Here is a 72,089-nt window from a genome sequence, read left to right as displayed (position 1 = left end):
ATTAATAATCCACCAGCTTGTTTTTGGACTGTGGGAAGAAACTGGATCATCCAGACGAAACCCACAGATTTGTTAGGAGAACAGTTAAGTCCAAATTATTTTGTGCAAAATAATATGCATTTCCTTTTCAGTATATTGATTTGTTTTTCTCTTTGTGAATTCTGTAAAGTATTTCAGACAAACTCTTACAAAACAGTTCTGATAATTTGAAAGTAGTTGGTAAGTATTTTGACATCTTCAATGTGACAGAAATTTAAAAACCTGGCAGTTAGTTCACGTCATTAACGATCAACACTAAATGAAGACAGTAAGTACAATATACACATGCTATTTAATCATATTGTTCAGAAAGGACAGCATTAACCCCTTGTAGCCTGGTCTCATCAGATCTCAGAAGCCGAGCACAGCTTGGCCAGATCAGAACCATAATGGGAGACTTCCAAGGAAGACCAGGTTCCTGCTATCAGTGGAGCTGCTGAACCAGGATTTACAAACAATCCCAGAATGCTGCTGGAGCACAAGGATGCAGTGCTGTAGGAGCTGCTGTCCTTCAGATGAGACATTTAAATCAAACTCTAAACACTAACCTGAGATTTTGACATGATTGAGGTGAATAACAAACTCTTGATTCTGTTCAAGAGAGTGGGAGTGGGAGTTTCAGAGTCATTGATTTCATTACCTGGTCTGTTGTGTACTGAAGGTACCACAGTGGACTGAGGCTGAGAACAGCTGTAGAGCTGCTATAGTTGAGCAGGGTCATTACATAATTCACTCATACAGTATACATTCATTCATCTTTGTAAAAAAACATTTTTGTACATCCCTGAGATGCAGTTACATGCAAAAAGTTATATTACAGGGTCCAGTGTGCTGTTACTGAAGGTGACATCATCCTGTAGAGCCCCAGACAGTATAACTTTCCCCTGCTAAAAGCTGTAAGCACAATTTATGCACTGAGGTCTGTGAAGACAGGTCTGCTGGAATCTGTTGCTTCATCATTCTGAATGATAAATAACACAAAGGTTATCTATCTTTATCACAGGGATATTCCAAGATTCACACCATGGAGCAAACCTTGTGCCCAAGTTTACCTCATGTTTTCCTGAAGATATTGTCCATCGTTTTTGATTGATTTTATTTCAGAATTCAGTGTTCTATTTTAACAGGACATGACAGTGTTGTAACAGAAGAAATAAGGTTCTTGATCCCGAGATGAAGTAAAACAGATGAGTTTATTGCATGCAAGGAACAATAAAGCCGAAGTCTTGTTTCCCGCAAGAAACAACAAAACCGAAGTATTGTTCCCCGTACTGTTACAAACTTTTGGGTTATATAGTGTTTTCTTCTCCGTTTCTGACGTCACTCGGTCTGATGGTAAAGAGGGGGGTTCATGGTATTTGGCCAGTTTACGATGTTCTGGACAAATGGTCAGTTTAAGATTACACCCAGGGGGGTTCCTAGCTTGCATCTGCAATCCTTATCAGTTAACCCCCTTTCCTGCCATAAACCCCAGCTTGTGACTTAGAAGTCTAAACCCCCTACAGAAAGGATTAAATTCAAACCCCCGTCTTCACATCTTTCTTCAATGCAAAGCGGTGACATATATGTATGATATATAAATTAAAATAGACAATCAACTGTTCAAATTAAGCATGTTGTGGAAATAGAAGATAACCAAGTGTTATTGTATTTGAATCTAGGCAGTCTAAATTTACACAGATCAAAAGAGCTCAGATCCATTTTGCAAGGGGTGGTCATGACAGTCAATGGTTATATCGGCTTTCTGCACTGTTTGTTTGATGTTGACACCACCAGAGCTCAATTACAGTGTAACCTGCCTAACCTCAAGACCAGGACTGACTGGCCTTGTGCAATCCCTGAAAAATGTCTGAGACTCAAACTTCCCACTTATAGCAACAGTTGTATTTCATGCTTTTAATGAGATTGTTTTGTTGATTTTTTCCAAACAGCATTCCAAAATTTACAAGACATTTTCCCATGAAGTACTTTAAATCTGCCAGGATTACAATATTCCTTGATTGACCTGACATAAAACTAAAGTGATATGCTGGATTCTTGCAAGATATAATCTTTTTATTTTTAAATGCAGCTCTTCGCATATCTATATCTGACAGCATTTGTAATTTAAATCTCCTATTAAGAGCATTTCTTTGGCCTGTTTCTTTAAATTTGCTGACTTTCATGAACATATTGAGTACAATAATATAGGACACATGCTATGAAGCAAATTACACTATACTGGAATTTAGAAGAAAAAACAAACACAGACCTCTATCATGTCCAAAAGCAGTCACCTAAAGCAAATGCAAAACACCAGTTTTATCAATAGAAAGGGTTTCCATATTTTTGCTGAAAGGAGGTTTGGATATTGACAACCAGACAGTAACACCTAACAGGTTTTATTTAGAGACTCCAGGAATTTCCTGTGGTCACTCCTTCCCAAATACAATGATATTTGACAGAAGTTCTGGGGGCCTCTTCCTCCTAATTCTGTAACTCAGTGCACCCAGACCTGGTCCTTGAGGAACCCTGTTTGTCTCCTGGTTTCTGCCCCAGCAAAGTTCTTAATCACAAACTGAATGAATTAATTTTGTATGTTGGTTAAATTGGCTTTCACCCTAAAAAATGTTATTGGTTGTTACAGGGATTAGTAATAGGTTCCAACCCTGCAACTATGGAGTTTCACTATTGTAAAATGTAAATGCCTAAAATGTAACCAACTGAATCTGTAGAAGTAAAAGCTTCTTTGTTGGTGTCTAATGTCTCAAGGGAGGCATATCCAATATTGTGTCACTCCCACTGTAGGCCTGTCAGGTACCATGTTACCCCCACCTGTCTGCTTATCTTCAGTTGATCAACCAGTGAGAGCTACTTGATCAACTATTGTTGCTCAACTTCTCAGCCAGCATATTACTCAGCTTCAGTGGCAACCCACTGAAGCTAAGCAGGTGTGAGCCTGGTCAGTACCTGGATGTGAGACCTCCTGGGAAAAACTAAGGTTGCTGCTGGAAGAGGTGTTAGTGGGGCCAGCAGGGGGCGCTCACCCTGCGGTCCATGTGGGTCCTAATGCCCCAGTATAGTGATGGGGACACTATACTGTAAACAGGCGCTGTCCTTCGGATGAGACGTAAAACCGAGGTCCTGACTCTCTGTGGTCATTAAAAATCCCAGGGCGCTTCTCGAAAAGAGTAGGGGTGTAACCCCGGTGTCCTGGCCAAATTTCCAATTGGCCCTTACCAATCATGGCCTTCTAATAATCCCCCTCTATGAATTGGCTACATTACTCTGCTCTCCTCCCCACTGATGTCTGATGTGTGGTGAGCGTTCTGGCGCACTGTGGTTGCCGTCGCATCATCCAGGTGGATGCTGCACATTGGTGGTGGTGGAGGGGAGTCCCCATTACCTGTAAAGCACTTTGAGTGGAGTGTCCAGAAAAGCGCTATATAAGTGTAAGCAATTATTATTATTATTATTATTATTAAAGTCTGGTAAATGTTTAAACAAATAAGCACATCAGTGAAGTTATGAGTAAGCGGTGGAGGTGTAGAGCTCAGCTGGAATGAAAACCAGCAGACACAGTGTTCCAGCAGGACCCAGGAACTTCTACTCTTTTTTTTTCATACCCAGGGAAATGCAGGAATAACTACAGTTAGACACTGATCTCTGGAGGGTCTTTGCCTGGCCTTACTGGAACTCTGCCCTCTAGAGATCACTGTGTTTTGGAAAGAAGATACAAGAAGCCCTTTCTTAAAATTCTGTCTTTATGTGTGAAACATCTTCAGCAGACTTATTGTTCATTTGCGAGGCTGCCCTCACTGCGGACTTGATGGACGTCTCAATCCACGCGTGAGGCAGAGCAGTGTACTCTCCTGCAAAGTAGACTCTCTCAAATGGCTTGAACAGGTCCTGGTAATAATCTGTCAGCTGGAAGGGTGTGAAGAGCACATAGGCGCCCAGACTGTACTCATCCAGGCTCCACTTCTTCACCACCCCTCCTTCATACAGATCGCGGATTCCTTCTCTGTGGATGGCCGCCAGGTCTCTCAACGCCAGCTCCTGGCAGTCCTCGTCGCTCATCCCCAGGAAGAACAGGGACTCGTCCGAACAGGTGTAAGAGGCCAGCACCACACTGACCCCGCTCTCAAATGCTTCGTTCATGTAGTAGATAAGCCGTGATGGGCGATCTGTGATGGACATACCCCCGTGGATGCCTTCCTTCTCCCAGAACTTCTCCTTGAAGACCAGGAATATTTTAGTTGAACTGTCATAGTGGATGTTCCGCAGGGCTACTCTTTTGCGCAGGGGGAGAGGGGGGTTAAATCTGACAATCAGAGTAGCCTTGGCCGTGCTGGTGAAGAGGAGGTAGTCCCCTGAGGTCGTTTTAACTGAGTTGTCCGTTTTGTCTCTGTACGCAACCTGGACGCCCTCGCTGGTCTGATTTATTTCCAAAACTCTTGAATTCAGAAGCACACTGGTGCTCCGAAGGTCTTTTCTCACAGCCTGAGGCAGCCAATCTGTGCCTCCATCTATTTTGTAAAATCTGGGGTAAAAAGATAAGAAGGACAGATCATTTGTATTATTCATTTGACTTATCATTTTCCAGTTCTGTCAGAAGTTCAAGTTGATGACTTCGTCAGGCTGCAAAGGAACAGGTTAAGGTTTATTCCATGCTGAAAATAAAATAAATTAAAAGCTACACAACATTTTGGCTGTGCAGCCTTCTTCAGGGATGAGGGAGAGAGGAAAACTGGCAGTTGATATAACATGGGAGAACAAATGCCAATAGTAGTGAAGAGATGGGAGCACGAGAGAAGCAGCATCGACACTCAGGTGGTATGAAGTAAAAAGTCTGTTGTTGGGAGAAGGGAGAAGGTGGGATCCTAGTTTCATGATTAGTTTGGTTTTGGATGTCTTTCTGGAAGAGGAATTCCCAGACCCCTCTTTGAGACGGAGACGGAGAGATAAGTATGATCATGGCTGTTAGAGGTGAAATGGGAAACTGTGGGAATGAAAGAGAGGAAAGAGGAATTTTCTGCAAGAGATGCAGTAAATAACGTTGCTGGAAATACAAGATGCCATCGGAAGTGATCTGGAATTGTCTAGAGGGGCTGTGAATATGCATGCTATGGGATATACATTTACAAGTGATTCAGCAAGTTCTGTTGCAAGGGAAAGTATTTGGTGTGGATGGTTGCTGAAGGCGGTCTAGGGAACTGTTAACAAGAAGGTTATGCAGATTAGGTGGCTGGCAGTATGAGATGATTGGGTGGTTGGAAACAGTGGAGTACAGTGGAGAGATCATCCTGTAAGATGGGGAAGTTGTTAATAGTCCTGGAAATAGAGAGTGTGTTAGGGTTGTAGGGAAGCACAATGAAGCAGAATGGAATGTTGTTCTGAGGCTGGGAGTTCCTAAATGATAAATAATAATTGATCAGAGGGCTGTTTTTGCCTCAGACGAGGGCCCCGTCAATAACATAGGTGGGGTATCAACTTGTTAATGAAAAGAAGGGAAAAAATATTTAAAATGTTAAAATGAGTTTGTAAAATGTTTTTATTGCAAAAGTTCTAGGTCATGTTTCTCTTTGATTTAGTGATCAGTCACGAGTTCTAACTGAATTGTAGGACTGCAGAAAATATCCAAGATTCTTTATCAGGGACTATACTGTACAGTATACCTTATGAGCAATAATGACGCCCAAGACTCAGATGCTTTGCAAACATTTGAGTGTTTACTGTAAGTATAATAAGTTTTGGCTTAACTTGTTTGGTTAAGAGGCAGCCTCCTGACCACAGGATGAGGAGGCTCAACTATACAGAAAGAAATAAGTGAATCATAATGCTGCCAACAGAAAAACAGAGACAGAAAAAGTGTACAGGCACAGTATGGTATGCAGACATTATGTTGAAAAGAGATAGTAGATGTTTAAAGCTGTAGGACTCCAGAGGTAGGATGTCAGATAGACCCAGGGCCGAACTGAGCACCTCCTGAGCTGTTTAAGGCAACTTGTTCAAGGGACCATTTTTGGAATAAATGAATTAATTGAGGGTGTGGGAAAATTTGAATAAATTATCAGATCAGCTCCGCAGATCTATGTAGGAGAGACTTATTCACGCAAAGGAAGAAGGTTGTGGGACTGTGGAACAAGCTGCCCAGCCATGTTGTTGAAGCTGATAATCTTTCAAGAAACACCTGGATAAGATCTTTGGATCAATTAACTACTAAACTACCAAACAGGCTGAATAGCCTCCTCTTGTTTCTAACCTTTCTAATGTAGCCTGTAGAGATACTTTTGAAAGTGATACATTAACTCCATCCATTCACTTTCTAACCATTTCTTCCAATTCAGGGTCACTGGGAAGTTGGAGGCTATCCCAGCAAGCAATGGAATGTAGGGTACGCCAGTCCATCACAGAGCAAACACACAGATACAGACACACATTCATACCAGGGCAAGTTCTCCCAGATGCCAGTGAAACTACCAGTAAACCTTTAGACTGTGGGAGGAAAGTCACACAAAAACAGGAAGAAAATACAAATTCCGTGCAGGTAGCATACCAGGTCTGGGATTGAACCCAGGGCCCAAGCGATGCTAAATGCTGCACCACTGTACTGCCCAATACACATTCATTCTTAAATGAAATTTCCTCCAACTTTCCTTTTTAACAAGTTGTTTAAACAAGTTTACCCTTATATAAGTAAGATGGAATTGCAATGCATGACATTTGTAAAGTACTGTATTTCTCCCCAACAAGGTATACATCATAAACAGACAGCACTGACAGCTTGTCACTCAGGCTTGTGTGCTGACTCTTAAATTACTCCATAGGGGATGAATAAAGTATTTTGAATTAAATTGAATTACTTTGTAGTTACTCCACTGTCATCATTGTAATTGTCAGTATTGCAAAATGTTCTTCCTTCCAAACCTAGTTTTACTACGTAAGAAAATGCCACAGGTTTAAAAATCTCACTTGACGTCATCATTGATGTCATTCTCCCTCCTCAGATTTTCGCTGAAGGCCGTGTAAAACAGGGACTGTGCGTTTAAGACATCTCCAATCATTTGGATAGCATGTTAGCTGAGGTTACTTTCTCTCTTTAGATATTGCTGTTGAGACACAGAGCAGACAAATCAAAAATCCATTTTGACTGGTAATATACAGTTTTTAAAGCTTGGAACTTGTAAGCTCTTTGTAAAAGAAGATAACATGGTCAAAAATCACAGATTTATTTTAATTTAATCTATTTAATTACTAGTAGTTGGATGTGTTGTCTTCTGTCAATGCTAACTACTGTGCCATCAGATACCAATCATTAAAAAAAAACTAAACTAGATCTGTAAACAAACACTGAAGTGGTTTAATCTTTAGACTTTTGCCAAATTACAGTGTAAGGTGTATCTACAGTATATTTCACTTTATGAATGTATCTGTAGAAGGCTCAAACATGATTATTATAATAAAATATGATCATCAACATTTTTTTCTCTATACACTGCGGGGATAATTAATGCTAAAAACCATCATGATCAGAACTCCAACGTTCCAACAGCCAACATCACCTTTACAGAATAGGTATCATATTTCTTGAGGACACGCTGGCACTGTGATGGATCTTTCTCAATTTCATCAATGACCTAGATGAAAAAATATTCTCTTAGATCATCAAGGCCATGATAATCTAATTTTTCTTGAGCTCAATAACATGTCTAACAGAGTGACATATTATTAATCTTTCACATAAAATCTTAGATGATGACCGTTCTCATTTTAAAACTCAGCTCATCACATCAATGTGCCACTAGAGACTTCACTTACCAATTAACAGCACTGATCTTGATTTTAACCTTCTGGACATTGAGATTAATACAAGCTTCTTATTGTTCTCCTGTTGCAAATTCTGTTTGTGACCAGGCTTGAGCTTCAGGTCAGAAGATACTGCTTTTTGACTAAAATCTCCTAGTATACTTTGAAATCCACCAGTTCTTCAGTTCTAACTAGGACAGCTGGTCTAGAGGAAGTATACCATCTCTAAAGTAGAGCAGACGCATTTCTGCTCTCCACATAAGGGTTGCTATTCTGGTTTACCATCAGCTTCAGCTTTCGTCCAATCATATTGTCTCAGCTATTGGGATTCAATTAGTCACTCATGTCTCACTATGGAAATCCTACAGTCCAAAATAGATTCATGAGGCCAGTGATGAAAAGAGAGAGAGTGTCTTTATTATCCCCGGGGGACAAGTTGTTTTACAGCAGCAGTGTTGGTGTACATTGGTGTACAGACAAACAGGGAAAAAAAGACAGAACCAACAATATACAGACATATTTAAATTGAAGGTCAAGGGGTAAGTAAGGATATGGCTACAGGTATGAATGAGAACTTAAATCTGTTGGTTTTGGAGTTGGGGGTGAGAAGGGTAATCACAGATGGATTGTGCTTTACGCAAAACACGTGAATGGAGAGAGCTGGAAGATCAGCATAAATGACCTTCTGACATATTTTCACAAGTCTCCCCAGTTTGTTCTTGCTTCTCAGATACAGGTCACCAAACCAGTAGTCCAGGGTAAAAGTTAGAACAGATTCAAGGAAGGGGTCTATTTACCCACCCATCTTTCTGGGTTCACATTGAAAACCTTTAATCTACCCCATTAGACATGATCCTCTAGATTGTGAACATCACAGTCAGAACTCTCATGGATATATTACCTTTCTGATGGCTTCAGAGTACAGCTGTTTAGCAGATTTCCCCCTTTCAGAATCCTTCACAGTGTAGCCCAGAAGATCTGGATTCTTATCAACATCATGCACCCGGTTGAGTTTCCCATTAGTAAAGTACCATGTGCTTTCATCTGCGTGGATGAACTCAGATAATTTGAGTCCATAGTGTTGTACATAGTGAAGGACTAGTCTGAAAATATCACAAGAGTTACAGAACACAGAACATTTAAATGCAGAGCTGAGAAAAATCAGAATGTAAATTCCTCTGTTAGGTAACTGTTGTCTTAAAAAGATATGATCATGTTAATATTTTGATATACTGTAATAGTTCTACCACAAAACTGTTGAGTCTCATATTAAAATCCAGCAGTAAGACAAGACAAATTTTGTCCAAAATATTGTTTAAAGCTCCTGTTCAGGGACCTGGGGTGTGTGTGCTTGGTTTAAGTTAAAACTTGTCTTTCCAGAGGAAGGCATTCACTCAATGTAAAGGAAATATGGCTTCAGAACACAGAGCTTTCAGAACACAAAGTTTCTTTATTAGACTTTTGAAAAGCTTGAAAACCACATGTTAGTCAAGAAGACATCTTGAGAAGGGGAATGATTCTTCAGGATGCTTAGAATTCTGCTACTTAGAAATCTAGACACTCACAAGATCAAGATAATCAGTGATGACCTATCATGACCTAGAGTGATAAAGGAAAAAACATCTTAGATGTGCACTGGAGCCCTGGGTTCAGGTCTAGACCTCTGTGGAAAGCTCTCTGATGGGAGGTTGTGTGCTCTCACCATGTTCTGTGTGTTGTTGCCCATAGTCCAGAAACACACAGTACTGGTATCTTAACTGATTGCTAGGAAAATTGGCCCTGGTGTGTGCATTTCTGAGTTTATGTCTGTCCTGCGATGGACAGCCTGTATCCTGACTCATGACATCCAGCTCCCTGCATTTTTCTAAGACAGGTTAGAAAATGGATTGTAGTTCCGTTTAAGTTACCAGCCTGTAAGAGCTGGGGGATGCTTTTAATCTTAAGTTAAGTTTAGTTGCTGATTAGCTTCAGCTCAATAACACCGGGACCAATTCAGTCACCAGTGATAAAGGAAGCTGCAAGAAGCATCTTTTATCAGGGGCCCGATAGTAATTGTCAATAATCTGACATTCAGGATGCCCTGTCAACACAAGGATGAAAGAGCTCAACTCCATTTTGAAATGCATGAGCATCTCCATCACTTCTTTATTCACGTTACATCCCAGTGGAGAATAAAACCTCTTGATTGAGGCATGTTTGAAGAGGAAAATCGAAAACCCCTTATTAGACAAGTGTAGAGAATGAACCCATCCATTTCCCAGTGCAGGGTCATGGGGCAGCCACAGCCTATACCAGCAAGCCACAAGCAAAAAAGCAGGGTACCCCTTTTACAAGACAACAGTCCATCACAGGCCACACAGAAACACGCACACACTCACACCAGGGCCAGTTTTCCTAAAAGCCAATTAATCTAATAGTATACTCTGGGACTGTGGGAGAAAAACACCTCAAGGAAATCCACACAAACAGAGGGAGAGCAAACTACTGTACATAGACAGCACCTCAGGTCTATTATTGACCCTAGAGACCCAGAGCTGCAAGGCAGCAATGCTGACTACTGCACTGCACGGTCAGTGAACTCTAACTGTTGCTTGAGCAGAATATAATAGGTCAATTGCAATGGACTTTGATACAGCACACAGCTGCTTTCTAATTCGCTGACTAGTTAATATGGCACCTTGTGAAGTATATTTCCAGCTCTGAGCTCAATTGCAAAAAAAATTGTGTGGAACAAAGCTGCAGAGCATCTGAACTTGTGCTTAGTAGGGTGCTGAGGGCTCTAGTGTTGTTGTTCTAATGTTGTTCTGATGAGCACAAACCTCTGGAGGCACCCGATTCAGAGCATTTCAATTCATCTGATTAATAAGTTATTATAAAGGCCATGTTAATATAATTACTGTTTGTCTCATGTTCGTATAACTGAGTAACTCCCAGACAAATAAGGTTTTAATTTAAGAATTTAATTTAAGAAGTGCATTCATGCTAAACTACACCAAATGAGGGTCTGTAACTACTAGTGCAAAACTGAATTGCAATTAGTCAGGAAAGAAATGAGTACAGCAGCTATAGATTTGAATTGAATCAAATTGTAATAGCTTTTATTTCTAAGCACCATAATTTCAGCTCCTCTTGTGCCTTATCAAACTCTGAAGCTAACACTACAGGGAAACACTCTGTCGGGAGTTGAAGGAATTCTCATGGCACCCAGCTCTGCCCAGCTCTGCCAGCCCCTGCTCTCATATACTGTACTGTAGCTGTACTATAAAGTTGAGTCTTATGCACTTTCAGGGGGTATTTTTTGCTCTTCGTCTAAGTTTTTTTGCTCTAAAGCAAATGCTCAAATTTCCCTACACAACTATTTCTTTGTACCCCTAATCCCTCAAGATCCCTGATTTCCCCTGAGAACCACAAGTGTAGAATTCCATCCCAATAAAAAATATTCATTACTCAGATGTGAGCACATTTAACACTTACAGTGCATACATTTCAATGGAGTGTATTTCCTTCAATTGCCAGAATATTCACAATCATATTCTAAAGGCTCTACATGAATTAGATCTAAATGTAACAGACTTAGTCATTTATTAATGACTCTGGGGTTAGAGCAGGGGATGCCAACAGGCTGAAAAAGCTCATCAAAGAGCAAGTTCTATCATTTGGGTCTGATCTGGACCCCATGGAGGTAGTGGCTGAGAAGAGAATGGTGTCCAAATTAATGACCATCATTGACAACGTCTCTCACCCCCTCTATGACATGCTTGTTAGAATGAAGAACATGTTCAGCAATAGGCTGATTCAACCATGGTGTGACAGGGAGCGCTACAGAAGGTCATAAGACTTTTCAACTATGTGTCTGGGCGGGGGCAACATTGACATTGACCTGATTTTTGTGCAATATATGCTGGGTGATTTGTGCAATATATTTATAATGTGAAATACATCTTTTTGTGTACTGTATATTCTGGTTTGTTTTGTATCTTCTGTACTGTTCAATTCTGTATACTCCATTTTTTACTTTTAACTGCACTTCTCACTGACTCTACTGACAGTATTGTATTATTGTATTATTGTATTATTGTATCATTTTGTTACACTGTGCTGTGTTGACTATGCCAGTCTGCTGTTGCACTGCAATTTCCCTCACAGAATTAATAAAGTATCTAATGATGTTTAATAAGCTTAATTAAAAATAATTGTGATTTAACAGAAAGCAATTTTAATTAATTACAACATGATCCATCACTTGGAGAATTTCTTAGTTACAGTTCCATTATATTCCATTTCCACTATATACAGGAACATTCTAACGTGATCCAGTGTTCTGCTTAGTACGCTACCAAGATGCTTAAACTACTGTACAGTATATGAGGAGGTTAAAGTTAGTTCCCTACTTTTAGAACGACTAGAGGGCAGCAGCTGTTACTTTGGTTTTAATATGGAGCTGCATGCTAATCATGTGTTCACAATTTCAGGCTAATATTGTTAAATAGCCTGGCATGACCATTTAATATCTCAGCTGCAGCAATAATCACAATCTTGTTCTACCAATTTACTCAATAGTAAAAAGTTAAACATCAGCACTATTTTAGGTCATATTGTGCCTTATCAAATCCTGAAGCTAGCACTCCAGGGAAACACTCACTCATGAGTTGCAGGAATTCTCATGGTGCCCAGCTCTGCATGCCAGCCCCTGCTCTCATTCCTGTAGGTGAGAATGCGTCCCCCGACTCTGTCACTGGCTTCCAAGATCTGGACCTGTAAAGAACAAGTCACTGTGGGTACAGAGGGCAAGGGTAACAGGACTGTGACAGGCCTACCTCTCAGCTGCTGACTGATGGGTACCAAGCACATAAAGAAACACACTTAAATCAAATTACCATAAAGAAACTTTATTCAATCAAAGGACTATACTCAACACAAAACCCAACACCTACTACTACTCTGAGTGTCTCTTTATATACCAAACTAAGTTTAAATTAATCCTTTGTAGGAATATGGCCTGCAGCCCTTCACCTGTTATTTAATTAGTCCTATGATGAATCATGTAATGCAGTTTTCGATGAACGGAAGACCTACTGACCTCTAGTGGAAGGTCAGCTGAAACGATTATCTTAATTAATGCTGTCACAATGCAATGACAGGTTCCTGCTGGGGTACTATTTGCAATACTATATTGGCAAGAATATTACTGCAATAAAAATTTGTTAGTGATCTGAAGTTTGTGGAGAATGGTAGCCAATAGAAAAAAAATGTGTCCTGTCTGGGATATTTTAATGGTTCCTTTGCTCAACACCATTCTGTGCCAGATTCTCCATGTGGTACCATCAATCCCAAGTGTATTCCGTGTCAGTGTTTATGTGCTGGGAGTGGCATTTATGTATTCCTTCAACTCCGAACAGCTGAGAGAGGAGAGAGCTCCACCTTCCATGCATGGATCCTTTTTGCTTGTGTCCACCTGGTACTCCAGTTCTCAAATGGAATAAAGCAAGCTAACCGCGTGAATAAATATTTTTTTAAAATGCTGAAAACAAGAATTTCTGAATGTGTTCTTTTCTGAAGGTGCTGTTTTCGAACTGTATTACTGACAATACAGTGTCCACAAAATATTCCTGTTTTGCAAATTATGTTGCTATCTGTCCATAAATCTCTTATACATCACATCTAATTAAAAAAAACTCATGGCCACCTAGCACCATAGCATAATTTGGCCCTTGTGAATGAAATGTTTGTTTTTTAAGAAAATAAATAAACATGAGAACATTCCATAAAATCTTTGCTGAATCAATATTGCAACTTAAGGTCTCCAAAATTCAAACCGGATTAGAAGAGTAATATAGCATCAGTGGATGAGGTGTGGAAGGATTTACTCAGTCCTGAGCCACTTCAGTTACCACGAACACCAGGCAGGATTCTAACACCTTCCATCCTCAAGCACCCCATGTCAGCCTGCTCTGCCAAGAGGATTGTCAAGCAGTTGGGTGGAAACAGAATTGCTGAACCAATCTTAACCTGTTCTATACTAGAATAATGTACTGTACATGAGAGACCAACAGGCTGGAACATTATAATAACTGTCCCTCACAAATCAGAACAGGGGTCTGAGGGTCAGTTCATGGAGCGTCTAGTATCTTTTGTTTTTGTTCCTCCTGAGTTTCAAAGTTTGTCTACATGATTAATGTCATAAGATAAGATCACTTATTAGCCATATATAATTTCTTGTATAAGGAATTTGTCATTTCGCATACACCAGCTTACTCTCCATGAGACACACAGGCAGGGAGAGAGAAGCTTGGGGTCAGAGCGCAGGGTCAGCCATTTATACAGTGACCCTAGAGCAGCTGGGTTTAAGGGCCTTACTCAGGGCCCAACAGGGCAGGATTTCTCTGCCAGCTGCAGGATGTGAACCTTCCAGCCATAGGCACAGATCCTTAGCCACAGTGCCACTGCTCCCTATGTTACCGGATAAGTATGGTCATTTATAAGTATGGTCATTTAATTACCTGAGCTTTTACTGCCATTAGCAATGTGATTATTTTCACTAATTGGCCATCCAAGACCTTCAGAAGTACAAGACCAGCCTGTAGATGTCTAACTGTGCAAATCATGGAGTATGAACAAAATTCTGAAGACGCTAGACCCTCTAGGAGCTGAGGGTGAGACTGCTGCCTCCTGAGGCAGTATGTGAAAATCATACATTGTGTCCAGCATCTTCCAGGAGTTTGGCAGCGATTAATCCGGAGATCCCTGTTCCAACAATCACAAAGTTCTTCGGAGGGCCAGTCCTGATGAGGCCTTGCTTCACGTCTTCCAGCAGGTGCTTGTAATCGTTATCGCGGAAGCACTGCTCAATGACACTGCTGTCTGCTTGCACATGTGCTAAGAGCACCACAAAGCAGCCCAGCAAGATGACTTTGGGGAGAAGAGCAATATCAGGTTAGGCAAAGGACACAAAAGCATTAACATGTGCCGTACGGGGCAATGAAGTTATAAAAAATTATACAGGGGTACAAATCAATAAACCAGACAGTGACTACACTTGTTTCTGTGAGTTCATAACATTTTAATCCACAAGGCCCAGTGACTCAGATTCTTAGGTCCTAGAACAATTCAGGCTGAAGGACCTTTCTATATTTTCTTTAAAGCTAAATGCATGTTAATGAAACAGATTTCCTATATGATCTTTTGTTTGAATGTTTATTTTCAGCGATGAGTATAGATCAAATCAATGAAAACACAACCTTTTCATGTGAGCCTGACACCTCTTGGGCCAATTAAGGTACAACACAGGGCCAGCAAAAATACAACCAGCTACACTGTGTGGCAAATGGCACCAGAGACATCAAGTCATTAATCTTTTCTTGTCCTCTCTTCATCCCACTGACTGATGGTCCCTGCTTGAGCGCTCACCTGTACACTGTACACCTAGCACTCTGCTTGAGAGAAGAGTCAAGGTCTGGGAGGTGAACTGTTTGGGAGGCTTATTTAAGAGATTGCTCTGTGATGACAATCTCATCAAAACTGCCTCACTAACCGGACAATATGTCCTTTGCAACCACTAAACAGAATAAAGCTAAATTTAGAAATGAAAAGTTAAAATTAAAATCAGACTTTAAGATTTTCAATTATGCATTTTTACATAATAAGTCACTTACACTTTTAATTTGCAAATAAACATTTAGTTTTAACATAAAATGCATTTTAGCTGAAAACCTTCCAGAATAGCTTATGAGTTAATGAGAATCGTTAGAGAGAGAATCAAAAGAATATAGTTACTTGCACATGATGCCATGGTCCCAGTCTGCATTTTTCCTTTCTATAAAGAAAAAACAAGGACAGTCCTTTGCACTGAGGTACCATCTTAACTATATAGCACCGGAGAGTCCAACTTGTAGGAGTTGCTGGTGTGGAGATGAGCACTAGACTTCCTTGCAGTTTGCTGAATTACTCAATGAATCCCTAAAAAGTGCGTACCTGTTACAACTCCCTGGAAGGGAGAAAATTACATCTTTAGTACCTACTCTGTGTCCATTTAAGAAGCAGAAAGACAACAGTTCTAAATAATAGTGTTGTTTTATCACAGCTATGTTACAGTATGTGGGATTCAATTTTAAAACTACAAAAGAGCTGCATGAATAATTATTTTAATGAGACATTAAAAATAAGTGCACAAGTAGAACATGCATGTTGCCATCACTAGAATCCAAAATAATAGCATTTCTGTTGGGTTTCCTGTGTGCAAAATGTTTCTAATTGTCACTTACCTGGAGGGATGATCTTGTCGCGTTCAAAGTTGGGAATCCAGCTGTTGCCCTTGTGCCTCGTATTTATACTGTATCTTCTCTGCAGTGGGAAGGAGAGCATCTGTTTTGGCAATCTTTGAAGGAAAGACATCTGCGCCTCACAGTCACTTAACTCATTTTTCCAGAAAGTGGTTCGCCCAAGAAGCCATGTGGGAAAAAGTATTTATTTTGTTTATTGATAATTTGCTTTTATTACACAATATGAATTAAAGGCAAAGAATGAATGGGAAGCAAAAAGGATTGCATAACATGTAAAACAGCAGTAAGTGAGAGCTAGCTTCATACTTTGACAAAACGTACATGTTGCCAGCCCCTGAGGAAATTAAAAGAACCCAGTCTCATCACACAGCCTCTTCTTGTGAAGCAAAGCATGGAGATGAGATTTTCTGTAAATTCCTCCAAGATCTTTCTCAAAACATATTGTTTCTTTTATGAGGAAACAAGCTATGTTTTATATTTGTCTTTCAGTGGAGCTGTCCAGTCTCTTTAGACAACATACTGTATGTTCTTCACACCTGAAACATTTTCTCTGAAAGCATTTTCTTCACAGTTTAACCGATCTTGTTACAGCATGTTACAGTTTACTATTATTAACCATATTAATTTTAAGTGCTTAATGTAAAATCTTGTAAAAATATATTTTCATTGTTCAAATATACATTAAGTCTGACTATCATATAATAAGTTAAATACAAAACTAAAGAAAAAATAGGGTTAAATATAATTCAAAATATTTTGCTAACAATGTTAACTGTTTATGAATAATAAAATGTATTAACTAAGGAGTAGGATGGCACAGTTGTTAGTATGTTTTTTGTTTTGTTTCTTTTTCATAAATACAACAGTAGTACCTGATGTCTCAGTGGCTTTCAAAATTAAATTATGTATGCAAACCTGTGAACTAGAAAGATAACTAAGATATCCATCCATAATGGTGGCAAAGTGGTTAGCATTGCTATCTTGCAGCACTGGGGTCCTAGGTTCAATTCCTGCCATCCTGTGTGTGTGGGCTTTACATGTTCTCTCTGGGTTACATGGTTTTTCTCCATATGTGTGATATGACTCCCTCTCGCACTCCAAAACATACTGGTAAGTTAATTGGTTTATGGGAAAACTGGCCCTGGTGTGTGTGTGTTTGTGTCTGTCTGTCCTGTGATGGACTGGCGCTATGTCCAGGGTGTATTCTGCCTTGTGTCCGTTGCTTACTGGGATAGGCCCCAAATCCTCTGTACTGGATAAAGAGATTAGAAATGGAAGTAAAGGCACTGTGTGGATGGAACTATACACAGTGTTAGAAACCCACTATGAAATGGCAGCATCTCACTGAGAATAAAATATTTTATAGTGCTGGCTTAAGGAAACAGCCTTTCCACCTCTCTTGCACATCAGTATCCATACCTAGTTATTTAAACAAATTGCCTCTAATTATAAACATCTTAATATGCTGGCTCTGTGGATCCGCATCAGCTATGTTTGCCCATTCCTTCAATTCGTGTGCATCCAACACACAGTTCAATGCGAGCAACTACACATAATCTAAAATACAATCCTTATTTCAGTATCTATGTAAACATATAGTCTGTTAACTTCATCATCTTCATCAAAAGTATGCCTAACCCCATTAGGAAGTGTTCTTGTTATAAGTGTATTCCTCAGATTTCCCCAAATTATCTTCTTCTTGCCAACATCTCTAGTCTTTTATCCTGCAATAACTCAGCCAACACTTAAATCTCCAAAAGCTGCTTGTGTTAATTTCTTTAAATCACAAATATCACGTGTAAATACTGGCCATGTAATACTCTGCATTGTGGAATAATAGTTTATTTTAAAGGGAACTAGAGAAACTAAGAACTAGAGAAATCAAGAAAGGCTTTTTTCTAGAATTAATAAATGCACATCCTGTTCACTGGGGAAGTTAAATCCACACTGAGCAATCTTCAATATGTTCAGAATATGACAGCAAGAATCCTATCAGGGATGCATTACACCTGTTTTCAAGTCCTTGCACTGGTTACCTATCAGATTTCGAGTCAACTTCAAAATCCTTATCCTCCTTATATACTGTCCTACAACTGTTATTATTGATCACCGAATTATTGTACTTGACATGACTTCATTCAGCCTTTCCTGAACGTCTATGACAGGCAGAGAGAGTGTTGTTTCTGGTGCGATCTTTTGCAGCTGACATTTCACTGTTTTAAACGAACAAGAAATTAGATTATAAATCAGTTATTCTATATAAACACAGCGTAATTGCCCTCTGAAAATCCTCTTTTTCTTGTTTGTTTTAGAGACCTTGATCGAAACTGATTTTAGATGTCAGAAAGGATTTATTTTCTCTGTATTTCCTACATTGCTTTGTCGGGATTTAAACTTTATATCTAACTTTATATCTAGGCTCAGATTTCAACTATAAATCGTACAGTAATTAATAGCAGTAAATACTGATGTTTTGCGCCCTCTTACCACAAAAATATATGTTTTGTAGTTGGGATTAACTTCATTTCGTACGCGTAGCTACTCCGATTCGGACACCGAACAGTTAAAGATGGCGGCAAATCAGACACCCAGAGAGAGGGGGGGGGCGTCTTCTCGCCTCCATAACTAAAATGCCAAATAGGAGTGGCTTAAGCGACATACACAGTTGTGTAACTGACAGTTTGAGGTAGCCTATCGTGTAAATTTCGCTTTGTTGCTGATAGGTTAAACTTTCGAAACTCTGCCCCAAAGTCATGTGAATGATTTCGTTGTTGTTCGTTGGTTAAACGCAATGATCACAAGCACCACCATGGTAACTGGGATGTGTAGTTTTTAATTCCGTATGAATTATAACTGTACGTACTGTCTTCATATTTGGCCAGGGCTTTAAAGAGAAGGCGCGCCAAAAAATGTCGGTGCCGTCGTCTCCGCTTTAAAGGTACCCCCGTGCTGGAAGAATTTGACCTCAGAACATTTGCCCAGCGTAGTTATAGTGGACATAAAAACAAGAGTTCGCTGGCATTATATCCTAGAAGACACAGACCGGCGCCAGACCGGTAAATGCTTGATGAACTAGGGATTGGACAGTTTCCAAGTGCTTGTACAATCGATGGAAATGTTCAAATAAATGTGCAAAAGAAATAAACAAAATAATCATTTATTTCTTTATCATATTGGCTAGCTAATGTCCTCTCTTTGCTAGTTAGTGGCTGTGTTTCTGCCTTGGGTAGCAACGGGTGACTGTTCTCAGGCGGAAGATGTAAACAGCTTAATTTTCGTGTTAAACAATTTTTAAAAATTTAAAATTCATTCTATACAGCAATCACATATTTGGGTACCGTTTCATAAAACTTTCATGCTTAAAATGTTTAGGGAGAAATGGAAGACTGGTGTGTATTTTTTCTTTAAACTATCAAGACCAGCCATACACAGTACAGTTTATGTACATACAGTAATGTTTATGTTCCTAAATTAATATCGTTTATAACCTTCAGATGCGTTATGCTCCTCTTCTTTTTATGCTCAGCTACTAAAATTTCCCTTTAGTGGTAAAATTCCATATAAATATTCAAAACTAAGCGGATTGAAATGTGCACAGTAAAGACATTAAATGATTAAATCTTTTCACTACCAACCAATGCACCTGTCGGTCATTTTGGCCAGCCAATCACTTGCCCTGCGGTGCCCTGCGGGTTGGTTACTGTACCGCGGGTTTTTACCGCTCATTTTGAATGGCTGCATCTGTATGCCAGGCGTAAGCGATAAATATACAGTATTTAGCTGAAAAGTTGTACAACGCAAGACATTTCGTTACTCTAGGAGGTTTCGTGAAAAAGCACATTGTGCTGCTGTAATAGTTAAAAAAAAGTCTAAACAGTATCAGCTTATTTATGGGTTGTAATTTTAAATAAAAGTCCAAAACCGCACTCAAAATGCAATTTAGCGCTTTCTGGCAAGAGGAGACACCCAAATTAATAATGTAACATGCTACTGTTTGTGCATGAACATAGTTACTGTATACTGTTATTTCTTTAGATACGAGATTCCATGTTTTTTTTTAATCCCTGGTGGGACCGGGAGTCCATGAGAATCGAGTAATAGGTTTCATTGCGCTTTGACAGATCGTCTTTAAATCAATTGTTGATTTAAAGTTTGACAGTAAATGTTTCTATTGTAACGCATACTGTACAGCCTCTATTTCTCTATAAAAATCTAAAAGGTCATTTGCGCAGCCTAAGAGGGGGACGAATGCAGTACAATAGATTAGCATACTGTAGAGGAAAACAGTATAGGCATCGCTGATATGAGGACTTTTGAAACCAAATTTCCCAAATTTAATATGTGCTTTTCTATATTTATCGTAAATTGATTGTCCATAATATTGCTATTCTAAGCAAGGAGCGCTTCACCCCGCCTGCTGTGGGAAGAGTTGGCTTATTCCTTCCCTGCCTCACCGAAGGCAGACCCTGCCAGGCCCTCCTCGACACCGGTTCTGGTGTCCTGTCAGGCACTGAGGCAGCCGGACCCCCAGGGCGCTCACTGTGCAATTTGGAGCTGAGAGGGTGAAACACGGCATAACCACCCACCTGCTGCAACCAGTCCAACCCCAGGATACGGTCCTCACGGAATGGGGAAAGGTACTGTAGAAGGGGTGTTCCACCCTTGCAGCCCCAAAGTGCACAGTGAGCGCCCTTGGGGTCCGGCTGCCTTGGTGCCCGGCAAGACACCAGGCCGCAGCAGAGTGATGGTTGAACCGATGTCGACGAGGGCTTGGCAGGTTCTGCCCTCGATGAGGCAGGGAAGAAATAAGCCCTGGCTGTGGCCAACCCTCCCCATGGCAGCAGGCAGGGTGAAGCGCTCCTTCTGGCTTTCCGGAGTGGGGGTAGCGTCCCTCAAGGGTGGCCTTCCCCCCTTTAGGCCGCCCTGCTCCTGTTTCCCGACAGCCTCCGGAGTCCCCTGCAATGTGCCCCCTCTCCCCACAGCAGTGGCAGATGACCTGCCGTCGTCGCTCCCCCGGCGTCGCTGTGCTGGGCATCTCCTCCTCCCCATCTGATTCCCCGTGCGCCCCTCCATTGGTGCCCACCGGTCTCCTCGAATACGGCATCAGCCTGCTCAGCCAGAGCCAGGGCCTGCTCCAAGAGGATCAGCATGGCCAGCATCAAGTGGTGCTGCACCTCAGTCGGCTCCAGGGCCAAGAGGAACGTCTGGAGCGTTATCTCCCAGTGGGCATCCTCCAGGAGAGTAGGGTAACCCTGGCGGGCTAAGCAGGCCACGTCTGCGGCTGTTACCTTCACTGTTACCTGGATACCTCTTTATTTAGAACTCACTCTTCCCCCTGCCTGTCTGGCTTCTTTTAATCCTTCTGTGCCCGGATTGCACATATGTAAGATGTTTTTCCATGAAAAAAAGAGAAATTAAAAAAAGAGAAATTTCACCAGAGCCTCTTCTCGAGTCTAGTTTTTAGTTTAGAAGGATTCAAGCAGGATTTTAGATTTTAGATTTTAGATGATTGTAGATGAAAGATAATTCCCTATTAATCAAACTTTAAGAGTATGTATCGGCTTGTCCCCCCCTCCCGCCCCTCTCTGTGTACAGTAGAGCCTCCTGTCCAGCCAGTACAGGAGGCTCTACTGTACACAGAGAGGGGCGGGAGGGGGGGACAAGCTGTCCAGCCGTGTGGAATGCTACAGAACCCTAAACAGACAATACACACTAGCCAAATATTTGACCGAGATATCCAGACACAGCTGAATGAGCTCCACCAGCCAGGACAGGCAAATAAGATACACTTTCACAGACATTCACAACAGCGACATATCATAAAACGTTTGCACATATTGTTAAATTATTACTTGTTTTTCAGGAAGTTAAAAAAACACTTGAATTATTTATCCAGTCTCTCGAAATAAAATTATTTTTCAAGCAATGCAACTAACGTCAGGCAACGTGTTTTTTTTAATCCAACATTGACAGCCACATCTTAAATCTTGTCAGTCAGCTCTTTTTTCTCTATTTGAATTGTGGTGATTCAAACAACTTGGGATAACAAGTGGTCTCAAAGTCACCTAGCTCACAGAGCTTCAACAACAGATGACAACTTCCTTAGTCCTTCCTTAGTCTTCCTGAAATTGTCAGATAATGAGTGAATAAAAGCATTTTTATTAAAAACACGTTTGTGTTTGTTTGGGAGCTATATTTTGTATTTTTCATATGTAAGATATAATGATGTGTTCCTGCTTACACATCGCACAACTTTAAAAGCTAGAAAAACAGGTTTCAATTCACATTATCTGGTGAGCCTTGTTTTGTCAAGGGACAGCACATACTTTGAAAAGACCGCAAATGTATAAGCAAGGGTTAATTGCACTATGGACCGCACAAAGAAATTTAAAATAGTCTTCTTTAGGTGTGAGGGCAGGAGTGGATCACAGCAGGCATAATCAGCAAATTACAAGAAAACAAAGAACAGAGCAGGTGAGACAAGTATCCAGAGAGCGAGTGATCAGAAAAAGGAAACAATTGTTACACCCGGGTTTTCGACGCAATTTTTTTTAACTTGCTAACGCATCAGACACATTTCCTGGCGTATTGTGTTTTAAATAAAATAGGAGTGTTTTTCCCTGGTATAAGCTCATCGGTATGGTGTAAGTTTTATCTGTGCCATACTGTATACAGGTACAGACTTCAAGCTGCACTACTGTATCGCTTTTGTAAGGAGACGGACTATGGCCAAAATCACGAAAGTCTGATAAAGACAGTCTCACGTTTGTGGACAGTCTGTCCACAAACAAAACATTCCTGTTAGACAAGAGAAATGTAAAAAAAACAATTACTTTTTGTCAATGAAAACCGGTGTGTGTGTCTCTCTCTCTGCTGGATGTCTCTCTCTCTCAATCTCTCTGCCGAATGAATAAAAGCATTTTATTAAAAACGCGTTTGTGTTTGTCTGGGTATTTACTTTGTAATCTGTGGTCCTTTTAATTGTTTTTACATCTAATGTATTGCTTTGCGATGCCACTTTTAAAGGTGATATGTAAAATAAAGTTTTTTATTATTGTTATAGAGAAACATGATCAGATTTTCCCTGGTTCAGAAAAAAGATCTAAAGTACACTAATTTGTCACTCTTCTCATTCCCTGTAATCGTTCCACTTGTATGTCATTAGAAAGTACAAGTTTCTGCTTTGTCTAAGGATGGTATCAAAAAGTAGTCTAAGTGGTGAGAAAGCTGTGCTTAATGATGATTAAGGGACTTAAAAGTAAAAAGAGATGCTTCATATTGCTTGACTAATTTTAAAAACTAAGTTATAAATGCAGACACTCTCTCGGTGCCGCACCTGGCTTCTGAAGTGGTTCCATAATATCTGGTATACGGAAAAGAAAGCGTAGATAAAAAAGCTTGGATTCTCATGTATCTGATACAAGTATCTTTTAAAACAGTCTTTGCTGTGCTCTTGAGGATCCTTGTGATATTTTGAGCTCTGGTTGAATGATAAGTGTTGCAGTTTAAGTAATTTTTGTAGTTAGAAATTAAGAAATGCTCTGTTAAAAGCAAGGGAGTTTTTATGTCCGTTACAGTAAAAGAAAATGCCTGACAAAGTAGGGCTTGGACAGATTCCAAGTGCTTGTACAAATGTGCTAAAGAAATGAGCAAAAAAAGTCATTCTTTTATCGTATTGGCTAGCTAGTTGGCTAGCTAGTCCTGTCCTCGTTAGTTAGATCACAAAAAATGCTATGGTGTTTGTCAAAGAAAAAAATAAAAGTATTTTCGTTTAAAATGATGGTTAGAAAGAATGTGGATTAGCGTAATACTTTGAGTTTACAACTTGTCCAAAGTCATTCATTATTATTACTATTAGTAATATATTCAGTAGAGACTTTGATGCATAAAATATTTCTGCATAATTACAATATTTATGATAAAGGTAGGTTGTGTACTTTTGTCCAACTGAACAATCTTGCTTTCATAAAATATACCAACTTTTTAATGACTGGTGATTAACATGCTGTTATACACAGTTTAAATTTAAAAGCTCAAATGCTGTACATGAGGAGAGAATGCCATTTCCTTAGATACGCGATTCCATGTTTTTTTTGAATCCCCGGCGGAACCGGGCATCCATAAGACTCAAGTAATAGATTTATTCCATGCTGAAAGAAAACACATTCCATAAGAATCAGCGCTTTTATATAGTGCCTTTAAAGGTGGCTTCTCAAAACGCTTTATAGGATAAAAACAACAATAACAACAACAACAATATTGTATTTCATTGCACTTCGACAGATTGTCCTTAAATCAATTGTTGATTTAAAGTTTGACAGTGACCCTAACACTAACCCTATTTTATTTTTTCAAAGAAATGTTTGTTAAAAAAAAAAGTCATGGCTTTAGCTGGATTCAAACACCTAAGAGGTGATGTATAAGTCAGGAACCTAACCCACAGCACCACTGGCAAAGTCACAAGAGGGCTATTGAAAAAGCCCTACAGAAACAGTATCAACAGACATTGTACAGCGTGTACTATTCTTGTGTTGAGGTACATTAATATAATTATATTGTTATTAATTTATTTAGATACACGATTCCATATTATATTCCCTTTTAATCAAATTCTAAAAGTATGCTTGTTGACTCTGGTATCACGTTAGTTAAAGACTTCGATGCTTAAAATGTTAAGGGAGAAATGGAATACTGATGTGTATTTTTTCTTTAAAGTACCGAGACCAGCCATATACTGTATGTTTAAGTTCCAAAATTAATATTGTTTATGGCCTTCACATGTGTTACAGTATGCTCCTATTCTTTTTATGCTCAGCTACTAGGATTTCCCTTCAGTGGTAAAATTCTGAATAAATATTCAATACTTAAAGGGCACAGTAAAGACATTAAATATACATATACATACTGTATACAGTACAGTTTGCATACAGTAATATCTTTATGTTCCTAAATCAATCTCTTTTATGAGCATGTGAAAGGCAAGGTGAATCGGAGATTCTCAACAATTACTGTACTTTGCATGATTGGAAACAAATGCGTGATTGCGAAATGCTGTGGTGTTACTTTTACAAAGACAGTCAATGAAAAAAAGAATATGGACCAGGGCAGTACTTTGAGTTTACAGCTTGTCCAAGGTCATTCATTATTAATACTATTAGTAATATCTTCGTTAAAGACTTTGATGGCGACAGCTCAAACATGAGAGGTTGAGCTTTATTAGCTCCACCTTGCGGAAATTCCGGATACTATTATTTTACTTGAGGTACTATAAGAGAATTTACGGTAACTGGCGGTAGACTGCGTCAAGCGCACCACAAAATAATGCAGTATCGCCTGCTCGTTTTAAATGGCTGCATCTGTAGTTATGCTCCTTCTAGTAGTAGTTTTTGTTATTTGTTGTATGGAATTCTGTAGACAACTTTCTGAGTTTAGGTCTTATCACAGTAAGTGATATAGAATTGTAGGAGGAAGCTCTGTTGTAACATAAAGTTAGTGCACAAGTGTGGCAATCCTTATACATACATCTGCATTCTAGCAATATCTTTTCACACTTTCTATGCAAATAAACTATTTGAATTAAATAGCAGTGTGCTTTCTTTTTTGAGTTACTTGGATGAGTGTTCAGTTGGGTGGACAGCTGGAGACAGCTACATCCAGCGAGGCCAGTACATTCTCTGACACAGCTCTGAGTAATGACTCAGAGTAATGACTCGGAGGCAAAGTAAGATAAACATTTATTAAAAATAACAGACAACTAAACCACACAAAGTGTTATAGACCTACAGCAAGTTTATATCACATACTGTACAACTAACAGATAGCTGAGTTTCTCCCCATTGTTGCAGATTCTGAACTGCAAATTATTATTTTTTTAGATGTTGTCACGTAGCACTATGCAACAGAAGGTAGGACCCTGTGTGTGGCTATTCTGGTAACTGTGGTTCAGTGTCAAATCGAAGGACGAAAACGTTGTCTTGGACAAAAACTAGGAGGTCAAAAGCTGGGAAGGTTCCAAGGAGGCGATGTACCAAAACAGGAAGCGAAGTCGTAGTCGAGGACGAGAGCGAAGAGTCGAAATGCCGGGAGAGGAGATATCATAAGGAAAAGGCTGGGAACGTACAAGTATGGAACTCAGGGAGGAAACCTCAATAGTGAGCAAGGAAAGGAAGACAAGTAAAGGTTTAAGTAGTGATGGGTTAATTGGCACGTGGGCGTTTAGGGAGAGTAGAGCTCGTGGAAATGTGGGAGCACTTGCATGCCTGCATGCAATTCATGACAGATGTGAACTTTCAAAAAGTGAATGGAAATACCCTCCCTCCCCCCTTGCCTTAGCTCCTTGCACTGTACAAATCAACAACATTTTTGAAAGGTTTTGAAAGAATTGTCGCCTTGTTTCTCCCGACAGTCATCAATTTCCCTACTGGATTAATAAAGTACTATCTATCTAACATTAACATGGAAAGATGGAGAGTTAGAGAGCTTGTATTACAGCTTGTGTTACAGGGCTGTACTAGAAGAATAATTACAAAATAAAGACATTTTAGAAGACAACCACTGTGTATTTAGAAAATAAGTTGGAGGTCTTGGAGCAAGTATCAGGGACAGTAGATACACCAGAGCTCATGACATGTTAGTGGGAGGAATTAAGAATCTGTGAGGTTCAGTGAGGTTCCTGCACATGGTCTTGCCCTGGAAGGTTACTAGTCACACCGGGACACTGGGAGCACAGCACACAAATGTACAGAGACTGTGCAGGTGTGTCCTCGGGACAACAGAATTACAACACCTGGGACAACAGGTAGGGTGTCAAATAGCTGCTAGCACTCAGAAGGGAAAAGTCAGCACACAGAGTAAGATTTACTAGTCACAGACATTAAAATTGAAAAAAAAAATGTTTCAATCTCCACAGTCCATGACCAAGAGACAGTGACCTACTGAAGTCTGAAACAGAATATGAGAAAAGGAGATTATTAATATTACAGAATCACTCTAGACTGATGGCAATATCACTGTCATAACACTTCTCTTGCCATTCTGACTCTCTGAACACAGAGCTGTGGGGCAGGCAGGAGTGTTGATGAAATTATTAAACAGGGCAGGAGATCATGACTGAAGGATCTACATCATCATAGAAGCTCAGCTCAGGACCAAACAGGACTGGAAATCTCTCTACACCGAGCCTACTGTCACTGGGGTCATGCAGGAAGCACCATAAAATTGATAAAGTGGGACTAACAGTCCATTTAATATATGCATTAGGGATTTTCTACTGTTATATTTAACACCTGGACTCTGTTTAAGAAATCCACTGTGTCATGGAAGCCAGTTCTGACTCCCGTGAAGTGTGTTATTAAAGACCCTATGCAGGACGGTATAATCAGGAAATGACTGGAGAAGGACATCAGGGAAGACACGGCGAGGAATGGACGGGATGATGGACAGGGGGGCAGTGAAGACTGTGATCCATTGCATGGGGGAAGCGCAGACAGACGAGTCCGAAAGGAAGTCCAATGGGAGAAATCAGGGAGCAGTGCAAGGTCCAGGTGCTGGAAGATCCAACAAAGATGAAGGAGACTAAAATCAGAAAGACAAACTGGGACCAGGAACACGAAGGGTTAAAACCATAATGGGACAAGGCACTCCGAGCCCCGGACTCAGTAGGTCAGGACGTCCGGGGATAAGGCCGGGGATAAGGCCGGCGGGCCTTCAGACGCCCATCTTCCAAAGCTGAGCCCAGAACTACGGAGATACCGGGCTTAAATAGGGAAACGGGAAACAGCTGGGATAAATAAGGCTGGGGGAACACAATGAAAAAGGTAGGAGCACCTCTAGAGGAGGGATGATGTTGTGACACCTACCTCACAATGCTGGGGCCCTGGGTTCCATTCCAGACCTTGGGTTCTACCTGTGTAAAGTTTGTATGTTCTTCTTGTGTTCATGTGGTAGGTTAATTGGCTTCTGGGAAAATTGGCCCTGATGTGAGTGTGTCTGTACTGTATGTCAGAGTGTCTGTGTACCCTGTAATGGCCACGCTCTGGGCCTCCATTACCTTGAATTGGGTAAGTGATTATTGAAAGAGATTTGATACGTAAAAGATACAGCTGAAGCCTGTTTATTTCTAATCTTTAACCTGTAAAGATTTATTCATTAGAGATACAGTAAAGCAGATAATTTGGTTTTCATCATATTTTACTTCAGTATCAGAAGACGTTTATGTTTTGTTTTAATATTGAAGTTCAGTGTGTTTTTGTGCAGCTGAGCTCCTCCACAGTCTTTGTCCTGTGTCACTGCCTTCACCCTCAGCACCTGCAATAGGTCCCAGTTGCAGCAGTGCAGTTGCTGTGCAGCCCTGCTGAGAGATGTTTTTTTGTATGAGTGTGGAACACTGTGTGAACACCCATTTACTGTTTGGGTAGTGTTGACCCTGACAGTAATAATCTGCTGCATCTTCAGCCTGGACTCCTGTGATGGTCAGAGTGAAGTCAGTCCCAGATCAGTCAGGCTGTTTAAAACAGAACATCAGTAACACTTTATATGAAAAATTACTGAGGACTTATGAATATTAGATACTTCAGCAGCTTGTTGCTTTAATCTTCTCTGTGAGTAAGTTTTACTAATGTATTAGTGCTGAACACTTGAACTGCCCCTGTATAACAGTGGTTAAGGTACTAATTACATTTCTGAGTTTTAAGCGTTTGATATATTTGATATATTTAATAGTGCACACGAACTATATTTTACCAATAATTATTGTGCAGCGATATCTGTCTATAACTGGCACCTATTCTGAAATTTGACCATTTGTCATTTTCAGTCATAGGTATTTCATATTTTGTCAAATATATGAGTCTATGGGTGGCACAATTGTTAGCTGCCTCACAGTACTGGGGCTCTGGGGTCAATTCCTGTGGTGTTGCCTGTATGGAGTTTAGATTTTCCCCCTTGTTTGACTGGGTTTCCTCTGTTTCAGGGGAAACGGGTGTTCCTGTTTCCTAGTACTGTCCAAAGACAAGTTTCTAGGTTAATTGGTTTTGGTTGAATTTAATATACTTTGACAGTGTCCAACTGTATAATCCCCCGCAAGTGGCTCATTACTCTTCTTCCCATGGGGCTGGAAACATCCCTACAGTCCGTTATGTGTGCAGAGTCTAATGCCCAGGGCTTCTTCACAGAGGGACAGGTGGCCTGATGCACTGTTCTGTTGCATCCTGTTCTGTTCTCAACCAGCCCTTTTTAATCACAGGTCCAGGCAAACCTGTATGCAATCCTCATGTTACCCATGAATGTGTGCTCATTGTCCAGTGTCTGTGTTAATGGGGTCTTTAATCAGGGAAGAAAATATGTAGGATAAGGCATGAAACTACACCAACACAGAGGTGTTTCTGGCCCATCAGATTAATTTAAAATCTACTGTATGCAGCCCTCAACACCTGGTGCTGAAAAACCCTCCTTTTTTGCTTTGTGACGTGCTGAAACTAAAACATGAGTGTCTTTTTAAAAACAATCAATTCTTTGGAATTTTGGCAATTATAAGTCATATACAATATACATGTTTTTATATTGTTTACTCACAAAATTGCTTAATATAGGGAACATTGCTGGAGAGCTGGATTCTCCTAGCAAGTGCAGTATCAAGTCTGTTCGTGTTTTGTTTTCATTGCAGTTTAACACGCAAATCCAATCTCACAAAAATATGCTGCAGTAAAGTGCAGAAGCACTCTATCAGCAGGTTTCTCTTCAGACAGGTCCTCTTAAATTACACTGCTTCTCGGATTATTAACCAGAAGTTCGTTAAACTGTTATTTCAGTGGAGAGTCAGAAATAAAGTCAACCCGACTCTTATAATCTTGCGCTAATAAAATGACTGGCAGATGGAAGTCAAACCAAAGCAGTGTCGTGGTTGGTGGTAAGAAAGTAGAGCTCAAGCAGGAGCAGCGATAGTTCAGATATTCCCAGATATTTTCATTGACTGCAGAAATAATTTCAATCAGAAACTTGCAAAGCGTAGCCACAATCTTAATATTTTTTTAACACATGAATACTGTTTACACATAAGTACAATTTCAGATGTTTTAGAAGGGAAATTTCACTATCATTAGCATTTTACAGACAACCTATTCAACTGGGGAGAAGCACCATTTGGAAAATATTGTTTCTGAGGTTTTGTGAGCAAGCCTGCATGTTTTATAGTTTTCAGAGACAGACCCTGTTCCTATAGAGAACATGTGAAATTGAGCTGTAAAAATGACTTTGTATCTGTTGTCATTTTGTTCTTGGGACTTGTTTCAGTGTTGAAGTGAGCTCTGCTCAAAACAAGTTTCATCTGTCCTGCTGGCTTCACAGTTTAAAAAAGTGTGCAGTTTGGTTTTGAAGATTAATCTGATTAGTGATGCTGGCAGTTAAAATGTACGCAGCATAAGCTCTCCCTAGAACAAAATATATTTTTCATTCCTGTATGCTGGTGTTTATAATGATTCATGTGATTTCTATATTACTATTTATCATACATTAATCAAACGGTTTACCCACGCTGACATTCACATGGACACATGAGCTGCTGATGAGCTCACATAAATGATCACATAATGTGCATCTCTGTGTTTGTGCCTTGTGATGGACTTTTGTCCTGTCCAGGGTGTATCTTGCCAATATAGTTTCCAGCTCCCCTGCAATTTACTGAGTAAAGTACTTCACAAATCCTACAAAGGAAACAGCTGATTTGTGTTAAAGCACTGAACAGACAAGGACTTAAGAGTGTGAGTGAGCAGAGTTACTGTAGGAGAAAAATGTGTGTGAGCAGAGTTACTGTAGGAGTGGAGTGTGTGTGAGCAGAGTTACTGTAGGAGAGAAGTGTGTGAGCAGATTTACTGTGGGAGAAGAGTGTGAGTGAGCAGAGTTGCTGTAGGAGAAGAGTGTGTGTGAGTAGATTTACTGTAGGAGAAGAGTGTGAGTGAGCAGATTTAGTGTAGGAAAGAGTGTGAGTGAGCAGAGTAACTGTAGGAGAAGAGTGTGAGTGAGCAGATTTACTGTAGGAAAGAATGTGAGCAGAGTTACTGTAGGAGAAGAGTGTGAGTGAGCAGATTTAGTGTAGGAAATAGTGTGAGTGAGCAGACTTACTGTAGGAGAAGAGTGTGAGTGAGCAGATTTACTGTAGGAAAGAGTGTGAGTGAGCAGAGTTACTGTAGGAGAAGAGTGTGAGTGAGCAGATTTACTGTAGGAGAAGAGTATGAGTGAGCAGAGGTACTTTAGGAGAGGCAGCAGTACTGAGCTGAGATTATGTGGAAGAGCTTTAGAGCTGATGTCACCAGCCAGTCTGGTATTCTGATACATCTGAAGATGATCTTCTTCATTCTCTGACTATCAGGACAGAACGGCAACACAGACACATCAAGACATGGAGCTACCCAGACTAGCAAATTAACTTTGGAGAGCGAATAGCACTCTGTTTCATTTCTGCAATCCAGGCCAGAGAGGAGTCACTCAAGTAATAGGAAGTTAAAGAGTTTGCAGGCCGAGTTTGCAAGACACTGTCAGAAAAAATGGTGTTGGCATGCCCCCTTGGATGAAGATGTGTGTTACATTTACAGTACAGCATACAGTATGATAAACTGATTTATAACTAAAGACAAAACAATATATTTATTGTTGGTGTATGTACAACTTATTTCTTTACTACCATTGAAAAAATAAGAGAAAGACATTCCACAATACAGACACGCCTCACAATCCACAGACACATCATAGACACTTATAAACATCTATACAACTGGTAACCCACTGAAGCTAAGCAGGTGTGAGCCTGGTCAGTACCTGGATGGGAGACCTCCTGGGAAAAACTAAGGTTGCTGCTGGAAGAGGTGTTAGTGGAGCCAGCAGGGGGCGCTCACCCTGCGGTCCATGTGGGTCCTAATGCCCCAATATAGTGACGGGGACACTATACTGTAAACAGGCGCTGTCCTTCGGATGAGACGTAAAACCGAGGTCCTGGCTCTCTGTGGTCATTAAAAATCCCAGGGCGTTTCTCGAAAATAGTAGGGGTGTAACCCCGGCGTCCTGGCCAAATTTCCCATTAGCCCTTACCAATCATGGCCTCCTAATAATCCCCATCTATGAATTGGCTACATTACTCTGCTCTCCTCCCCACTGATATCTGATGTGTGGTGAGTGTTCTGGCGCACTATGGCTGCCGTCGCATCATCCAGGTGGATGCTGCACATTGGTGGTGGTGGAGGGGAGTCCCCATTACCTGTAAAGCGCTTTGAGTGGAGTGTCCAGAAAAGCGCTATATAAGTGCAAGCAATTATTATTATTATTATACAAAACCCCAGTAAACACTCACATCCCAGCGACTCTAGACAGAGTCTAACAATTTCTCTCACTCTGATCTATATTTGCTCTTAGGATTCAGAGAGCAGTTGCACATGAAAATGGTTAAATTTCTGTCACTTCAGTGTGCTGTCAGGAATTTCAAAACAGCAAGATCATCTTTGCCCTGGGTCAACTGGATTTGAACATCCCAGCAGGCACAGCGCTCAGGCCTCAGGGTGGAGTGGGGACGGACTAGTGACTGTTTTTTTATTGTACTGGAGTTTGTAAAAATTTAAATTTCAGAAAACCATTTTATTTTGGTGGAAACATTATTACTAATATCCCTGTTGTGTAATGTTTATCTTTGATAGCATGGACTTAAACATGATAACTTACAAAATACCCATATCCAGATTGAGTATAAACATGGTCTAACAGTGATATCTATTTATAATTGTAAAATGTCTGGTTGATGCAGCATTAATAAAATCTGAAACAATAAAATTAAATCTTAGTATCGAGAAAAGTATTGACACATGAATTAAACTTTAGAGACGTTCATAATGCAGCCATTGTGCAGACTCAGGTCTGTCCAAAAGCTTCAAGGCAGCGCCCTCTAGTGCAGACTGCAGATCAGTGTCAGTCTGTAGTTGAGGAAAGGCAGTCAGACTGAACTGACATGTGACTTTCAATAGCACTAAGGCTTCATTATTGAGAGAGATACGATTAAATTAGATAAAGGCGAAGTGTAGTCAAACCATTTTGTGAAGGAAAAGTATAAACACTTGTCAGTGTATTAACCTGAATTCTTCAAATTTACTGTGGCTGATCAAAACTATTTCTTTGGGAGATGAAGACTCTTATCTGAACTAAATCCCGACAGGCCTGAGGGAAAAGACCTGTCGTCCTCAGTGACCTGACCAGATAGCATAAGATAGTCAGATATTTTTTTAAGTAAGCAGATTGTTTTCTAAATGATCTATAAATTACTTAGAGCAATAATGACCTGTTTAATGATCACCTGATCAGAATGAAACTGAGGTCTTTAGAAACTGGTGACCTAAGGGTGACCAATAAAGCCTGCTGGAGTGGGGTTGGGACACTGGGGGTCACACTGTCTCCTCTGCACCTGGATAGATGAGGTCATATTGCAAATAAAGACATGATAAATATTACAGTTTGTGCTTAACAACTGTAAATATCAAAACTGACAAAGTGCAGAGTAGGTGACCTAGAGATATGTGCACTTTGGGTTTTTAAAGAAGATTCTGCTACTTAAGGCAACTTTTAGTGACTTATCTCAGCATTTTCAGTAAATTGAGTTCAGTAAATTGGTCAAAAACCCTTTCTACTACCATTAGAAACACACCACTACTGTGAGCACTCTGGCAGTAGTAATCTGCTGCATCTTCAACCTGGACTCCTGTGATGGTCAGAGTGAAGTCAGTCCCAGATCCACTGGCACGGAAATGCTCTGGGAATCCAGACTGATGGGTAGTTGCTCCATAGATCAGGAGTTTAGGAGCTTCTCCAGCTTTCTGTCGATACCAGGCTAGTCTGTGCTTAGAGTTATAAACTTACACTGCTGTTCACTGGATTCTGAAATTAAAAAATCAAACAGCATATGGTAAAATATTTGGAACACTTCATTACATAATTTTAACTTTCAGTGTTTTATCCTAAATAATTAATTATTATCACTTTAACTATACTGATTTCAGCACAAATGCTTCATTTGTGAACTGAGATGGATGAGTCAAACATCCTCTTATGGTTTGTAACATGTTTTAATGTTCTTCTGACTGGACAGATGCAGCCATTCAAAACGGGTGGGGTATTTTGCAGTATACCATGGTGGGCGTGTTGCATCAAAACGCAGTATCACGCGGTGTATCGTGTCATTTGACGTCATGCTGGAAAGTATCCGGAATCACCTTGTAAAACCGCCAGGAGGAGCCAATAAAGCTTAACCTCTCATGTACAGCATTTGAACTTTTAAATTTAAACTGTGTATTACAGCATGTTCATCATCAGTCATTAAAAGGTTGGTATATTTTATGAAAGCAAGATTGCTCAGTTGGACAAAAGTATACAACCTACCTTTATCATAAATATTTTAATTATGCAAAAATATTTTATGCATCAAAGCCTTTACCCAAGATATTACTAATAGTATTAATAATGAATGACTTTGGACAAGCTGTAAACTCAAAGTATAACGCTGGTCCACATTCTTTCTCACCATCATTTTAAACGAAAATACTTTTATTTTTTTGTTTGACAAACACTACAGCATTTCGTTGAATCTTTCCAAGCCCTACTTTGTCAGGCATTTTCTTTTACTGTAACAGACATAAAAACTCCCTTGCTTTTAACAGAGCGTTTCTTAATTTCTAACTAAGAAAATTACTTAAACTGCAACACTTATCATTCAACCAGAGCTCAAAATATCACAAGGATCCTCAAGAGCACAGCAAAGACTGTATTAAAAGATACTTGTATCAGATACATGAGAATCCAAGCTTTTTTATCTATGCTTTCTTTTCCGTATACCAGATATTATGGAACCACTTCAGAAGGGTGTCAGCCAGTCAGATTCCAGGAATCGGTACTTTGAAGAAAAAATACACACCAGTATTCCATTTCTCCCTAAACATTTTAAGCATCGAAGTCTATAACTAACATGTGAAATAGCGTGTAAAAAAGTGGTAGTTTTAAGCTTTTCTGCTAATATAATATGGAATCGCATATCTAAAGAAATTAATAACGATATAATTATATTTGGGTACTGTGACAGGGCTGTGTAGGGCTGTTTCACACCTGCTCATGTGTCTTCCCCAGTAGCCTGCTGGTCTATGTGCTGGACTAGTAACTCACAGGTTGTGTGTGCAAATCCTGCCGGTGCCTTTTTCTTTTTCTTTCAACAAACATTTCTTTGAAAAAATAGAATAGCAATATTATGGACAATTAATTAACTTTTTATATTTCTAAATATCACAACATGATTGAATTTAAGTTATTTTTAATAACAATGAATAGTCACCTTCTTTCCTTCTGACAACTGTCCCTACTTCTGTTTCCTGCTTCTATCGTGTGCGTGTGTGTGTGGGGGGGGGATCCCTTTAGATCTCCCTTCAGATTTAAAAGGTTATTAATCATATCTTCGGTGTCACATCTTCCCAGTGTAGGTGATCTTTTGCTGCCTGGGTAAACTATCACAAAGCTTTAGAGAACTTAACACTTCTATTATCAACAAATTGTAAATACTACATTTACATTGACGTTATTAATTTTTCACTTGAGTGCATGGAGGATTGTCATCTGTCACTGAGAGTAGACCCCCCCTCTTAGGCTGCGCAAATGATCTTTTACATTTTTATAGAGAAATGAGGCTGTACAGGCTGTATAGAGGCTGTACAGTATGCGTTACAATATAAACATGTATATTTATTTAAATCACGTTTTGATTTAAATTGCAAACGCGTGTTTAATTATATGTATTTTTTGATTAACAGACAAATGCAACATAAATTGTTATCTTTGTCTTCTTAGTATCTTAATAAACTTTCAACATAGCTTTCTCCCCGTTTAGATTTATTTTTCTTGGGATTTTGGGATCAAATGTGGAAAGATTAGATTGTAATCGATTTATTTTTTAAATACATTTTCGAAAAGTGTAATATATACTAAAAAGATGTATTTATTTAATACCACTCGATACTTATATTAATGGAGTTGAGTTGATACTGTTTAAACTTTTATTTTAAATTGTATTACAGCATTGTACACACGTTTTAAAAGAGAAGAGAGAAAACTCAAACCTTCTTCAGGTTTGAGGGTTTCTGCTCTGAATGAAATGCTAAAATGTAATGTAGGCTCTGAATGGATTCAATTCAGTGCGAATTGTAATACTAATTAAATGACCCCGGGCACTTTCCAGCCCCTCTGACAGCAGGAACTACTACTGTAACTACTGTAAGGAACTATTCTTACAGTAGCTCAGCAGCTCATTACAATATAGGGTGTTCATACCGTTTTTTTTTACACAGTGACACAGCGTCACGTTGTGAATCTGTTTTTCTGCGTTTACAAAGAAAGTGGATTACAGTGACACTACTTGCTATATACTGTAGATACATATGTTTAGATATTTAGACCCGGCGCGGCACAGAGAGAGGGAGGAGGCGCGGAGCTCAGTTCTGCTGCCTAGTTCCTAGTTTCTCTAGTTCCCTGTAAAATAAGCTTTTATTCCATATGTGTGAGAAGGAAAGCGTGACCCAGAAATATATAGCCCCAGACAAAAACACACCGGAAGGACAAACAAAGTACAGGAAACTAGGGACAGGACAGAGTAGGAGCGCCCTCCAGCTGTAGAGGGCAGGACAATATCAGGACACAATGTTGTGCTGCAGATTTCCCTAGGGGGTCCACCTCCATTTATTATTAATATTTAATTTATATGGCTCTTCTCTGGACACTCAAAGACCTTTACAGGGAATGGGGACTCCTACGGAGTGTAGCCCCACCTGGATGATGCAACAGCAGCCAAAGTGTCCCAGGAGGAGGCCATGATGGGTAAAGGACAGGGGAAATTTAGCTAGGATGCCAGGGGTAACACCCCTACTCTTTTCACTAAACACACCAGGATTTTTAATGACCATATAGAGTCAGCACCTTGTTAAGGTCTCATCCGAAGAACGGCACCTTTGTATATGTACAGTATATGTTGACTGTCACTATATTTGGGCATTAGGACCCACACAGAAAACAGAGTTAGCTCCCCCTACTGGTCCAATTAACACCTTTCCAGCAGTAACCTTCTTCTCTCCCAGGAGTTACAGGGTGATATAGCTCAGACTGTGCCTAAGTGTACATAATGTAAACCCAGAGAGCAGCGTGTGTCTAAATGTTTCTAATCTAATCTAATCTAATCTAATCTAATCTAAACCCAAAGATCAACATGTGTATGATCTTAGAGCTTAGAGCTGACAATGCTAATGGTGGTACCCACTACTTTCAAAACTGGTCAATTAAGTTCAATAGCTCGTTAACTAGAGTATAAGTGGAACGATGGTTTGTGACAGAGTCCCTAGCTGGCAGTAGGAAACGGTGGAGAGGCTGTAGTTACAGAACTAAACCACTTGGGTCGCAAGTGAAGGGTTGACAGGGGCTGATGAGGTTCTCTCAGCTGAGTGTGGTCAGCAGAGTAAGACTGATGAATCTCTTTATAAACATGCTCTTTTCATGACCATGAAAAACAGAGTCAGTTTGGAAATGAGTATTGTTGACAACTTCTGTGTTGGAAGAACTAAAAATCAATGGTGCAATCTCACCTTTTGGATAATTCAGCCCTTAGCCAGCCAAGGGAAGACAGATCGAATCTCTGTCTAAGTCATAAACTGTGCAGCCCTAATTAAACTAGAAGCCTGTATTTAAGTGTTTAGATTAAGTAAAATGTGATTTTAAGTAATAGCTGATTATGAATATTCCAATAGCTGTAGAATATGAAATATAAACTGTCTATTTGCATGCTTCAGTCTCTGTTAAACATGGTATCACCTCCACCAGTAATGTGTCTAAACACATAGAGCCAAGTGCTGCTTTAACCAGACTCTCCACACTCCACTCCATTCTAGCTGTGTTGATTGGAATAAGGGCTCAGTTGATTGTGTCTCATTCTCTTCGCCTTAGAAAGCTGCTCTCTGTCTAGACCTGCTGTTCTGGAAGTGTTCATGCTAAACTGCTCATCTTCCTCTGTCACAACACACAATACTAAGCCTATGATTCCAGCAGTGACTGGGTGCAAGGGCTGCTGAACCCTGGAAGACAATTTGCATAGAAAAGACACTTTGCATTGGCAGTACATGCTATGGGAGTGTTTATAGCCCTGTGAGTTTAACACTTCATGACCGAGAGCTGCACTTCAGGGAAACAGAACCCACAGCAACAATGACTTTCATTACCATCTTCATCTGGACACTCCTCATCTCCGCTCAAGGTAGGAATGTGTCTGAAATATTTGATGAACGTAGTTTTCAACTATAGGTAAAAATGAAATGTTTTGTATAAAACAGGAACTCAATGAAAAACAATATGATATTTACTATTAATCATAATTTCATAAATATCATCATTTTAATTTAATTATGTTCTCTTTGTCATTTGCAGAATCCAGTGGACAGGTAACTGTGACTCAGACTCCAGCAGTGAAATCTGTTCTCCCTGGACAGACAGTCACTGTGAACTGTAAGGCCAGTGCAGCACTATACAATAACAGATTCCTAGCCTGGTACCAAAAGAAAGCTGGAGAAACTCATAAATTCCTGATCTATGCAGCAACTATCCGTCAGACTGGGATCCCAGACCGTTTCAGTGGCAGTGGATCTGGGACTGACTTCACTCTGACAATCACAGGAGTCCAGGCTGAAGATGCAGCAGATTATTACTGTCTGGCTCATTCTACTAGTGGCCTGTACACACAGTGTTACACACCCGTACAAAAACCTCCCTCAGCAGGACTGCACAGCAACTGCACTGCTGCAGCTGGGACTTCCTGCAGGTGCTGAGGGTGAAGGCAAAGACACAGGACACAGCCTGTAGAGGAGCTAAGTTGCAAAGAGACACAATGAGCTTCATGTGTATTATTAAAAGATTACTATTATATTTGACTTTATTAAAGTGAATAATGTTAATACAAACATAAATTTAATTTCAAGAATAAACAAAATAAAAACTAAAATACACCCAGTGCATAAGTATTCTCCCACAAAGTCTAAATCTGGTGGAAGCAACATGAAAAGAATTTCTGTACATCTTTGACTCTTTTTGGATACGTTTTTGCCAACTGTGCACATCATGATGGTGCAATTTCTTTATATGTTCTTCTTTACAAATATACTCAAGCTCTGATCAACAGCAATTTTATTTCTAGTGCTCTGTCTTGGTCACTCATTGACATTTTCTTTCTTATTCTTGAGTCACTCCACTGCTGATTTAGCCTTATGATTTGGGTCATTGTCCTGTTCAAAGTTGAATTTTCATCTCAGAAATGAGAACTTTAGCAGAGTAAAGCAGATTTTACTTTGACATTTGCTACAGATGCAGCCATTCAAAATGGGTGAGGTATTTCGCGGCATACCCCGGTGGGCGTGTCACAGTAACACGCGGTATCACGCGGTTTCACGTGTGTCACGTGACTAACTATCCGGTGTCGCCTTGTAAAACAGCCAGGGGGAGCTTAACCTCTCATGTACAGCATTTGAGCCTTTAATTTTGAACTGTGTATTACAGCATGTTAATCATCAGTCATTAAAATGTTGGTATATTTTATGAAAGCAAGATTGCTCAGATGGACAAAAGTACACAACCTACCTTTATCAGAAATATTTATGCATCAAAGCCTTTACTGAAGATATTACTAATAGTATTAATAATGGATAACTTTGGACAAGCTGTATACTCAAAGTATAATTTCTTTAGCACATTTGTACAAGCACTTGGAATCTGTCCAAGCCATACTTTGTCAGGCATTTTGTTTTACTTCAACGGGGCATAAAAACTTCCTTGCTTTTAACAGGGCGTTTCATAATTTCTAGCTACAAAAATGATTTAAAATGCGACACCTATCATTCAACTAGAGCTTAAAATATCACAAGGAAAAATACACACCAGTATTCCATTTCTCCCTAAACATTGTAAGCTTCGAAGTCTTTAACTAACGTGATACCGGAGTCAACAAGCATACTTTTAGAATTTGATTAAAAGGGAATATAATATGGAATCGCGTATCTAAAGAATTTAATAACGGTATGATTATATCCGTGTACTGGCAGGACTGTGTAGGGCTGTTTCGCCTACCTGAGCATGCGAGTTGTCTTGTAGCCTACTGGTCTAGGTGCGTGACTACCAACTGGCAAGTTGTGTGTTTGAATCCAGCTGGTGCTGAACTTTTATTCTAACAAACATTTCTTCGAAAAAATAGGTAAGCGATATTATGGACAATCAATTGACTTTTATATTTCAAAATATCGCAACATGATCGATATTTGCGATATTTTGAACATATCTTCCCTTCTGACAGCGGTTCCTGCTTCTATTGTGTGTGTGTGTGCAACAGTAAATTTTTATAGAGAAATGAAGGCTGGACAGTATGCGTTACAATATAAACATTTATATTGATTTAAATCATGTTCTGATTTAAATCGCAAACGCGTGTTTAATTATGTGTTTTTTAATCATGATCAGGCTAATGCATTTCTACATTTTCTGTATGAACCAGCTTAGAGGTTCATACAGAAAGACAGCTTGTGTTTAAATTGAGTGTAAGGTAATTTATGCTTCTAAAGTCATGGTCAGTATTGTTGTACTGTGCTGTACTGTGTCACATTATTTTATAGCGTTTTTACTGCGTTATTAAATCCGGTGGCGCTGTGTTAGTTTCCTGACTCACATTATTTAATCTGCGACACTGATCATTCATCTCTAAATAAACTTTATTTTATATAGGGTTTTAAGCGAATAGGTAATTAGATTGCTCATAAACCTAATCACTTTTTCTACATAAACACAGCGTGATTGCTCTCTGAAAATGCTTTTCCTTTATTTTTAAAGTAGGCTCAGATTTCAACTATAGATCGTATTATTATAAACTTTCTTGGAAAAATGTATTTTATGTAAACCATGTTTGCTATTAATTCATTTAGGGCTAAAATACGTTCATTGTCTTCTAATCGAGTCGAGTTGACATTGGAAGCCTGCCACACCCGGACCGTTAAACCAACGCATTAGCATGTCAAAGCCCATTGAGCCAGTATTGGCTTTAGTATCCCCCCCTTCTCCCCTCAATTCAATTCAATTCAAGGTGTTTTATTTGCATGACAGATGGGTACAAGCAGTGTTGGGTACTGTATGTATATTGTAACGCTTATGGCAGACAGGCACTGTGTAGGAGCCGACGCACAAGAGCAGCGCCTGCAATTTTTATATTTATAACTTAGTTTTTAAAATGAGTCAAGCAATACGAAGCATCTCCTTTTACTTAGTGCCTGAGCATACTGCAACGCGTGTGAAGCCCATAAACAATATTAATTTTGGAACTTAAACATACAGTATATGGCTGGTCTCGGTACTTTAAAGAAAACAAATTTTAGAATTTGATTAAAAGGGAATATAATATGGAATCGCGTATCTCCAGAATTTAAAGACCAGACAATCGCAAACTCGTTTTCAATAAAATTATTTTATTCATTCAGCAGTTTGTGAGAGGGACATCCAGCAGGGAGAGACACACACACCGGTTTTCATTGACAACATTGTTTTTTTTTCAATTCCTCTTGTCTAACAGGAATGTTTTGTTTGTGGACAGACTGGAAAAGAGGAAAAGACCGCCTCCTCCTACGAAGCATTTCGTTGATCCGATCACGAATTCTTTTCCAGTCGTAGGCAGCAAGGGTTGAGAATCTCCGATTCACCATCGTACTAATGGTTTCCCGGAGATTGGGTTAAAAAAAACAAAAAACATACTAACAACTGTGCCATCCTACTCCTTAGTTAATACATTTTATTATTCATAAACAGTTAACATTGTTAGCAAAATATTTTGAATTATATTTAACCCTATTTTTTCTTTAGTTTTGTATTTAACTTATTATATGATAGTCAGACTTAATGTATATTTGAACAATGAAAATATATTTTTACAAGATTTTACATTAAGCACTTAAAATTAATATGGTTAATAATAGTAAACTGTAACATGCTGTAACAAGATCGGTTAAACTGCGAAGAAAATGCTTTCAGAGAAAATGTTTCAACCAAACCTGTTCCCACACACCCCGCCCCCACTACCATTAGAATATACACAAACATTTTAGCGTTTCATTCTGAGCAGAAGACCCTCACACCTGAAGAGTGCTGGCTGTGATGAATTAAACCGGTTTTACAGGTTTCAATCACAGACCATGTGACATGGGACTCAGTAAACTACAGTAACACTGTATTTGATAACGCTTTAAAAACGCTATAAAATAATGTGACTTGGCACAGAACAAGTTTACAGCACAGTACAAAGATAAATGCTGACCATGACTTTAGAAGCATAAATTGCCTTACACTCAATTTAAACACAAGCTGTCTTTAGCCCTCTAAGCTGGTTCATACAGAAATGTAGAGATCTAGGCTCAGAACACACAGCTTCATTAGCGAATACATATGCAGGACAACTAGAGAAGACGTTTTACAGAGGATGGATTTTTAGAAACATCCCATCAGACATCCCATCATATTCACAACGTGAAATCTAGAAAATAATATTACGTAACCAAAATCCGCAATATGGAAACAGAACCTGTGTAATTGTTGATAGATGATGTACTCGTAACATTTTTTCAAGACGAACTACAACATTTAAAAAATGACTTGTATGTACTTGATATCTCTAATCAATCCACGGGTCCCAACACAAAACGAAACTAAAACGCATACCGTTTCGCGCTTCTTATTAGTTGCTCAAAAGTAATTTGACCGTATGAAATGCATAATATAAACCTAGAAACATATACGTGAGCAGTACTTAAGCACTGTAGTATCGGTGTTAACACATACCTCTCAAATAGTTAAAAATATCTCAAGACCGATTCTGGTCGTAATGAAACCATGCAAGGGAGTTTTTATGTCTGTTGCAGTTCTTTTGCAACATGAATATAATTATATCGTTATTAATTTCTTGAGATACGCGATTCCATATTATATTCCCTTTTAATCAAATTCTAAAAGTATGCTTGTTGACTCCGGTATCACGTTAGTTAAAGACTTCGAAGCTTACAATGTTTAGGGAGAAATGGAATACCGGTGTGTATTTTTTTCTTTAAAGTACCGAGACCAGCCATATACTGTATGTTTATGTTAAGATTTCCCTTCAGTGGTAAAATTAGATATGAATATTCAATACTTAAACGGGCACAGTTAAGACATTAAATATACATATACATATTGTATACAGTACAGTTTGCATACGGTAATATGTTTATGTTACGCGATTAAAAAATAAATAAATAAAACTGGAAGGTCCAGCACCACCATTATGTTTATATGGTTGTTTTTGTTGGTTGGTTGTTATTATGGTTATTAATAATACGATCTATAGTTGAAATCTGAGCCTAAATAAAAAGAAAAAGCAAGTGATTAGGTTTATGAGCAATCTAATTACTTATTCATTTAAAACGCTATATAAAATAAAGTTTATTATTAATTTGCTGGACAGAGCGGTGAACATTATTATTCATAAGACAAAGATAACGATCCTGATCAGTTTAGAAATCTGTGTACGCTGTAAGGTTTTTACTTCTTAAACTTTTAAAATACACGTTTTGAATAGAAAGAAATCCTCTTCCTGGTAGTGTGTATAGCACACCAGCACGTCTTTTTTCTCCAATCAGAGGGGTGTCAGATAGTGTCAGCCAATCACCATTCTGCGTTGGGTAGTAACGGGTGACTGTTCTCAGGCGGAAGATGTAAACAGCTTAATGTTCGTGTTAAATTTTTTTTTAATTCAATTAAACGGGCACAGTTAAGACATTAAATATACATATACATACTGTATACAGTACAGTTTGCATACGGTAATATGTTTATGTTACGCGATTAAAAAATAAATGAATAAAAATGAAAAGTCCAGCACCAGCTGGATTCGAACACACAACCTGCCAGTTGGTAGTCACGCACCTAGACCAGTAGGCTACAAGACAGCTCGCATGATCAGGTAGGCGAAACAGCCCTACACAGTCCTGCCGCAGTACACGGATATAATCATACCGTTATTAAATTCTTTAGATACGCGATTCCATATTATATTCCCTTTTAATCAAATTCTAAAAGTATGCTTGTTGACTCCGGTATCACGTTAGTTAAAGACTTCGAAGCTTACAATGTTTAGGGAGAAATGGAATACTGGTGTGTATTTTTTTCTTTAAAGTACCAAGACCAGCCATATACTGTATGTTTACGTTCCAAAATTAATATCGTTTATGGCCTTCACACGCGTTACAGTATGCTCCTATTCTTTTTATGCTCAGCTACTAAGATTTCCCTTCAGTGGTAAAATTCAATATCTACAACGGGCACAGTAAAGACGTTTACAGTAAGTCTTTCTACGACAGACCAACGGACCACGAGTGCCCCTGTCGGTCAACCAATCACGCACCGCGGTATCGCGTGTCATCATACCTGCGGTATCTGTACTGCGGTGTCTGTACCGCGCACTTTGAATGGCTGCATCTGTACTTTGCTCCATTAATTGCCCCCTCACTCTTGACAAATGGAGTTTATTTAACGAAAGTTTGGGAGGGATGACAACAACCACATTCAATCATTCCCAGCCGTCAGAAATTAGCAATCACTCCCTTCATCCTTCCTCCACCAAATGCTATAAATACCAAATGCGATATCTCTCTTCCTAGTGTGCGACTTTTGCATCCCACCTCCACCCCAACTCCACCTCTGCAGCTACTCCTTGGATACCTTGCTTGGGGATCCTGGCCTCCTCGTCCTATGGCCAGGAGGTCGGCTCTCAGCCAAGCGGGTTAAGGCAAATATTTGCTCCACAATAGTTAATTACACTTTGAACTTGGGCGTTGTCATTCAAAGTGAAGTCTCCCAGTTCCTGCTGAGGAGAAGCAGAACTATAACCTGAAGCTGCTCCACCATGCTTGGCAGTAGGGCTGCTGCTGACTGAGTGATGGACTCTATTGGGGTTGTGCCAGGTGTAACACTTTGTATTTAGACCACAAAATTCCAGTTTAGTCTCATGAATGTTTTGCAGTAGCACTGTGCTGAATTTTATTTCAGTAATGGCTTCAGTATTTCATTAATGGTATTCTTGCTTCTGATGTTAAAGCTAGCACAGTTGACTGATATTGTTGACTCGAAGGCAGCCAGCATCTATATTACCCTACAACTCAGAACTGGGTGGTGGTTAGTGTGTTTATATAAACAAAAAATGGTGCAAAAATGTTGCAATACTCTCCAGTCATTGCTCATCATCAGTGAAATGAATAACAGCGTTACTGTTAAGAGCTGTCAGCCCTTCTGTTTACCAAGGGAATTTACTACTGTTCTTTTTGTGGCTGTGTACATCCTGTCCAGCATCGACTCTAAAGAGGTGTTGCGAGTCCTTTAGGGGCCATCAGCGATCTGCAAACTGCTCACCCCATGGCTTTGTCATTGTTGCCGGCGACTTCAATGGTGCGGATCTTAAGACAGTTCTTCCTAAATTTTTTCAATGTGTTAATTTTACAACCAGAAGGGTATAACATTATGGACTTAGTTTACACAAATATCAATGCATACAAGGCTGTTCCCCGCCCCCACCTGGGCTACTCTGACCACATCTCTGTTATGTTTATTCCAGCATACAGACTGCTGCTCAAACTTTCCAAACCAGTCCTGAAACAGATCAGAGTATGGTCAGAGGGAGCTATCTCAGCATTACAGGACTGATTTAAGCACACAGACTGGAATATGTTCAGGGAGGCTGCTACCTATGATCGTCTAATTAATTTAGAGTATGCAGCATCTGTGACTGGCTACATCAGTAAGTCTAAAGATGACGTCACTGTCTCTAAATCTATCATCACAAGGGCCAACCAGAAGCCATGGCTGACTGCAGAGGTCCACTCACTGCTAAGAACCCATGATGCTGCATTTAGATCAGGCGATAAGGCAGCCCTCAGGACTGCGAGGGCCAACCTGTCTCATGCCATCAAGGAGGCAAAACGAACCTATGCAAGGAAAATCCATGGCCACTTCCTGGACACTAGAGATATGCGGTGCATGTGGCAGGACATCCAGGCCATTACTGATTACAGGACTATTCCACGTGCCAGTGACGGTGATCCCTTCAGGATGTGCTGAATAACTTCTATGCATGGTTCGAAGCACTGAATGTTGTGCCTGCGAGGAAAACCACACTTCCTCCCGATGATCAGGTGCTTTGCCTGTCCACAGCTGATATGAAGAGGACATTAGCCAAAGTTAATCCACATAAGGCTGCTGGACCTGATAATATTCCTTGAGCATGCAACTAGGTATGTGCAGAACAGCAGAACAGCTAGCTGAAGTCCTCACAAATATTTTTAATATCTCCTTGTGCCAGGCTGCCATCTACATATGCCTAATATCCACCAATATTATACCAGTGCCGAATAAGTCAGCTGTGTTCTGCCTCAATGATTACTGGTCTGTGGTGCTCACAACAATTATCATGAAGTGCTTCGAAAGGCCACATAAAGTCCAGACTCCATACCCCTCTGAACCCCCTTCAGTTTGCATACCACCCCAACCGGTCTACTGATGATACTGTATCTCTTGCCCTCCACCTGACCCTGTCCCACCTGAACAAGAAAGACACTTATGTAAGAATGCTCTTCATTGACTTCATCTCAGCATTCAATACAACCATCCCCCAGAAGCTGATTCATCAATGCCTCCCTCTGTAACTGGATTCTGGACTTTCTGACCAAAAGACCTCAGACAGTCCGGATCGGTAATAACATCTCCAGCTCCATCACAATGAGCACCGGAACCCCCAGGACTGTGTGCTCATCCCACTGCTGTTCACACTGATGACTTAAGACGATTCTGCCAAGCACGGATCAACTGCATCATCAAGTTTGCATAAAGAGAGGAGGTGGAGCAACTAGTGGACTAGTGCACAAACAACATCCTGTCTCTTAATCTAAATACAACAAAAGAGATAATCATTGATTTCAGTAGGACCCACGCTGATCACTCCCCACTGCACATCAACAGCTCCCTTGTGGAGATAGGTAGAAGCACCAAGTTTCTTGGTGTACACATTACAGATGACTTCACCTGGTCCCTCAATAACACCTCCCTAGCCAAGAAAGCACAGCAGCATCTCTATTTCCTGCGTTGACTGAGTAGGGCAGACCTTCCCCCGCCCATTCTTACCACTCTCTACAGAAGCACCATTGAGAGCACCTTGATCAATCCCAGATCCACTGCCGCTGAAACGCTCTGGGATCCCAGTTTGACGGGTAGTTGATGCAAAAATCAGGAGTTTAGGAGTTTCTCTAGCTTTCTGTTGGTACCAGGCTAGTACATGCTTAGAATTATATATGTTAACTGCAGGACTGATCTTACAGTTCACAGTGACACTCTGTCCTGGAGCAGTAGATTTAACTGGAATCTGAGTCACAGTAATCTGTCCTCCGGCTTCTGAAATTTGTAAATAAGACAGAGCATATGGTAAATAGTTACAATTGTAAAAACATATCAGGAAATACAGTATAATATTATGTCTTTTTGTTGTATGATTTCCTTCTTTGAACAAAACATCTTTTGACCTTTAAACATCAAATAATTATCATTACTCATAGTAGTTTATTCTATTCAATTAAATAGCATGTTCATTAAATATTTCAAATCAAATGCATTCCTACCCTGAGTTGAAATGAAGAGTGCCCAGATAAAGACAGTGATTAAAGTCATTGCTGCTGTGGGTTCTGTTGCCATGAAGGACAGTTCTCAGTATGAAGTGTTAAACTCACAGAGTTATAAACACTCCCAGAGCACTGAAGCATGTACCGCCAATGCAAAGTGCCTTTTCTATGCAAATAATTCTGGTGTTGATCTTCCTTCTGTTTGATAATCCAACAGAACAGTAACAGTATTCCTTTCACTGGGAGTCAGAAGCACAAGAATAACTATAAGCAAACAGAAGATGTCTGGAGTCTGCCGTATTGAGAAAACCTGCTCCCATACTGGAAAAAGTCTTTATTTTGACAGACTCAAAATTCCAGCATTTATTCAGAATGTTTTTTAGAAAATAAGTAATCTGTGTCTCTGCATATCAGACTTTGTGCCTTTAAACCCACCTTACTTATTTATCCTTTGTTTGAATGATTTTGTCTTTTAAGAGTTAAATATACATTTATAAGCATGTTGATGTTGATTTAGAACATAACCAGTGTGATGCAATCCAGCCTCCTGAGATCTCTCCTCATATGAAAAATAGCAGCACAGCTCCATCCTCCTTATCAATGACTCCCAATAAAGAAATGTGAGGAGCTTCAGTTCTGTGTTAAGTTAAGTGTGATTGGAAACAGTTTCTGTTGGTCAGCAGGCATAATGGTTATATCCTGTAACAGTGGTTTAGTTTTGGTAGCTACCCTCTCTACATCAGTGTTTATTGTACAGAAGTCTGTGTCTTTATTAAACCCTTTTCCAAAATCAAGCAGGAATCCTCCTGGAATTTGGGACTGTGGTTTTTCCAGGTGGTTATGTGTTGAAGGTCCTCTTGAAGTCATCAGTCCTTTTTAAAATGTTTTGGAAAATCACCTTAAGTACTTTAGTACTCCTGAAGTGAATTGATTGTACCTGTTGAGTTGGAGTTGTTGTAGGAAATTCTTCATCAGAGGAGCAGGACTAAGTCTTGTGCAGATTCAGTTTTATTGAGCTCAATAATGACATCAATGTGTGTTGGGTCTGCCCCGTAGGACAGACAAACCGCGAGGGTTTCCCAGCTCTTATATACAGTATGATCTCAGGAAGATGTTTTGTTTCACCGCTTAATGGGTATTTGTCTTACCCTTTGATACAGTATGTAGCATGAGTTGACCAGTTGGTCCTGTCCCAAGTCCTGTCCTTTGATGTGTAGCTGTGCTTTGATATGTAGCATGAGTTGACCAGTTTGTCCTGTCTCAGGTCCTGTCCTTTGATGTGTAGCTTTCAGGTCCTGTCCTTTGATATGTAACATGAGTTGACCTGCTAAGTCCTGTCCCAAGTCTTGTCCTTTGATGTGTAGCTGTAATTGTTGGAGCTGCTTAAGATATGTAAAGACAGTTGACATATTACACAATGTGCTTGAATTAATACTGTAGTGTTGAATACGGATAAATTATATATATATTTTTCCATCAATAATATACAGTGCCTTGCGAAAGTATTCGGCCCCCTTGAACTTTTCAACCTTTTGCCACATTTCAGGCTTCAAACATAAAGATATAAATTTTTTATTTTATGTGAAGAATCACCAACAAGTGGGACACAATTGTGAAGTGGAACGAAATCTATTGGATTTTTGAAACTTTTTTAACTAATAAAAAAATGAAAAGTGGGGCGTGCAAAATTATTCGGCCCCCTTGCGTTAATACTTTGTAGAGCCACCTTTTGCTGCTATTACAGCTGCAAGTCGCTTGGGGTATGTCTCTATCAGTTTTGCACATCGAGAGACTGAAATTCTTGCCCATTCTTCCTTGCAAAACAGCTCGAGCTCAGTGAAGTTGGATGGAGAGCGTTTGTGAACAGCAGTTTTCAGCTCTTTCCACAGATTCTCGATTGGATTCAGGTCTGGACTTTGACTTGGCGATTCAAACACCTGGATACGTTTATTTGTGAACCATTCCTTTGTAGATTTTGCTGTATGTTTGGGATCATTGTCTTGTTGGAAGATAAATCTCCGTCCCAGTTTCAGGTCTTTTGCAGACTCCAACAGGTTTTCATCCAGAATGGTCCTGTATTTGGCTGCATCCATCTTCCCCTCAATTTTAACCATCTTCCCTGTCCCTGCTGAAGAAAAGCAGGCCCAAACCATGATGCTGCCACCACCATGTTTGACAGTGGGGATGGTGTGTTGAGGGTGATGAGCTGTGTTGCTTTTACGCCAAACATATCGTTTTGCATTGTGGCCAAAAAGTTCGATTTTGGTTTCATCTGACCAGAGCACCTTCTTCCACATGTTTGGGGTGTCTCCCAGGTGGCTTGTGGCAAACTTTAGACGAGACTTTTTATGGATATCTTTGAGAAATGGCTTTCTTCTTGCCACTCTTCCATAAAGGCCAGATTTGTGCAGTGTAAGACTGATTGTTGTCCTATGGACAGACTCTCCCACCTCAGCTGTAGTTCTCTGCAGTTCATCCAGAGTGATCATGGGCCTCTTGGCTGCATCTCTGATCAGTCTTCTCCTTGTCTCAGCTGAAAGTTTAGAGGGACGGCCAGGTCTTGGTAGATTTGCAGTGGTCTGATACTCCTTCCATTTCAAGATGATCGCTTGCACAGTGCTCCTTGGGATGTTTGAAGCTTGGGAAATCTTTTTGTATCCAAATCCGGCTTTAAACTTCTCCACAACAGTATTACGGACCTGCCTGGTGTGTTCCTTGGTCTTCATGATGCTCTCTGTGCTTTCAACAGAACCTTGAGACTATCACAGAGCAGGTGCATTTATACAGAGACTTGATTACACACAGGTGGATTCTATTTATCACCATCAGTCATTTAGGACAACATTGGATCATTCAGAGATCCTCGCTGAACTTCTGGAGTGAGTTTGCTGCACTGAAAGTAAAGGGGCCGAATAATTTTGCACGCCCCACTTTTCATTTTTTTATTAGTTAAAAAAGTTTCAAAAATCCAATAGATTTCGTTCCACTTCACAATTGTGTCCCACTTGTTGGTGATTCTTCACATAAAATAAAAAATGTATATCTTTATGTTTGAAGCCTGAAATGTGGCAAAAGGTTGAAAAGTTCAAGGGGGCCGAATACTTTCGCAAGGCACTGTATATATATAAGTGTTTTATGTTCTACTTCAGAGTTTAACAGGTATAATCAGATTGAAAACCAAACATCAGTGTATCTCTTCAGGAGCAGAGTCAGATCTAACTGAAAGACACAGTCCCACTGGGAAGTCAGTTTGGTTTTGAAAGTGTAAAATAATCCAGGCTCACTTTTGCTGGGGGAGTGCTGAGTGAGCTGGCATTTGTTATGGTAACTCACCTGTCATTCAGTGTCAGTTACGATTTATGATAGGAAACCTGTATCATCTGCAGGCATTTTACATCCACGCCTGGTGGTGGTAGTCCTCATTGTATTCCTCATCTTGAGTTCCTTAGTTTCCTAGTTCTCTAATACCCTGTGCTGTGTCTTGGATGTTTGACTCTTACTTTGCTCAGAGCACATCACACCTGGATTTCCCTTTGTGCTAACAACCTGTGTATTACTCATGCTTGAACATTGCCTTCTTGTCTTAACTGTGATTCTGGATTGGCCATTTTCCCCTTAGTGTCTTCACTGTGTCTCTATGGCATCGGGCAACACTTGCTTCTGACCCCAGATCTGGACTGTCTGCCTGCACCAGTCTCTGCTGGTGTCCATAGGCTGTGCTGCACCACACGTGCCTGCATGCTCACCACAGCTCGGTCCTGTCTGTCTGTGCTGTCCACAGTCTCCTGTTCTTGTCTCTCTTTCACAAAGACCATGGTTTCATTTTCTGTTTTACAACAACTTCTTAATTCCACGCTAGGTATTGAAAATGACATTCTCAAAGAACAGTAAACAAAAGGATTAATTTGGTCCATCTTGCTCATGTGACATTTCAAATGAGTGAATCTCAAATTTTATTTAGAATCTTTTTGAAAGAGAGACCAGAACTTGGACCTGAACCACCTGGGTGGTTCATTTTATTTTCTGAATGTGATCTTCCATCCTCAATGAGCTACAGAGTCTGAAGTATCCTTTGAGCTGCCCCTGTCAGGATTGAGATTGTTCAAACCTTCAAGTCTGTCTTGTTCCAGAATGAAGAGATTATGTTCCTTTAACCTGTCTCTATAGCAACCGACAGACTGATGGTTTATCCATAGAGACCAAGGACCATTGTTATTCTTTCAGCTCTTTCTAAGGATAAAATCACATTGAGGTGTAGCAAGTAAAACAGAGGACTATTCTGCATCAGGTATTACTAGTGCATTGAAGATCTACTCTGGGTTTAAATTCCACTCTTTGTGCCAAATACAAAAGCTGTCTGTCAGTGTTTTACTCCAGACTGTCCTGGTGACCCTGAAAAATCAGCATAAACACCCAGATGTCCTTCCTGCAGCTTTGAATCCCCAAGAGACAGGATTACAAGTTTTCCATGAGCAGTCAGAGCTGCATCCTTACCACTGCCATGATCGCAGAATCTTATCTCTGCTAGACTTTTACACTTCTAAAAATGGAGTAAAAGATGACAGTAAATGACAAAATATAGTTAATCCTTATGTTCCACCTTTAACAACCTGCTGGTTTCCTACTACATTAGTTATAGCAGTGGTTCTCAAAGTGTGGTCCACGGACCACCCGTCATCCGGGATCGTGCGCCAGGTGGTCCGCGGGCTGACCTAATCATCTTTCTCAAAACAAGTCTACGCTGTTTAAGTTTAAGTCTGAGGAAAGAATATTGTCGTGTTTGCTACTAAGGGGCTCCCCCTAGGAGCACTGTTAAGAACTGCAGGCTTTAAAAAGTGGGAGGAGGGACTTGTGTGTTGATTCTAGGTATCAGAGTTTCACCAGCCATTAAGGGGACTGTGTGTGTCAGTAATGGGGGGGTGAGCACCAGCCTAGTAATAGCCTTGGCTGGCCTGAGGGTCTGCCGAAAGGGCAAAGTTTCCATTCATTCTCCTTGGCTGTACCCTTCTGTTGCCTTTGTGTTTGAATGAAGCATGAGTTATAGGGGACCATCTCCCTCTTCATTCTCCCCATCAACGCCTATCGCTTCAGTGTTTTAGTTTTATTCACCACGAATGAAATGATTTCACACATTGAAAACGAGTCAGTTTGGCAGTGATGTCCTTGGCGCCTTGCACCAGTGTATTGTTGCTAGTGATGCACGGGTCATCTGCCCAACCCGATCTAAAATCTTTTTTTTTTAAACGAGTGAACCTGTGCATCACTAGTTGTCATGACTGCATGGTTACGCAGTTTACGTTTTGATATGCGAGTGCGTTTCGACTGTTGCTCTTATTGTTCATACCATTTTGTTCTTACTTTTGAATATTGTGGCCCCCTCGCCTGGCGTTGTGGCCGAGGAGCGCCCGGCTGAGGTGTGTGGAGAGGTGCAGGATGGGAGGAGAAGACAAAGGGGGACTGAGGGCTACTGGCCAGCGAGGGTTGACCATCTGGTGCGGTTGCACATTGAAGTGGGATGTTGGGCTGCCATGTAAATAGTTATCCTTGGTTTATACCCCTTTTAGGTCTCCCATCCAGGTATTGCCAAGGCTCCCATCCAGGTACTGACCAGGTGTGAGCCTGGTCAGTACCTGGATGGGAGACCTCCTGGGAAAAACTAAGGTGGCTGCTGGAAGAGGTGTTAGTGGGGCCAGCAGGGGGCACTCACCCTGCGGTCCATGTGGATCCTAATGCCCCAGTATAGTGACGGGGACACTATACTGTAAAACAGGTGCCGTCCTTCGGATGAGACGTAAAACCGAGGTCCTGACTCTCTGTGGTCATTAAAAATCCCAGGGCGTTTCTCGAAAAGAGTAGGGGTGTAACCCCGGCGTCCTGGCCAAATTTCCCATTGGCCCTTACCAATCATGGCCTCCTAATAATCCCCATCTATGAATTGGCTACATTACGTTGCTCTCCTCCCCACTGATAGCTGATGTGTGGTGAGGTTCTGGCGCACTATGGCTGACGTTGCATTATCCAGGTGGATGCTGCACATTAGTGGTGGTGGAGGGGAGTCCCCATTACCTGTAAAGTGCTTTGAGTGGAGTGTCCAGAAAAGCGCTATATAAGTGTAAGCAATTATTATTATTATTATACCTGTAACCACTTAACCACCCTATAGATCTGTACCCCAAATGTCCCGAGCGTGTTATAGCCCAATGACGCAGTATTTGTGTGCCCGTGTCTTTGCTGCTGTGCTGGGAATAAAGGGCACTTTCCACTCTAAGAGCCTGAATTTCTCTTATAAGGTGGATGCAGGTGATTACATTACCTGTAAAGTGCTTTGAGTGGAGTGTGAAGTATAAGCAACTATTAATTATAATGTCTTACATTGAGTTTAAAAGTTCTGCGTGTAATTTAAAGAAGCAGAAGGCTTATTATGGAGCACTGGCTCAAATCTGGGACTCTGAAACGCAAGTATAGCAACGATAGTGACAGCACAAGTGTGAGTAAGATGCAGAATAGGAGTGAAAATGTGAGTGAGGTAATTTGTGAACCGTACCAGCAGTGCTGGAATTCTAATTCCAAGAGCTTGATAAATGTGATGTGCAAGGAAGCGGTATAATACTCCTGCGTCCAGTCCAGGGAGACATCTCGGTTTGCGACTTGTGATTGCTGGGTTCGTCGCGACGCACTGAGGATAAACTAAATAGCACTAAAAACGGACAGGTGAGAGATTTTAAAAACGTATCAATACTTCGGTTCCTGAAGAAGGCTCCACGGCCGAAACGTTGTGTTCTCTTTCTTCTTTTTTTCAGCATGGAATAAACCTATTACTTGTTTCTTTGCAAACCCCGCAGGACTGCGCGGCTCTTAGAGAAACACGGGCGCTTTTATGATCATATTTAGTGTTGAGATTATTAATGTCCTTTACTTAACACCTTCCACGATCTGGATATAAAATAGTTTAAATGTCAGGATCCTTGGGTTTCCAGGCGAGATAAAGGAAGATATAAACCTGTAGAAACGCTGTAGACGCTCATCCGGTTCGGGAGCAGGTTTTTGTACGAGCGCTAAATGAAGTTAAAGCACTGTGGTACACTTTCGGCGGCGGCACCAGACTGAGCGTTGGAAGTAAGTGATCTCTTCGTCTTTTCAGAGCTGTTTCTGTGTGTTTTTCTGAAATTATTTTTTGTCACAGAAATTGCAACTTTGAAGCCCATGTTAGGATTTTTGTTTTAAGTTCCTACTTTATAAAGTTGAAGAGTGTTGTTTTGAGAAGAGCGATTTGAGCCCGGCTAAGCTGCTGCGGCGCTCCTCTACAGTGCGGGATACTTTACAGGCTTAATCTCGTGTAAATCCTGAGTGTCCATTTATTATGTTTGCTTTATAGTATAGAATGCTTCTATTTTGAGTAGGCTTTAACGTGAAATGTGCATTAATCCGGCTGGTACTGGAGATACAGAGTCGGTGTCAAAAGCGCACAGCGGAATGTTTCCACATCCCATGGTCTGAAACCCGATTGAGACTCTGTTGGGTTCAGACCCCGCCCGTCCAAGTGAGACCAGTGATACCTTAATGTAGCCGTTGACTCAGATCCATTTCAGGCGGAGAAGAGCTGACAGGCGCGGGCTGTGGAAACAGAGCCGCGTCTCCGCTCCGGCTGCACTTCGGGGGTTGACAGAACCCAAACTCAAATATCAGGAATATAAATTCGTATATACAGTATGCACTCGAGTTATTGCTGTTTAATTACAACATATAAACTTAAAGCATCTTTTTACATCTTTTTTAGAAGAACAGAAAAAAATATAATTCAGCGTGTACAGATAAGCTAAGTGCTGAAGTAGATTAGTGTCGTTTCAATGTTCCTGAAGCGTTAATAATTATTTTACAATTCAGCGGCTACACGGAGATTTGACGGTTTAAAATTCGCTTAATGATCTCTGCTCTTGGGTTCATAATTGCTTTTGAATTTGCACTTTGTAAGATTTTGAATAAATAGCGACAACGGAAATGAAGACAAGAAAACGTACTTTTTGTAGTAACTGTACAGTCATCATATTAAGTTCCAAAAATGCTTAATCCAACAAGAAGTGTTTTATTAAACAATTAAAAAAGTGTTTTATTTGTACTTAATATTTCATAGCAGGCATACGTTTTTCTTCTCCAGGGGAATACACTATCGAATTTCACAGTTATTTGTAGCGTCTTGCACTTATAAAGCCTCAGTACCCGCCAGTGCTGATGGGTCCTGCAGACGATGAAACGATCCTGCCGTTACGGGTCAGATTTATTCAGCGGGAGGCGAGAGGCGCCTAGTTGGGCTTTTAGTACAGGAGGCAGCAGGGATACAGCTTTAGTTTGTAGTCCTCAATAAGCAAGATATGTTTAAAACACATTTAGGGAAATAAACTTACCAAAATTACCAAAATTAGGTGTATTTAAGGAATTTTAAATACATGTATTTCCAACTGATGAACTTTAGTCCTGAATGTCTTGAAACAGTTATTCAGACCCTGTACAAACGTGTAGAACTTCCTTTTCCTTTTTCAGCTATCTGTCAATAGTGAAATAATGTCTATTTTGCGACAGTTCAGGTTCTTGTTCCCTGTGGGTCTGTGTGAGTCTCTCCCAGGCGGCTGTGAGTCTCTCTGATCTCATTCCAACCGGTTTCCGTCTGCAGGTAATGCTCTGCCGTCTCTGTCCCTCCTGCCACCCTCGACTGTGGAGCTGAGCACCAAGAGAAGCGCCACGCTGCTGTGTCTGGCCAACAAGGGCTTCCCGTCCGACTGGAGCCTGCAGTGGAAGATCGACGGCAGCTCCAAGAGCAGCAGCGTCACCAAGACCCCTGGGATCCTGGAGAGGGACGGCACCTACAGCTGGAGCAGCACCCTGACGCTGTCCGAGGCCGACTGGAAATCGCTGCACTCCGTGACATGCGAGGCCAGCCAGGGGTCCCAGGCTACTGTCCAGAAGACCCTGAACAAATCTGACTGCCCAGAGTAGCCCACACAGAGGGCAGCACCTCATTGCTGATGGCTGTGTTGTGTTTTAGCTTTATCTCTGCGACTGTAACCTTATTGCGCCCCTCAGTACTCAGATGTATTTGTTAGCAACGTTTTAGACGTGCTTAGCTTCTCCATCATCCGCTGTCCAAGTGTGCGTGTTGTTTAGTCCTGTTGTACGTGCTGTTAGTGAGAGAAAAATTATAGTAATAAAGAACTTTTGAATCATGAAATTAGTCATCCTGATCTTTATTATAAAAACTCCTTTGCACCCCATAAATGCATATTGTTCTGATTTGATCGTGAATTATTTAGAGATGAGTGTTCAAGACTGGCAGACGCTAATGGTGTGTAAAACAACCTGTGAGTGCATGTTAGGAATTATAAAGAACACCCTCACAGTGAGCTCACTGCAGGCTCACAGCTGGCTCTCTTAGAGTCAGGTCCCTGTTGCTGCACCTGGTGTTCCAGATTCCATACGAACATAGAAATACCTACAAACAAGAGGCTATTTGGCAAGAACCCAGGCTATCAGCTACAAGCTCATGGCTGGGTAGTTTATTCCATACTCCTGTCACCATTTTCTATAAAGAAGTGTGGAATCCTGCCAGAAAAATATCATTCTCTGCTACCCATCACACTGCTTAGCTTAAAGAAGAAAAAATAACCAAAATATAAAGGAGTAATTGTAAAATAAAATTAGATGGTTGGAATTCTTTAATGTTTTACAGAAGTAATAACTGATAAAAACAATTATTACTGCAAACCTCAGACAGCTCTGTTCAAGGTGCTATGCTGCCTCTGGTCTTCAGTTTGAACTGCTGCCAGTAAGAATGTGTTGTATTGTGGAAAACGTTCACACAGTTATTGTCACGATTATAGTCCCCCCTCCTTAAGGGTGCTCCACCCCTTTCACTAAAGACTTTATTCTGTGCACCTGTTTCCCATTCCCAGCCCACCTTAAAAGCCAGGCGCTGACGCTCATCCGGGCTCTGCATCTGATTTCCATATCGTGCGATTCCGGGACCTGGAAGCGCCTGGTCCCGTTAAAGTTTTAACCCCTGTTCCTGTTCCTTGTCTGCCGGTTCCGGTCTGGCCTTCGTGTTTTTAATTCCCTTGTTCTGATGGATCTCCTGGTTTTGGACTTACGCTTGTGTTTTGGATATTCCCTAAGGACTACTCTTTTGGATTGTTCGCCTCGGCCACACCTTCCCCGTGCACCAGTGCACCTTGGACACGCCCCCCCTGTCTTCAGCCCCGTTTTCCTGCATGACGTTTCCCTAGTGTTTCTCCACTTCGTCGGATTGTGTCGTCCGCATAGGGTCCGGAAAGAACTGTTCGTTACAGTTATACTAGAAAACTGATAAATCTGCCTCTAAGCAAGAAGATTAGGGTTCTCAGTCTCACTTCCTGGAGGACCTGGTATCTCCTGGTTTGTGTTTCATCTCAGAACTCCACAGGTGCTCTAATTATGTAAATAAAAACAAAACTGTAATACTTCTCCCCAACATCAGAGGTGTTTTGTAGATAACTGTACCTTAAGTCACATGAATGTTCTGTTCTATCAACAGTAGGAAACTGTTACACTCTTTCCTGTAGGAGCACAAAATTACACACCTGAAACACCACAGCAACTGATAGAGCTTGTAATCAACCAGTCAATCAACCTGTTGCCGTGAAAACACTATCAAGCTGAAGATCAATTTCACCTATGTGTAATGAAATCCTTCACTAACATTGTTCCAGCAGGTTATAAAAAACAGCCTCGAGATTAACTCCCAGCTCACTCTTACTGCTTTATCAGTTTCTGCTTCTTGGCTTCCCTGGCTTTCATTGATTATATTCTTCACCATGTCTATGGATCTTTTTGTGCTTCACTTGTGTTTTCCAGTATTTTGTATCGCTCTTCCTTGCATTCTCTCCTGCACTATGAACTTGCTTGCTTTGCCTGACTATGCTTCCAGATTTCCCTTTGTGCCTCAAGCCTTGTGTCTCAGGCTTCATATCCTGTTAAGACTCCAGCTATGGACTTCACTGTCTGCTGTTTGTTAATTTTCCTGCCTGCACTCAACAGCCTGCTAGTGTGTATGCCTGCATGTTGATTCACCCCCTGCCTGAGACCACTGTGCTCTGTCAGGATAGTGCAGCAGTGTTACACAAACAGTAAGAAGAATTCCATGTGTAACTCGGAATATAATTGGCTGAATTGACTGTCCAGGTTGGAACAAAAAACAGAAGACTTCAGGTCTTCTAGGAATAGAGGTGGAGATGCCTGATGCAGATCCTTCTTTGGTAGATTTACTGATATTTTTTTTTGTGCAGAGACTGGAGACTCAGGGGGTTAAATTATTTTGTGGGTCTAATGGAGCAACACCTTTCTGCACACTCTGAACCCTCTGCTCCAGCTTGAGTCTCCCAGTAATGACCGTCTTGTCGTCATCTGAGATCTTAATGAGCTGCATGATCATGGGTGTGAAGACCACAGTGGTCACTATCTGTTCTGTTTTGGGGGACGGGGGTGCACTTCACTGGAACAGGGCTTTCCTGGTGCATGAGGTTGGCAATCAAGCACCAGGGATCAGTTACATGTAATACGTTGAGTTAAATATCCTTCTAGTTTTACCCTCAAGTGTTCTGTACATTTAAGGGTGTTCCCTGATAGTTTGTTTTTTCACGTTGTCTTTACTATTGTTTCAAATTGTAAATGATCTTGCAGGCAATACTCACAATATCGGAAAAGGCAAATAAACAATCTCACCTAATTATCACATCAGTCAGATCCACAAGTTCCAAATCAAAACGTAGTTCTTCCAAAAGGGCAGCACAGTGGCACAGTGGTTAGCATTGCTGTCTTGCAGAGCTTGGGTCCTGGGTTCAGTTCCTGGTGGGTTATCTCTATTGAGGTATGTATGTTCTTCCCATGTTTGTGTGGGTTTCCTCCAGGTGCTCCAGTTTCCTCCCATAATCAGAAGACATACTGGTAGGTTAATTGGCTTCTGGGAAAACTGGGCTTGGTGTGAATGTGTGTTTCTGTCTGTTCTGCAATAGATGTCCTTGTGTTTGTTGCTTGCTGGGATGGGTTCTGTGTCCTCTGCAACCCTATATTGAGTAAAATTGTTTAGAAAATGGAGGGATGGATAATCTGCCATCACCCGATTTTCCAAGGAAGGCACAGTTTTCTAGTCCCTGAGAAAAACTCCTGCTTACACTTGATCTTGATCAAACTGAGATTTTTTATAGGCTATTGGACTGTCTGACAGGAGTATTTATCCTAGTTTGGGCTGTGAAATTTAACAGTGTTAAGTTACTAAGATCACTTTTTCACGTCATCTGCAATATGTTTTTTTTAAATAAAATAGATGAGGAATAAAGTGAGTCAATTGAGGACAAGTTCTGTTTTCAATGACAACTGAGAGACGTTTATATTGGGGGGGTGAACGAGCAATCTGAATGAAAGGTTTTGTTCAAGGGTCCAACAGCAGCATCCTCCTGAGGTCTAAACCTATTGCCTTTGTCTTTGCTGTCCTTTAATTAATTAGTTATTCTTTAATATTGTATATGTTGTGTTTCTGAACATGTATTCATGCTTGGTATTGTTTAAATATTTTTGTAATGCCAAACACTTTGAGGTGTTTCATTCTTTTGTGACATAATAATAGGATTGGCAGTTATCACTAACAATAATAGCAGATAATGAATTGATATTTGTTGGGAACTACAGTATCAAGCCCTTTTATTTTGTCTGGGTAAGACCTAGAACACAGATCATCAGTACCTTCAGTCTTATCAATTTTCTCAAAGATGACAGGACAGAGTAGAAACTGAGCTGCAGAGTATATACAGTGAGCTGAAGAGTTAGCAGTAAGACCCTGGATTATCAAGCTTCTAACCATCAAGTGGATTCAGTGTTTCTTTCAGTCTTTATCACAGTTTGACTTTGTTGAGTTACACTGCAATAGACTAATTAGTGCACATGAATGTTAATAATTGTCTAGAGTCTTTAAAAGGGACCTGTAAGCTGATCTGGGTGTCAGAGAAAGAGAGACAGACTCTCAGAGCAGGTAGAAGAGAGTTAAACCCAGCCCTTGTGTCATGATGTAGACAGCAGTGTTAGAGGGAGAGGAACCACTGGAGACTCTTCTCCATCTGGGCTGTCCTGCCCTGGCCCAGCTGGAGGGCTCATCCTGTCTATGCAAATCCTCTCAGCGGCAGCTTCAGTTTCTCGCCACATCTTGTAATTTCGTAGCCAAAATACCCCGGGGACAGTCTGAGCTGAGTACAGCCTGGCTGATTTGCCTAGCGTGGGGGAGATAGGGCTAGTTTAGGGAGGTATCATACTGTGGTGGTATCAGAGATCTGCACCTGTTCAAGGACAGGAAAGCAAGAGAGCAGATCATGGGTAACTCCCAGTAACACTTTATATAAAAAGTCACTGAGGGCTTATAAATATTAACACATATTTCAGTAACTCTGTGCTTTAAGCATCTCTTATGAGGTGTGACCAATTTTACTGATGTACAGTAAAGTTGTGAGTTGTAAATGCATCGTGAAGACCTGTTTAATGCTGTTAAATACATTTCTTAGTTATAAGTGATTACATTTAAATGTATTTACTAATAGTCGATAAACTGTATTGTAGCAACAATAATAGTACAGTAGCAATAATATCTGTCTATAAATGGAAACTGGATAATGAAATTGGACAATTTGTCATGCTCAGTCATTAGTAATGTGTTTGTGTGTATATATATGTATGGTGAAATTTTTGAGTGGGTCACACAGTGGTCAGCATTGCTGCCTCACAGGACTGGGACCCTGGGTTCAATTCTGGACCTGTGGTGGTATCTGTGTGAAGTTTGAATGTTCTCCTCAGGTTTGCATAGGTTTTCTCCAGATGCTTCATTTTAGCCCCACAGTCCAAAGACATACTGGTAATTCAAGTAGGCAGCTGTGTCAGCATGTGTAGGCTGCAAAGGAACAAGTAAAGGTTTAAACCTTTACTTATTCCTTTACTGTACTGGTAGATGACTTAGCTTCTGGGAAAACTGGCCCTGGTGTGTGTTTGCTGGTGTCCCACCTAGCATGTATTCTGCCCTGTGCCTGTTGACGGTGTTGGGATAAGCTCTTCCACAGCCCTGAATTAGGTAAAGCAAATGACAGGAAGTAAAAACACACAAAGGCATTTCCTGTTCATCACTCAATTGATACAGAATACTATTTAGAACACCTGAACATCCGACTGTGTTATTGCATACAGACTAGAGAACCTGATTCTTCAAAGGGAAATAGTCTTGGTTTGTGTGAAATCACTGAAGAGACATGGACATGGGAGTGTGTGTGAGTGAAAGAGTTACTGTAGCAGAAGAGTGTGAGTGAGCAGAGTTACTGTAGGAGAAGAGTGTGAGTGAGCAGAGTTACTGGAGGAGAAGAGTGTGTGTGAGCAGAGTTACTGTGGGAGAAGAGTATGTGTGAGCAGAGTTACTGTAGGAATGACTGTGAGTGAGAAGACTTACTGGAGGAGAAGCAGCAGCACTCAGATGAGATTGTGTGGAACAGCTAGAGGCGCTGATGGCATCAATCAGTCTCGTATTCTGATATAACTGAAAACAAGCTACTCTGGGCACTGTATCAAAATGGCTGCTGAAGAAAGGAAGAACAGACACAGCAAAAAGCACAGCTGCACAGGCTGGCAAGGTGAATTCAGTGAGCAACCAGCACACTCTCCCCTCTTTGCAATCCAGGTCAGAGGAGAGACATTCGAAAAAAGTAAAAGAGTTTACAGGCAGAGGTGGAAGACACTGTGTAGAGCACTGCCCTCTGCTGGATGATGATGATAACAGTGCTACATATCTGAAAATGATTTATAACCAATAATTAAACACTCTATTATTCTGCTGGTGATGTAAGTACAGATCTGTAACTTAGATATTTACTACCAGCAACACACGAGGATAAATACATTCTATAACACAAACACAACACACTTCTTGGGATTTAGGTGACTGCCTAGGGCCCTGAGCCTGTCAGGGTGCCCCCTCAATTTGCAACATGACATTTTCTTTAATCGGTATGTTCAAATGTTATGAATGCATTCAAAAATTGTTTTCATGCAAACACCACTTTCCTCATTGCACAGCACACAGTAAAAACTGCACCAGTCACAAGGAATCTCAGCCTTTCACATAGTCTGAGTTTCTTTTGACACTGAGCTGCACAAAGCAGTGCTAACAACGCAGGGACTTGACAGATTGTGAATGTGAAGTATACCAGTTGGCTAAAATGGTGTCTTTCAAAGACAAATTAGCTGCCAACTGTAAGGGGTGATCTCTAAACTTTCTCTCCACTCTCTCTCAGCTCTCAGATCAGCTGGATCACTGATTGGTCTGTGAGTCAAGCTTTTAACCTCAGAGTCAGTTTAGGTTTTAATTCAAACTGACCCAGAGAAGGTTAAGAATAGAAGGTACTTAGTTGCTTACCTGGATACAATTCAATCCTGCTTCATTAAACCAAAAAACTTTTATCAACATATTTACACAAGCTGACCGGTTAATAGACTAAGCTTACTCTGTGACACACAGCAACCAGCTTTCATTGGAATTCTTTCTGGTATTTGAACAATCTTGTCATGGTAATGTCTTAGTTGAAGGAAGAAATAGGAGAGTTAACATGGGTTTATCACCATGATTCTGATGATCAAACACTGTGATCTTTAATTACAACTAACATGTAATGAAACATTACAATTTACCTTTTACTTGTCTTACAAACTATGTATATGTTGTAAGATTTGAAATAAAAAAAATGAGCATCAATCACACAGTGGGTCGACTACTATTGTATGAAGATGTAATTTATGATTTTGCCTTCAGAAAACCTAGGTGCTTTGATTTATAGAACACTTTTTCATAAAACTTTCTCACCTGCTCAGCCTTACTGATCTCACCTCCCTCCCCTCACAATGCACTTGTTTTTATTTTTTTCTGCTTAATTTCATATTTACTGTATTTCTAAAATTAATTTCTTCGAAGTTTCAGTGCAGTAATTTATTATTTGCTATAAATTTGAAGTAACAGAGATCCTGTTTATTATTGTTATAATTTTCCTTTCCAAGCTAAATTATGATATATTGGTAAAATGTTTGCTTCTTGTTTTTGTTTGTAAGGTATTCATTACTTATCTCAAGATTGTCTATATAATGTGATGTTAATATTTGAAAAATGTCCTATATATTTAGTACTAATAAAAACCTAAGATTAATAATTTATTCTTTACATTAAAAAAGGCATTAACACATGAGTCATCCTTTGCCTTAACATAAACAGTGCCCTCTAGTGCAGATTTGCAGATCAGTGTCGGTCTGTACTGCAATGTACTGAAAGGTCAGACTGATTCATCACATTACCTTCAACTGCTGTGCAGCTGACATTATGACTGTGAGAGATACAATTAAATCTGATCCAGGTGAAGTGTAGCCAAGTCATTCCATCTGGAAAAATTGGTATTGTCTTGTTCCAGGATTCGTCTGAATGCAGCTAATTTACTTGAGGTTGAACAAACTGATCTTTACCATTTATTAAGATGATGGAGACTCCTGTGGAAACTATATTCCCCAGCAGCCTGTGGGAAAAAACCTACCTTCCTCAGTCAGCCAAATAGTTGATTTTAAACAATTGGTCAGATGGCAATTTAAAAAACAGGAAGAGGAGGCTTTCTAGAATGGTCATGTTACTCAGGTTGCTTAACATTTTTTTACTTTCACTCTTTATCTCTAACCCTGGTCCTAGACAATCTAGATACTATTACAGGTCACCTACTGGAGTGTGACCCTGGTCAGTACCTGGATGGGAGACCTCCTGGGAAAAACTAAGGCTGCTGCTGGAAGAGGTGTTAGTGGGGCCAGCAGGGGGCACTCACCCTGCGGTCCATGTGGGTCCTAATGCCCCAGTATAGTGACTGGGACACTATACTGTAAACAGGCGCTGTCCTTCGGATGAGATGTAAAACAGAGGTCCTGACTCTCTGTGGTCATTAAAAATCCCAGGGTGTTTCTCGAAAAGAGTAGGGGTGTAACCCTGGCGTCCTGTCCAAATTTCCCCATTGGCCTTTACCAAACATGGCCTCTAATAATCCTGAATTCTGTGAATTGGCTTCATTACTCTCTGCTTTCCTCCCCACTAATAGCTGATGCGTGGTGATTCTGGCGTGCTATGGCTGCCGTTGCATCATCCAGGTGGAGCTGCACATCGGTGGTGGTGGAGGGGAGACCCCATTACCTATAAAGTGCTTTGAGTGGAGTGTCCAGAAAAGAGCTATATAAGTGTAGGCTATTTTTATTATTATTATTATTTTGACTTAAAATAAAATGCTTATAAACCCATTTCTACCCTATGGAGATATGAGGAGTGTCCATATGATGATGGTGAAGAAAGTCATTGTTCCTGTGGGTTCTATTGCCATGAAGGGCAGCACTCAGTCATGAAGTGTTAAACTCACAGGGCTATAAACACTCCCAGAGCACTGAAGCATGTGCTGTGAATGTAAAGTGTATTTTCTATGCAAAATGTCTTCCTGGGTTCAACAACACTTGGTTTTGGTGTTGTGTGTTGTGACAGAGCAAGATGAGTATTGTTATTCTATTTTCACGCCTGTCGTCTTTGTAATTAAATAAATTAAGAAATTAGCAGTGGAATGAAACCTCAACCTGGAAGCTGTTTCAGAAAGCAAGATTATTCAGTCAACCTGTAAACTTTAGTGTATACTGTATGTTAGTAAATAATATAGTATGTTTTTTTGCTGACAAAATCTGGATTTTCAGTTTCATTAAGTAGGGTTAAATTGCATCCAATTAAATAACTATAGCAATAAATCTTCCAAAGTCAACATCCTCTGGGGCAGGTTAAGGGAGACTAGCCTGACTTTGTGGCAAAAAACAGTCAGTTTTCTTCAGGGATCCAGTTCACATTTGAGCTTTGCACGGCAAATAAAGTGTAGCAATCACCAAAACAGTTTGCTAATAATTTTTGTTTGAAAGATACTATTTCAGGAGATAGAGTATACTTTTCATTTTCAATATCATCTACAACTGTGGATTCAAAACTCCCACACAGACGAATGAGGAAAAGTCAACTGGGTCTGTCACAGCGCTGTCCAATCCATGCTCTTCTGGCTTGGTGCCACTCCAGTCCTGAGGCAGCTCAAGGTATCAGGGAGAGAGACAAGGATCCTGCTGTTGCCTCACACACGCTGACAGTTGATTCCATCAAATGGATTGTCTGGCTAACATCGAGATGAACTGGGGCAAGTCACACATTAAAGTGTAGAAGCTCGGTTTGCTCCTGGCGTAGCAGCTACTGCTGGATAATGCTCTATTCAGGCCTGTCGACAAAATGTCCAACCGTATTGCTCTGGTGATCAATTGGATACACGGTAGTAGCTAGCTGGTCTCAAAGTCCTGCTGCAGGCTAGACCTCAGACAGAATTCTGTCTTCACATATGGGCTCACCCTTTAATTCTAACTCAGCAGTTTGGGAAAAAGTTTAAGCACCAAAGTTTAGACAGCAAGTGTGGCAGGCACATGGTTATGTTGTCAGTTAGTCAGGTTGGTCCAGCAGAGAGAGGAGAAAATATGATTGGTGATTGGTCAAAAAGATACCGGGTGAAGTGTGTACCCACACCCTCCAGCATTCTGATTGTTTGATCCGATTGTTGGATGACTGACCGTGCCCTGTGACTTTTAGGATTATCTCCAGATAGTCTGTGACTATGTGCCTCTGCCATACATTCCAACACCAGCAGTGGACATCGATCAAAAAGGAGTATTGACACGGATCTGGACTGTCCTGGGAAAGATCCTTATCCAAAAAATAAGCTAATCTCCCTCACTTGCTTACACAAAGACCACAAGATAATCTTGTGGTTGACAACAGAGAGGGGACTCTTTTGCTGTTTTCCTGTGACAGCAGGAAGCTGTTTGGTCCAGACACACAAAGAATTTTAGAAATACTTAATAATACTCAATTCTAAGTGAGATAATAGACTTTGTCCTTACACTATAAATAATAAAAAACTGTAAATATTATAGCATTCCACCTCTCTCCTTCATATTTGTTTTTGTATACCTCCTCCACCCGATCTCCACCTTTGCCGCTACCCCTTGGCTAATGCCTCTCTCTGCATGGGGGTCCCAGCCTCCTCGTCCTGTGTCCCACAGCTTGTCCCTCGGTCAAGTAGATTAAACAACATTTACTACAACAAAAACACTCAATGAAAATTTTTAAATACACTTAATTCTTGGGGGGTTTTATTCCTTGTGAATGTTGTTTTGGCTAACACTACAATTTAACTTATGCCGATATAAAAATAATCATTTTTGCATGCATAGCTGTCATTTTTATTACAATAATTCTATCATGATCCATGTGTTTTGCTGTAGTTTAATAGTCTACCAGCACATGCTATAGCCTGGAAATGTATGTGTTTGATTATTATTATTAAGCTTTTCTCTGCAGTAAGAAAGACTAATATTTTCATCCAGTGAGGTCAGTTTTCTGGACATGGTCCTCTATCTATTTATTGTAATGAGTGTCTATTCATTATAAAGAGTACAGAGAATTGTCAAGGCCCAAAAACAAAGGCTGACAAAGAGCTGAAGGTTTTCTCTGTGAAGCTTGTTTCTTCTGGAATGACAGGGTGCTGTTAGTCACATGTGGGTCAGCGTCATGGATGATCTGCAACAGAGAACAGAGTTTCTGCTTAGAAGGAGTGCTGATCAAAAGCTTCCTTTTTATATATCCTTTTTATTATTTATAAAGTTGAGTACAAATCGGTCTCATCTGCAGCTTCTAATGCAGGTGCCATGTTCTCTCTCTGTTGTGGAAGGGTAAAGAAGAAAAAAATAAAGGTGAGCTTACAGCGAGGCTTTTAGAGAAGAAAAATTCTGCTCTGCTGTGCCATACAGTTAATTTATATAATCAGGAGCTCAACTTTTTAAAGGTGAGCAGCAGTATTCTGAATCTTATTGAATAATCTCCAACTAGCCAGTTTAAGAATATACAGATACAGCCATTCAAAGTGCGCGGTACAGACACGTACCGGAGGTAATTGGCTACGGTATTGCGCATCTTGAGGTGCGGCATCACGCAAGATGACGCGGGGTACCGCGATACGTGAATGGTTGACCAACAGGGCACTCGTGGTCCCTTGGTCTGTTGTAGAAAGACTTTCAGTAAACGTCTTTACTGTGCCCGTTGCAGATATTGAATTTTACCACTGAAGGGAAATCTTAGTAGCTGAGCATAAAAAGAATAGGAGCATACTGTAACGCGTGTGAAGGCCATAAACAATATTAATTTTGGAACATAAACATACAGTATATAGCTGGTCTTGGTACTTAAAAGAAAAAATACACACCAGTATTCCATTTCTCCCTAAACATTTTAAGCATCGAAGTCTTTAACTAAAGAGATACCGGGGTCAACAAGCATACTTTTAGAATTTGATTAAAAGGGAATATAATATGGAATCGCGTATCTAAAGAATTTAATAACGATATGATTAGTGTACTGCGACAGGGCTGTGTAGGGCTGTTTCGCTTCTCTTTTCATGTAACTTCCCTTGTAGCCTACTGGTCTATGTGACTGACTACTAACTCAGGGGTTGTGTGTTCAAATCCAGCTGGTGCTGGACTTTTCCTTTAACAAACATTTCTTCAAAAAAAATAGAATAGAGATATTATGGACAATCAATTGACTTTTATATTTCAAAATATCACAACATGATCGATTCTAAGTCATTTTTGATAACAATGAATAGTCACCTTCTTCCCTTCTGACAACGGTCCCTGCTTCTGCTTCCCACTTCTATTGTGTGTGTGTGTGTAATAGAGTAAATTTTTATAGAGAAATGGAGGCTGGACAGTATGTGTTACAATATAAACATTTATATTGATTTAAATCATGTTTTGATTTAAATCGCAAACACGTGTTTAATTATATGTGTTTTTTTAAATCATAATCAGGCTAATGCAACATAAATTGATACAGTATCTTTGTCTTCTAAGTATCTTAATAAACTTTCAGCATAGCTTTCTACCCGATTAGATTTATATTTCTTGGGATTTTGGGATCAAACGTGGAAGGATTAGATTGTAATCGTTTTTATTTTTCAAATATGTTTTAGAAAAGTGTAATCTATACCTGCCCAGACTGTACGCCTTCCTATACCCCGCCTTTCATTCCTGTCCTGCTCTTACCCGCACCCCAGCCGGGCGCTCTTCGGCCTCTGCCTGGGACGAATGTATATTTTGATATTTACACCCGGAGCGGCACCGAGGGAGCATCTGCATTTATAACTTAGTTTTTAAAATTAGTCAAGCAATATGAAGCATCTCCTTTTACTTTTCAGTCACTTAAATACATTGAGCACAGCTTTCTCACCACTTAAGATTACTTTTTGATACCATCCTTACACAAAGCAGAAACTTTCTGATGACATACAGTACAAGTGGAAAGATTACAGATTTTAATCGTCTTTAATTTTGTTACGTTATACGTTTTAGGAACGTTTCATCTAAACAAACACCACAAAACTATTCTCGATTGTATTTCTGAATGTTATGTTACACCTACAGTAGTTCACTGCTTTAAATACATCGAATTAAGAAAGTTAGGTGTAGCAATTTAGATCTTTTTTTCTGAACCAGGGAAAATCTGATCATGTTTGTCATGTATAACAATAATAAAAAACTTTATTTTACATATCACCTTTAAAATTGGCATCTCAAAGCAATAAAGTAGATCGAAAAACAGTTAAAAAGGACCAAAGTAAATACCAGACAAACGCAAACGCACTTTTAATAAAATGCTTTTATTCATTCAGCAGAGAGTGAGAGGGACATCCAGCAGAGAGAGACACACACACCGGTTTCCATTGACAAAATTGTTTTTTTTCAACTCCTCTTGTCTAACAGGAATGTTTTGTTTGTGGACAGACTGTTAGACTAGAGGAAAAGAGCGCCTCCTTCTACGAAGCATTTCGTTGATCTGATCTCTAATTCTTTTCCAGTCGCACGAAGTAAGGGTTGTAAAGCGCAAAGTAAAGCGCTGATTCTTATGGAATGTCTTCCGCCGGGGATTCCAAAAAATTATTATTTTTTAATCGCGTATCTAAGGAAAATTGCGGTATAACTTTGTTCATGCTCATCATTATCCAGTATCTCATTTTGTATTTCGATTTAAAAAAATCGTTTGCCCAGCCACTATTGTTGTTATTGTTTTTATCCTGTAAAGCGCATTGAGGAGCACAGCTTTCTCACCACTTTCTCACCTTCTCACCACACCATCCTTACACAAAGCAGAAACTGATTGTATTTTCCGATGACATACAAGTGCAAAGATTACAGATTTTAATCGTCTTTTTTCTGAACCAGGGAAAATCTGATCATGTTTCTCTATAACAATAATAAAAAACTTTATTTTACATATCACCTTTAAAAGTGGCACCTCAAAACAATACAGTAGATGTAAACCACAGGTTACAAAGTAAATACCCAGACAAACGCAAATGCATTTTTAATTAAATGCTTTCATTCATTCAACAGAGAGAGAATGTAAAACCTGGGTGTAACAGCTGTTCCTTTTTCTGATCACTCGCTCTCTGGATAAACGTCTCACCTGTCCTGTTCTTTGTTTTCCTAATTTGCCGATTATGCCTGCTGCGATCCACTCCTACCCTCACACCTAAAGAAGACTATTTTAAATTTCTTTGCGCATCCTTAAGGTGATATCACATAAAGGTGATATGTAAAATAATGTTTTTTTATTGTTGTTATAGAGAAACATGATCAGATTTTCCCCGGTTCAGAAAAAAAGATCTAAAGTATACTAGTTAAGGAAAATAAATCTTAACGGGGAGAAAGCTATGTTGAAAGTTTATTAAGATACTTAGAAGACAAAGATATCAATTTATTTTAGTCAAAATTGTATATATCACCTTTAAAAGTGGAATCTCAAAGCAAAGTAAATACCCAACACTGATTGTACCCATCTGTCATGCTAATAAAACACCTTGAATTGAATTGAATTGAGGGAGAGAGGTGGGGAGGGCGAGATAACCAGGACACAAGGCAAATAAGATACACTCCACAGGCATTCACAACAGCAACATATGAAACGTTTGCACATATAGTTAAGTAATCTTAAGTGCTCAATGTATTTAAGGGACTTAAAAGTAAAAGGAGATGCTTTATATTGCTTGACTAATTTTAAAAACTAAGTTATAAATTCAGACGCTCCCACGGTGCCACGCCGGGTGTAAATATCAAAATATACATTCATCCCGGGCAGAGGCCGAAGAGCGCCCGGCTGAGGTGTGGGGAAGAGCAGGACAGGAGTGAAAGGCGAGGTTTAGGAAGGCGTACAGTCTGGGCAGGTATAGATTACACTTTTCTAAATGGGTAGAAAGCTATGTTGAAAGTTTATTAAGATACTTAGAAGACAAAGATACTGTATCAATTTATGTTGCATTAGCCTGATTATGATAAAAAACACATATAATTAAACACATGTTTGCGATTTGAATCAAAACACGATTTAAATCAATATAAATGTTTATATTGTAACGCATACTGTCCAGCCTCCATTTCTCTATAAAAATTTATTCTATCACACACTCACACACTCACACACACACACAATAGAAGCAGGAAGCAGAAGCAGGGACCGTTGTCAGAAGGGAAGAAGGTGACTATTCATTGTTATCACAAATGACTTAGAATCGATCATGTTGTGATATTTCGAAATAAAAAAGTCAATTGATTGTCCATAATATTGCTATTCTATTTTTTTGAAGAAATGTTTGTTAAAGGAGAAGTCCAGTACCAGCTGGATTTGAACACACAACCCAAGAGTTGGTAGTCAGGCATGTAGACCAGTAGACTACAAGGGAAGTCACATGAAAAGAGAAACGAAACAGCCCTACACAGCCCTGTCGCAGTACACTAATCATATCGTTATTAAATTCTTTAGATATGCGATTCCATATTATATTCCCTTTTAATCAAATTCTAAAAGTATGCTTGTTGAATCCGGTATCTCTTTAGTTAAAGACTGCGATGCTTAAAATGTTTAGGGAGAAATGGAATACTGGTGTGTATTTTTTCTTTAAAGTACCAAGACCAGCCATATGCTGTATATTTATGTTCCAAAATTAATATCGTTTATGGCCTTCAC

The 72,089-nt window shown here is 40.1% G+C and overlaps 1 long non-coding RNA gene, 1 pseudogene and 1 gene segment (V, D, J or C); 1 reads left to right on the top strand and 2 right to left on the bottom strand.

Annotated features, from left to right (window-relative positions):
- Positions 1-3,759: 3,759 nt before the first annotated feature.
- On the bottom strand, positions 3,760-4,660 carry LOC148646973 (L-amino-acid oxidase pseudogene; annotated as a pseudogene).
- Positions 4,661-7,583: 2,923 nt separating this feature from the next.
- LOC148646972 (uncharacterized) lies at positions 7,584-12,776 on the bottom strand. Its single transcript, XR_015927511.1, has 3 exons — positions 12,470-12,776; positions 8,729-8,930; positions 7,584-7,658 (listed from the first exon to the last, which is right to left on the bottom strand). It is a non-coding gene; the product is annotated as an uncharacterized LOC148646972 (long non-coding RNA).
- Positions 12,777-38,278: 25,502 nt separating this feature from the next.
- Positions 38,279-57,095, top strand: LOC148646971 (Ig kappa chain V-III region MOPC 63-like). The segment is given in 4 exon segments: positions 38,279-38,412; positions 38,583-38,879; positions 54,944-54,988; positions 56,541-57,095. Coding segments are annotated over 4 exon segments (714 nt in total).
- The last annotated feature ends 14,994 nt before the right edge of the window (positions 57,096-72,089 follow it).

The sequence above is a fragment of the Lepisosteus platostomus genome, chromosome 16 (genome assembly GCF_059453375.1).
Source record: "Lepisosteus platostomus isolate fLepPlt1 chromosome 16, fLepPlt1.hap1, whole genome shotgun sequence".
In the NCBI taxonomy this organism is placed as follows: Eukaryota; Metazoa; Chordata; class Actinopteri; order Semionotiformes; family Lepisosteidae; genus Lepisosteus; species Lepisosteus platostomus.
Note: the sequence above shows the minus strand (reverse complement) of the source record. Positions and strands in the feature narration are given on the sequence as shown.